Raw genomic sequence first — 72,089 nt, 5'->3', positions numbered from 1 at the left:
TGTGTGACATTCCATTGCATTTGACTAATTGTAAGAGTTTGGCATGAATTTGGAGTGTTTAGACAACACTTAAACCCGTTTTATCCCAAAACAGACTTAAATCGAGAAAACAAGCTAAAACCGAGAGAAAACATTGATTCGAAGCAGTAAACAGCTATGTTACTCTTTCTAGGGTCAAAATATGTAACAATCCAATGCATTTGACTAATTATAAGAGTTCGGGTTGAATATTGAGTGTTTAGATACCACTTTTACCCATTTTGTCCCGAAAGAGGCTAAAGCCGAGAAAACATTGAATCTAAGCAATAAACAGCGTTGCTACTGTTTCTAGGGTCATAATGTGTGACATTCCATTGCATTTTACTAATTGTAAGAGTTTGGGATGAATTTGGAGTGTTTAGACAACACTTAAACCCGTTTTATCCCAAAACAAGCTTCAACCGAGAAAACAGGCTAAAACTGAGAGAAAACATTGATTCCAAGCAGTAAACAGCTATGTTACTCTTTCTAGGGTCAAAATATGTAACAATGCAATGCATTTTACTAATTATAAGAGTTCCGGTTGAATTTTGAGTGTTTAGATACCACTTTTACCCATTTTGTCCCGAAACAGGCTAAAACCGAGAAAACATTGATTCTAAGCAGTAAACAGGGTTGTTACTGTTTCTAGGGTCATAATGTGTGACATTGCATTGCATTTGACTAATTGTAAGAGTTTGGGATGAATTTGGAGTGTTTAGACAACACTGAAACCCGTTTTTTCCCAAAACAGACTTAAATCGAGAAAACAAGCTAAAACCGAGAGAAAACATTGATTCAAAGCACTAAACAGCTATGTTACTTTTTCTAGAGTCAAAATATGTAACAATCCAATGCATTTTACTAATTATAAGAGTTCCGGTTGAATTTTGAGTGTTTAGATACCACTTTTACCCATTTTGTCCCGAAAGAGGCTAAAACCGAGAAAACGTTGATTCTAAGCAGTAAACAGCTTTGTTACTGTTTTTAGGGTCAGAATTTTTGACATTTCAATGCATTTGACTAATTGTAAGAGTTTGGGATGAATTTGGAGTGTTTAGACAACACTTAAACCCGTTTTATCCCAAAACATGCTTAAACCGAGAGAACAGGCTAAAACTGTGAGAAAACATTGATTCCAAGCAGTAAACAGCTATGTTACTCTTTCTAGGGTCAAAATATGTAGCAATCCAATGCATTTTACTAATTATAAGAGTTCGGGTTGAATTTTGAGTGTTTAGATACCACTTTTACCCATTTTGTCCCGAAACAGGCTAAAACCGAGAAAACATTGATTCTAAGCAGTAAACAGGGTTGTTACTGTTTCTAGGGTCATAATGTGTGACATTCCATTGCATTTGACTAATTGTAAGAGTTTGGCATGAATTTGGAGTGTTTAGACAACACTTAAACCCGTTTTATCCCAAAACAGACTTAAATCGAGAAAACAAGCTAAAACCGAGAGAAAACATTGATTCGAAGCAGTAAACAGCTATGTTACTCTTTCTAGGGTCAAAATATGTAACAATCCAATGCATTTGACTAATTATTAGAGTTCGGGTTGAATATTGAGTGTTTAGATACCACTTTTACCCATTTTGTCCCGAAACAGGCTAAAACCGAGAAAACATTGAGTCTAAGCAGTAAATAGGGTTGTTACTGTTTCTAGGGTCATAATGTGTGACATTACATTGCATTTGACTAATTGTAAGATTTCGGGATGAATTTGGAGTGTTTAGACAACACTTAAACCCGTTTTATCCCAAACCAGACTTAAATCGAGAAAACAAGCTAAAACCGAGAGAAAACATTGATTCGAAGCAGTAAACAGCTATGTTACTCTTTCTAGGGTCAAAATATGTAACAATCCAATGCATTTGACTAATTATAAGAGATCCGGTTGAATTTTGAGTGTTTAGATACCCCTTTTACCCATTTTGTCCCGAAAGAGGCTAAAACCGAGAAAACGTTGATTCTAAGCAGTAAACAGGGTTGTTACTGTTTCTAGGGTCATAATGTGTGACATTCCATTGCATTTGACTAATTGTAAGATTTCGGGATGAATTTGGAGTGTTTAGACAACACTGAAACCCGTTTTATCCCAAACCAGACTTAAATCGAGAAAACAAGCTAAAACCGAGAGAAAACATTGATTCGAAGCAGTAAACAGCTATGTTACTCTTTCTAGGGTCAAAATATGTAACAATCCAATGCATTTGACTAATTATTAGAGTTCGGGTTGAATATTGAGTGTTTAGATACCACTTTTACCCATTTTGTCCCGAAACAGGCTAAAACCGAGAAAACATTGATTCTAAGCAGTAAACAGGGTTTTTACTGATTCTAGGGTCATAATGTGTGACATTCCATTGCATTTGACTAATTTTAAGATTTTGGGATGAATTTGGAGTGTTTAGACAACACTTAAACTCGTTTTATCCCAAAACAGACTTAAATCGAGAAAACAAGCTAAAACCGAGAGAAAACATTGATTCGAAGCAATAAACAGCTATGTTACTCTTTCTAGAGTCAAAATATGTAACAATCCAATGCATTTGATTAATTATAAGAGTTCGGGTTGAATTTTGAGTGTTTAGATACCACTTTTACCCATTTTGTCCCGAAACAGGCTAAAACCGAGAAAACATTGATTCTAAGCAGTAAACAGGGTTGTTACTGTTTCTAGGGTCATAATGTGTGACATTGCATTGCATTTGACTAATTGTAAGAGTTTGGGATGAATTTGGAGTGTTTAGACAACACTGAAACCCGTTTTTTCCCAAAACAGACTTAAATCGAGAAAACAAGCTAAAACCGAGAGAAAACATTGATTCAAAGCAGTAAACAGCTATGTTACTCTTTCTAGAGTCAAAATATGTAACAGTCCAATGCATTTTACTAATTATAAGAGTTCCGGTTGAATTTTGAGTGTTTAGATACCACTTTTACCCATTTTGTCCCGAAAGAGGCTAAAACCGAGAAAACGTTGATTCTAAGCAGTAAACAGCTTTGTTACTGTTTTTAGGGTCAGAATTTTTGACATTTCAATGCATTTGACTAATTGTAAGAGTTTGGGATGAATTTGGAGTGTTTAGACAACACTTAAACCCGTTTTATCCCAAAACAGGCTTAAACCGAGAGAACAGGCTAAAACTGTGAGAAAACATTGATTCCAAGCAGTAAACAGCTATGTTACTCTTTCTAGGGTCAAAATATGTAGCAATCCAATGCATATTACTAATTATAAGAGTTCGGGTTGAATTTTGAGTGTTTAGATACCACTTTTACCCATTTTGTCCCGAAACAGGCTAAAACCGAGAAAACATTGATTCTAAGCAGTAAACAGGGTTGTTACTGTTTCTAGGGTCATAATGTGTGACATTCCATTGCATTTGACTAATTGTAAGAGTTTGGCATGAATTTGGAGTGTTTAGACAACACTTAAACCCGTTTTATCCCAAAACAGACTTAAATCGAGAAAACAAGCTAAAACCGAGAGAAAACATTGATTCGAAGCAGTAAACAGCTATGTTACTCTTTCTAGGGTCAAAATATGTAACAATCCAATGCATTTGACTAATTATTAGAGTTCGGGTTGAATATTGAGTGTTTAGATACCACTTTTACCCATTTTGTCCCGAAACAGGCTAAAACCGAGAAAACATTGATTCTAAGCAGTAAACAGGGTTGTTACTGTTTCTAGGGTCATAATGTGTGACATTCCATTGCATTTGACTAATTGTAAGAGTTTGGCATGAATTTGGAGTGTTTAGACAACACTTAAACCCGTTTTATCCCAAAACAGACTTAAATCGAGAAAACAAGCTAAAACCGAGAGAAAACATTGATTCGAAGCAGTAAACAGCTATGTTACTCTTTCTAGGGTCAAAATATGTAACAATCCAATGCATTTGACTAATTATTAGAGTTCGGGTTGAATATTGAGTGTTTAGATACCACTTTTACCCATTTTGTCCCGAAACAGGCTAAAACCGAGAAAACATTGAGTCTAAGCAGTAAATAGGGTTGTTACTGTTTCTAGGGTCATAATGTGTGACATTCCATTGCATTTGACTAATTGTAAGATTTCGGGATGAATTTGGAGTGTTTAGACAACACTTAAACCCGTTTTATCCCAAACCAGACTTAAATCGAGAAAACAAGCTAAAACCGAGAGAAAACATTGATTCGAAGCAGTAAACAGCTATGTTACTCTTTCTAGGGTCAAAATATGTAACAATCCAATGCATTTGACTAATTATAAGAGATCGGGTTGAATATTGAGTGTTTAGATACCACTTTTACCCATTTTGTCCCGAAAGAGGCTAAAACCGAGAAAACGTTGATTCTAAGCAGTAAACAGGGTTTTTACTGATTCTAGGGTCATAATGTGTGACATTCCATTGTATTTGACTAATTTTAAGATTTTGGGATGAATTTGGAGTGTTTAGACAACACTTAAACTCGTTTTATCCCAAAACAGACTTAAATCGAGAAAACAAGCTAAAACCGAGAGAAAACATTGATTCTAAGCAGTAAACAGGGTTGTTACTGTTTCTAGGGTCATAATGTGTGACATTCCATTGCATTTTACTAATTGTAAGAGTTTGGGATGAATTTGGAGTGTTTAGACAACACTTAAACCCGTTTTATCCCAAAACAAGCTTCAACCGAGAAAACAGGCTAAAACTGAGAGAAAACATTGATTCCAAGCAGTAAACAGCTATGTTACTCTTTCTAGGGTCAAAATATGTACCAATCCAATGCATTTTACTAATTATAAGAGTTCCGGTTGAATTTTGAGTGTTTAGATACCACTTTTACCCATTTTGTCCCGAAACAGGCTAAAACCGAGAAAACATTGATTCTAAGCAGTAAACAGGGTTGTTACTGTTTCTAGGGTCATAATGTGTGACATTCCATTGCATTTGACTAATTGTAAGAGTTTGGGATGAATTTGGAGTGTTTAGACAACACTGAAACCCGTTTTTTCCCAAAACAAACTTAAATCGAGAAAACAAGCTAAAACCGAGAGAAAACATTGATTCAAAGCAGTAAACAGCTATGTTACTCTTTCTAGAGTCAAAATATGTAACAATCCAATGCATTTGATTAATTATAAGAGTTCGGGTTGAATATTGAGTGTTTAGATACCACTTTTACCCATTTTGTCCCGAAAGAGGCTAAAGCCGAGAAAACATTGAATCTAAGCAATAAACAGCGTTGCTACTGTTTCTAGGGTCATAATGTGTGACATTCCATTGCATTTTACTAATTGTAAGAGTTTGGGATGAATTTGGAGTGTTTAGACAACACTTAAACCCGTTTTATCCCAAAACAAGCTTCAACCGAGAAAACAGGCTAAAACTGAGAGAAAACATTGATTCCAAGCAGTAAACAGCTATGTTACTCTTTCTAGGGTCAAAATATGTAACAATCCAATGCATTTTACTAATTATAAGAGTTCCGGTTGAATTTTGAGTGTTTAGATACCACTTTTACCCATTTTGTCCCGAAAGAGGCTAAAACCGAGAAAACGTTGATTCTAAGCAGTAAACAGCTTTGTTACTGTTTTTAGGGTCAGAATTTTTGACATTTCAATACATTTGACTAATTGTAAGAGTTTGGGATGAATTTGGAGTGTTTAGACAACACTTAAACCCGTTTTATCCCAAAACAGACTTAAATCGAGAAAACAAGCTAAAACCGAGAGAAAACATTGATTCGAAGCAGTAAACAGCTATGTTACTCTTTCTAGGGTCAAAATATGTAACAATCCAATGCATTTGACTAATTATTAGAGTTCGGGTTGAATATTGAGTGTTTAGATACCACTTTTACCCATTTTGTCCCGAAACAGGCTAAAACCGAGAAAACATTGATTCTAAGCAGTAAACAGGGTTTTTACTGATTCTAGGGTCATAATGTGTGACATTCCATTGCATTTGACTAATTTTAAGATTTTGGGATGAATTTGGAGTGTTTAGACAACACTTAAACTCGTTTTATCCCAAAACAGACTTAAATCGAGAAAACAAGCTAAAACCGAGAGAAAACATTGATTCGAAGCAATAAACAGCTATGTTACTCTTTCTAGAGTCAAAATATGTAACAATCCAATGCATTTGATTAATTATAAGAGTTCGGGTTGAATTTTGAGTGTTTAGATACCACTTTTACCCATTTTGTCCCGAAACAGGCTAAAACCGAGAAAACATTGATTCTAAGCAGTAAACAGGGTTGTTACTGTTTCTAGGGTCATAATGTGTGACATTGCATTGCATTTGACTAATTGTAAGAGTTTGGGATGAATTTGGAGTGTTTAGACAACACTGAAACCCGTTTTTTCCCAAAACAGACTTAAATCGAGAAAACAAGCTAAAACCGAGAGAAAACATTGATTCAAAGCAGTAAACAGCTATGTTACTCTTTCTAGAGTCAAAATATGTAACAGTCCAATGCATTTTACTAATTATAAGAGTTCCGGTTGAATTTTGAGTGTTTAGATACCACTTTTACCCATTTTGTCCCGAAAGAGGCTAAAACCGAGAAAACGTTGATTCTAAGCAGTAAACAGCTTTGTTACTGTTTTTAGGGTCAGAATTTTTGACATTTCAATGCATTTGACTAATTGTAAGAGTTTGGGATGAATTTGGAGTGTTTAGACAACACTTAAACCCGTTTTATCCCAAAACAGGCTTAAACCGAGAGAACAGGCTAAAACTGTGAGAAAACATTGATTCCAAGCAGTAAACAGCTATGTTACTCTTTCTAGGGTCAAAATATGTAGCAATCCAATGCATATTACTAATTATAAGAGTTCGGGTTGAATTTTGAGTGTTTAGATACCACTTTTACCCATTTTGTCCCGAAACAGGCTAAAACCGAGAAAACATTGATTCTAAGCAGTAAACAGGGTTGTTACTGTTTCTAGGGTCATAATGTGTGACATTCCATTGCATTTGACTAATTGTAAGAGTTTGGCATGAATTTGGAGTGTTTAGACAACACTTAAACCCGTTTTATCCCAAAACAGACTTAAATCGAGAAAACAAGCTAAAACCGAGAGAAAACATTGATTCGAAGCAGTAAACAGCTATGTTACTCTTTCTAGGGTCAAAATATGTAACAATCCAATGCATTTGACTAATTATTAGAGTTCGGGTTGAATATTGAGTGTTTAGATACCACTTTTACCCATTTTGTCCCGAAACAGGCTAAAACCGAGAAAACATTGATTCTAAGCAGTAAACAGGGTTGTTACTGTTTCTAGGGTCATAATGTGTGACATTCCATTGCATTTGACTAATTGTAAGAGTTTGGCATGAATTTGGAGTGTTTAGACAACACTTAAACCCGTTTTATCCCAAAACAGACTTAAATCGAGAAAACAAGCTAAAACCGAGAGAAAACATTGATTCGAAGCAGTAAACAGCTATGTTACTCTTTCTAGGGTCAAAATATGTAACAATCCAATGCATTTGACTAATTATTAGAGTTCGGGTTGAATATTGAGTGTTTAGATACCACTTTTACCCATTTTGTCCCGAAACAGGCTAAAACCGAGAAAACATTGAGTCTAAGCAGTAAATAGGGTTGTTACTGTTTCTAGGGTCATAATGTGTGACATTCCATTGCATTTGACTAATTGTAAGATTTCGGGATGAATTTGGAGTGTTTAGACAACACTTAAACCCGTTTTATCCCAAACCAGACTTAAATCGAGAAAACAAGCTAAAACCGAGAGAAAACATTGATTCGAAGCAGTAAACAGCTATGTTACTCTTTCTAGGGTCAAAATATGTAACAATCCAATGCATTTGACTAATTATAAGAGATCGGGTTGAATATTGAGTGTTTAGATACCACTTTTACCCATTTTGTCCCGAAAGAGGCTAAAACCGAGAAAACGTTGATTCTAAGCAGTAAACAGGGTTTTTACTGATTCTAGGGTCATAATGTGTGACATTCCATTGTATTTGACTAATTTTAAGATTTTGGGATGAATTTGGAGTGTTTAGACAACACTTAAACTCGTTTTATCCCAAAACAGACTTAAATCGAGAAAACAAGCTAAAACCGAGAGAAAACATTGATTCTAAGCAGTAAACAGGGTTGTTACTGTTTCTAGGGTCATAATGTGTGACATTCCATTGCATTTTACTAATTGTAAGAGTTTGGGATGAATTTGGAGTGTTTAGACAACACTTAAACCCGTTTTATCCCAAAACAAGCTTCAACCGAGAAAACAGGCTAAAACTGAGAGAAAACATTGATTCCAAGCAGTAAACAGCTATGTTACTCTTTCTAGGGTCAAAATATGTACCAATCCAATGCATTTTACTAATTATAAGAGTTCCGGTTGAATTTTGAGTGTTTAGATACCACTTTTACCCATTTTGTCCCGAAACAGGCTAAAACCGAGAAAACATTGATTCTAAGCAGTAAACAGGGTTGTTACTGTTTCTAGGGTCATAATGTGTGACATTCCATTGCATTTGACTAATTGTAAGAGTTTGGGATGAATTTGGAGTGTTTAGACAACACTGAAACCCGTTTTTTCCCAAAACAAACTTAAATCGAGAAAACAAGCTAAAACCGAGAGAAAACATTGATTCAAAGCAGTAAACAGCTATGTTACTCTTTCTAGAGTCAAAATATGTAACAATCCAATGCATTTGATTAATTATAAGAGTTCGGGTTGAATATTGAGTGTTTAGATACCACTTTTACCCATTTTGTCCCGAAAGAGGCTAAAGCCGAGAAAACATTGAATCTAAGCAATAAACAGCGTTGCTACTGTTTCTAGGGTCATAATGTGTGACATTCCATTGCATTTTACTAATTGTAAGAGTTTGGGATGAATTTGGAGTGTTTAGACAACACTTAAACCCGTTTTATCCCAAAACAAGCTTCAACCGAGAAAACAGGCTAAAACTGAGAGAAAACATTGATTCCAAGCAGTAAACAGCTATGTTACTCTTTCTAGGGTCAAAATATGTAACAATCCAATGCATTTTACTAATTATAAGAGTTCCGGTTGAATTTTGAGTGTTTAGATACCACTTTTACCCATTTTGTCCCGAAAGAGGCTAAAACCGAGAAAACGTTGATTCTAAGCAGTAAACAGCTTTGTTACTGTTTTTAGGGTCAGAATTTTTGACATTTCAATACATTTGACTAATTGTAAGAGTTTGGGATGAATTTGGAGTGTTTAGACAACACTTAAACCCGTTTTATCCCAAAACAGACTTAAATCGAGAAAACAAGCTAAAACCGAGAGAAAACATTGATTCGAAGCAGTAAACAGCTATGTTACTCTTTCTAGGGTCAAAATATGTAACAATCCAATGCATTTGACTAATTATAAGAGATCGGGTTGAATATTGAGTGTTTAGATACCACTTTTACCCATTTTGTCCCGAAAGAGGCTAAAACCGAGAAAACATTGATTCTAAGCAGTAAACAGGGTTGTTACTGTTTCTAGGGTCATAATGTGTGACATTCCATTGCATTTGACTAATTGTAAGAGTTTGGCATGAATTTGGAGTGTTTAGACAACACTTAAACCCGTTTTATCCCAAAACAGACTTAAATCGAGAAAACAAGCTAAAACCGAGAGAAAACATTGATTCGAAGCAGTAAACAGCTATGTTACTCTTTCTAGGGTCAAAATATGTAACAATGCAATGCATTTTACTAATTATAAGAGTTCCGGTTGAATTTTGAGTGTTTAGATACCACTTTTACCCATTTTGTCCCGAAACAGGCTAAAACCGAGAAAACATTGATTCTAAGCAGTAAACAGGGTTGTTACTGTTTCTAGGGTCATAATGTGTGACATTCCATTGCATTTGACTAATTGTAAGAGTTTGGGATGAATTTGGAGTGTTTAGACAACACTTAAACCCGTTTTATCCCAAAACAAGCTTCAACCGAGAAAACAGGCTAAAATTGAGAGAAAACATTGATTCCAAGCAGTAAACAGCTAGGTTACTCTTTCTAGAGTCAAAATATGTACCAATCCAATGCATTTTACTAATTATAAGAGTTCCGGTTGAATTTTGAGTGTTTAGATACCACTTTTACCCATTTTGTCCCGAAACAGGCTAAAACCGAGAAAACATTGATTCTAAGCAGTAAACAGGGTTGTTACTGTTTCTAGGGTCATAATGTGTGACATTCCATTGCATTTGACTAACTGTAAGAGTTTGGGATGAATTTGGAGTGTTTAGACAACACTGAAACCCGTTTTTTCCCAAAACAGACTTAAATCGAGAAAACAAGCTAAAACCGAGAGAAAACATTGATTTGAAGCAGTAAACAGCGATGTTACTCTTTCTAGAGTCAAAATATGTAACAATCCAATGCATTTGATTAATTATAAGAGTTCGGGTTGAATATTGAGTGTTTAGATACCACTTTTACCCATTTTGTCCCGAAAGAGGCTAAAGCCGAGAAAACATTGAATCTAAGCAATAAACAGCGTTGCTACTGTTTCTAGGGTCATAATGTGTGACATTCCATTGCATTTGACTAATTGTAAGAGTTTGGGATGAATTTGGTGTGTTTAGACAACACTTAAACCCGTTTTATCCCAAAACAGACTTAAATCGAGAAAACAAGCTAAAACCGAGAGAAAACATTGATTCGAAGCACTAAACAGCTATGTTACTCTTTCTAGGGTCAAAATATGTAACAATCCAATGCATTTGACTAATTATAAGAGTTCGGGTTGAATATTGAGTGTTTAGATACCACTTTTACCCATTTTGTCCCGAAAGAGGCTAAAGCCGAGAAAACATTGAATCTAAGCAATAAACAGCGTTGCTACTGTTTCTAGGGTCATAATGTGTGACATTCCATTGCATTTTACTAATTGTAAGAGTTTGGGATGAATTTGGAGTGTTTAGACAACACTTAAACCCGTTTTATCCCAAAACAAGCTTCAACCGAGAAAACAGGCTAAAACTGAGAGAAAACATTGATTCCAAGCAGTAAACAGCTATGTTACTCTTTCTAGGGTCAAAATATGTACCAATCCAATGCATTTTACTAATTATAAGAGTTCCGGTTGAATTTTGAGTGTTTAGATACCACTTTTACCCATTTTGTCCCGAAACAGGCTAAAACCGAGAAAACATTGATTCTAAGCAGTAAACAGGGTTGTTACTGTTTCTAGGGTCATAATGTGTGCCATTCCATTGCATTTGACTAATTGTAAGAGTTTGGGATGAATTTGGAGTGTTTAGACAACACTGAAACCCGTTTTTTCCCAAAACAAACTTAAATCGAGAAAACAAGCTAAAACCGAGAGAAAACATTGATTCAAAGCAGTAAACAGCTATGTTACTCTTTCTAGAGTCAAAATATGTAACAATCCAATGCATTTGATTAATTATAAGAGTTCGGGTTGAATATTGAGTGTTTAGATACCACTTTTACCCATTTTGTCCCGAAAGAGGCTAAAGCCGAGAAAACATTGAATCTAAGCAATAAACAGCGTTGCTACTGTTTCTAGGGTCATAATGTGTGACATTCCATTGCATTTTACTAATTGTAAGAGTTTGGGATGAATTTGGAGTGTTTAGACAACACTTAAACCCGTTTTATCCCAAAACAAGCTTCAACCGAGAAAACAGGCTAAAACTGAGAGAAAACATTGATTCCAAGCAGTAAACAGCTATGTTACTCTTTCTAGGGTCAAAATATGTAACAATCCAATGCATTTTACTAATTATAAGAGTTCCGGTTGAATTTTGAGTGTTTAGATACCACTTTTACCCATTTTGTCCCGAAAGAGGCTAAAACCGAGAAAACGTTGATTCTAAGCAGTAAACAGCTTTGTTACTGTTTTTAGGGTCAGAATTTTTGACATTTCAATACATTTGACTAATTATAAGAGATCGGGTTGAATATTGAGTGTTTAGATACCACTTTTACCCATTTTGTCCCGAAAGAGGCTAAAACCGAGAAAACATTGATTCTAAGCAGTAAACAGGGTTGTTACTGTTTCTAGGGTCATAATGTGTGACATTCCATTGCATTTGACTAATTGTAAGAGTTTGGCATGAATTTGGAGTGTTTAGACAACACTTAAACCCGTTTTATCCCAAAACAGACTTAAATCGAGAAAACAAGCTAAAACCGAGAGAAAACATTGATTCGAAGCAGTAAACAGCTATGTTACTCTTTCTAGGGTCAAAATATGTAACAATCCAATGCATTTGATTAATTATAAGAGTTCGGGTTGAATATTGAGTGTTTAGATACCACTTTTACCCATTTTGTCCCGAAACAGGCTAAAACCGAGAAAACATTGAGTCTAAGCAGTAAATAGGGTTGTTACTGTTTCTAGGGTCATAATGTGTGACATTCCATTGCATTTGACTAATTGTAAGATTTCGGGATGAATTTGGAGTGTTTAGACAACACTTAAACTCGTTTTATCCCAAAACAGACTTAAATCGAGAAAACAAGCTAAAACCGAGAGAAAACATTGATTCGAAGCAGTAAACAGCTATGTTACTCTTTCTAGGGTCAAAATATGTAACAATGCAATGCATTTTACTAATTATAAGAGTTCCGGTTGAATTTTGAGTGTTTAGATACCACTTTTACCCATTTTGTCCCGAAACAGGCTAAAACCGAGAAAACATTGATTCTAAGCAGTAAACAGGGTTGTTACTGTTTCTAGGGTCATAATGTGTGACATTCCATTGCATTTGACTAATTGTAAGAGTTTGGGATGAATTTGGAGTGTTTAGACAACACTTAAACCCGTTTTATCCCAAAACAAGCTTCAACCGAGAAAACAGGCTAAAATTGAGAGAAAACATTGATTCCAAGCAGTAAACAGCTAGGTTACTCTTTCTATGAACCGGCACACACACTTGTCCGTACGACCGTACGGACGTCCGTACGACCAACCAACGGGCCATCCTCAAATAGAAGTCTTCATGAGCCCAATCCACCAAAGAGATCCTCCAACGGTCGTCATTCATCTCGATCCTTCCTTTGTAGCCGTTGGAGCAAGTTGTAAGAGAGAAGAGGAGATCACATGTTAGAATAAGGAGATGTCGCTTTCTCCTCATATTAGTGTGCATAGGATCCTAAGAGAATATCCTATTTGTATATGTCTTTAAATAGTTTGTAAGTATCATACTAATAGAAGTAAGAAAAGAGTTTATTCTCTTTCTCCAACACTCTCTCTCTCAATCGTTCACTCTCCTCACTCTTTACACGATTTCACTCTCTTCCATAATCTCTTGATTACTCTACTCTCAAACTTACATGGTATCAGAGCAGATTTGATTCTGTTCTTGCCTCAAATCTCCATCACTCCCTTCCGCATTCTCTTTCTTGTTCTTGAAATTTCTTGTTCTTGAATCTTCTTTCTTTAACCGTTGGACAATAGCTTTAACCAACGGTCTCTTCATCTTTTTCCATGGAAACTACCAAAACTCTCATTGTTCCAGTTACTCTCAAGGGAGAGAATTACTTACTGTGGGCTAGAACCACAAAGACAGCCCTATGCGGCCGAGGACTTTGGTCCCATGTTGAGACGAGCGAAGCTCCTAGTGGCGAGACCACCAAAGACGGCAAGGATCTTGTCGATGAGAAGAACAAGTGGTTTCAAGAAGATCAGGGAGTCCTAGCTATCATTCAAAACTCCCTAGATGCACCCATACTTGAAGCTTACTCTTATTGCGAGACAGCAAAAGACTTGTGGGACACTCTCAAGAATGTTTTTGGGAATGTTACAAATGTAAACCGAATTTTTGAGATTAAGAGGGCCATCAACAACCTCAACCAAGAAGACATGGAGTTCACCAAGCACTTTGGGAAGTTTAGGTCCCTTTGGGCTGAACTAGAGATGCTCCGGCCGGCGACTATAGATCCGGCCATTCTGAATGAGAGGCGTGAACAAGATAAGGTGTTCGGCCTTCTCTTGACCTTGAACCCCTCCTACAATGACCTTATCAAGCATATTCTACGGTCGGACAAGCTCCCTAGCCTTGATGATGTCTGTAACCAAATTCAAAAGGAGCATGGCTCCATGGGATTGTTTGGCGGCAAGGGAGAACTTGTGACCGCTAACAAAGCTGAGACGGCATCAGCAAACAAGGGCTACTACAAGCCGGAGGACAAGAACAACCCGCCATTTTGTGAGCATTGTAAGAAGCTTGGTCACTTCAAGAGCCGCTGCTGGATTCTACACCCTCATCTAGCACCACCGCCGGGTACCATCCGAGGTGGACGACCAAACCGCGGAGGACCACCGAGAGCTCATCAAGCAGTAGCCATGGGGGAGTCATCAATCTCTGAGCAACCTCAACAAGTGACCAGTGGAACTGCTCTTGCTGCAGCATCGTCCGAGCTGGTAAGGCGGTCCGACCTTGATGCGCTCATCAAAGCCATCAAAGAGGCCACCGGTAAGGCGTTTCTTGCCTCAAACAAAATTAAACCCCTCATAGTTGATTCTGGTGCATCCCATCACATGATTAGTGATTCTAGGCTAATTAGTGATATTAAACCTGCTAATGGTAATGTGATAATAGCAAATGGTGAGAAAGTACCAGTTAAAGGCATTGGAAACTTGAAACTATTTGATAAGGAGACTAAGGCATTTTATATGCCAAACTTTACTTCTAACTTGCTATCAGTTAAGAGAGCCACTACTGATTTAAATTGTTATGCTATATTTGGTCCTAACAATGTTCATTTTCAGGATATTGAGACAAGTAAGGTTCTTGGTCAAGGAGGATCCAAGGATGACCTCTATGTGCTTGAGGACTTGAACTTATCTTCTAATGTATCTTGTTTTAATTCGGTTATTATGAAACCTAGTGATTCTATTTTACATGCTAGGCTAGGACACCCTCACACAAGAGCTTTATCTTTAATATTTCCTAATGTTTCTTTTCAAAATGATGAGTGTGAGGCTTGTATTCTTGGTAAACATTGCAAGGCTGTTTTTCCTAAATCTATTACTATTTATGAAAAATGTTTTGATTTAATTCATTCTGATGTTTGGACATCTCCTTGCTTATCTAGAGATAATCAAAAGTATTTTGTGACTTTTATTGATGAAAAATCAAAATATACTTGGATAACTTTACTTCCCTCTAAGGATAGAGTCCTTGAGGCCTTTACTAATTTTCAAAATTATGTCACTAACCACTTTCATGCCAAGATTAAAATTTTGAGATCAGATAATGGTGGAGAGTACACAAGCCATGCCTTTAAGCAATATCTAGCCAAACATGGAATTCTTCATCAAACTAGCTGTCCTTACACACCACAACAAAATGGAGTGGCTGAGAGAAAGAATAGGCATCTCATGGAAGTAGCAAGGTCTATGATGTTTCACACAAGGGTTCCAAAGAGGTTTTGGGGAGATGCTGTGCTAGCCGCTTGTTATCTTATTAACCGCACACCAACAAAGATCCTAAAGGATGTGTCTCCATTTGAGGTATTAACGAATGACAAACCTACATTTGATCACTTACGAGTGTTTGGTTGTGTGTGCTATGTGTTGCGACCAGGTGAGCTAAGAGACAAGCTTGATGCAAAGAGTACAAAGGCTATGTTTCTTGGCTACTCTACCACACAAAAGGGGTATAAGTGCTATGAACCTACAACAAGGAGGGTTCTAGTATCTCGTGATGTCAAGTTCATGGAGACACAAGGTTTTTACGATGAGAAGAATTGGGATGAGCTCCGTAACCTCTCTGATTCACCATCTGATCGGACGCGCAACCTCCGAGTAATCCTTGAGCGACTAGGTTTTGAAAACGATCGGATCACTACCGAGTCAGCCAGACCAGCATCACCAGAGCAACCTGAGCCATTTACTGAGCCTGAGCCTGCTACACATGCCGATGACCATACTGAGCAGCATGAGGAAGCAACCGAGTCACTCGCGGACAACACGGCCGAAACAACCGAGGAGACGGCTGAACAGCTTGAGGAGATCATTACTCCAGGACGAGCCAACTCCGAAGCTGGGGCTATAGTTCCTCTTCGGCGCAGCCAACGTATTAGGTATCCTCCTAGTCATTGGAAGAACACCCGTGTGTACTACAACAACATGGCCGTTGCTCATCCGATTCAGGCCGTGTGCACCTTGGCTCATTTTCCGATAGAACATCAAGTGTTTCTTGGCCATATTGATGAGGATTGGATCCCCAAGACCTATGATGAGGCTAAGCAGCACAAAGTATGGAGAGATGCAGTGGATGCCGAGAATACGGCCATGGTGCAAAATCATACATGGGACGAGGCTGACTTACCCAAGGGCAAGAAGGCTGTCACCTCTCGGTATATCTTCACAATCAAATATAAGAGCAATGGGGAGATTGAACGCCACAAAGCCCGCCTAGTCGCACGAGGGTTCACGCAAACGTATGGGGAGGACTATCTTGATACGTTTGCTCCGGTGGCTAAGCTTCACACGGTTCGAGTTGTACTCTCTCTCGCCACCAACCTCGACTGGGAACTTTGGCAAATGGACGTGAAGAACGCCTTCTTGCAAGGAGAACTGGAGGATGAAGTGTATATGCGACCACCACCAGGTTTGGAGGATACTATTGGTCCGGGAAAGGTCTTGAAACTCAACAAAGCTATCTATGGCTTGAAGCAGTCACCAAGGGCGTGGTATCACAAGCTTAGCACCACACTCCTTGACAAAGGCTTTCGCAAATCCGAAGCTGACCACACCTTGTTCACCTTACCAAGCGCCAAAGGTATAGTAGTCATTCTAGTGTATGTTGATGATATCATCATCACTGGAAGTGACTCGGTAGGTATTCAAGACTCTAAAACATTCTTGAAATCAGTTTTTGATATTAAAGATCTTGGAGAGTTGAAATACTTTCTTGGGATAGAAGTTTATAGATCAAATGAAGGGTTATTGTTGTCTCAAAGAAAGTATGCACTAGACTTATTGAGTGAAACAGGAAAACTAGGAGCTAAGGCAGTAACAACGCCCCTAGAAGAGAATTACAAGGATGGAGGACAGGGGGAGCTTGACACCGCTTCATTCGAGGACGTTAGCCTCTACCGGCGGCTAGTCGGTAAGCTCATTTATTTGACTATCACACGGCCTGACATTTGCTTTGCCGTGAACCAGGTAAGCCAGCATATGAAGAACCCCACCGTGCACCATTGGAACATGCTGACACGGATCCTCAAGTACATCAAGGGCTCACCCGGCCAAGGCATATGGATGGGACGCAACAAGAGCACTGAGTTGGTAGGCTACTGCGACGCTGACTATGCCGGAGATCGTGGGGACCGACGCTCAACCACAGGCTATTGCACGTTCCTTGGAGGGAACCTGGTCACATGGAAGAGCAAGAAGCAAAAGGTCGTCTCACTCTCAAGTGCCGAATCCGAGTATAGAGCTATGAGGAAGCTAACGACGGAGCTAATGTGGCTGAAGATGTTACTCAAGGATCTTGGAATAGAATCAACAAAGCCGATCACCATGCACTGTGATAACGAAGCAGCCATTCATATAGCAACCAATTCAGTGTTCCATGAGCGGACCAAGCACATTGAAGTGGATTGCCATAAGGTCCGAGAACAAATCAAGCTTGGAGTTGTCTTACCTTGCCATACCGAAAGCAAAGAACAACTTGCAGACGTCCTGACTAAAGCTGCGAGCCCCCAAGTGTGTGAATACATCCATCCTAAGCTTGGCCTCCTAAACCTCACTCGGCCATGACTTGCTTTGTTTTGGCGCCTACACTCTTTTTCCCTTAAGTATAGTTTTCCCAAGAGGTTTTTTTTTCTATACTAAGGTTTTTAATGAGGTGGGTGCCTATGTTGTCAAGCTTGACTAGTTCCCCAAGTCAAGCTTGAGGGGGAGTATGAACCGGCACACACACTTGTCCGTACGACCGTACGGACGTCCGTACGACCAACCAACGGGCCATCCTCAAATAGAAGTCTTCATGAGCCCAATCCACCAAAGAGATCCTCCAACGGTCGTCATTCATCTCGATCCTTCCTTTGTAGCCGTTGGAGCAAGTTGTAAGAGAGAAGAGGAGATCACATGTTAGAATAAGGAGATGTCGCTTTCTCCTCATATTAGTGTGCATAGGATCCTAAGAGAATATCCTATTTGTATATGTCTTTAAATAGTTTGTAAGTATCATACTAATAGAAGTAAGAAAAGAGTTTATTCTCTTTCTCCAACACTCTCTCTCTCAATCGTTCACTCTCCTCACTCTTTACACGATTTCACTCTCTTCCATAATCTCTTGATTACTCTACTCTCAAACTTACACTTTCTAGAGTCAAAATATGTACCAATCCAATGCATTTTACTAATTATAAGAGTTCCGGTTGAATTTTGAGTGTTTAGATACCACTTTTACCCATTTTGTCCCGAAACAGGCTAAAACCGAGAAAACATTGATTCTAAGCAGTAAACAGGGTTGTTACTGTTTCTAGGGTCATAATGTGTGACATTCCATTGCATTTGACTAATTGTAAGAGTTTGGGATGAATTTGGAGTGTTTAGACAACACTGAAACCCGTTTTTTCCCAAAACAGACTTAAATCGAGAAAACAAGCTAAAACCGAGAGAAAACATTGATTTGAAGCAGTAAACAGCTATGTTACTCTTTCTAGAGTCAAAATATGTAACAATCCAATGCATTTGATTAATTATAAGAGTTCGGGTTGAATATTGAGTGTTTAGATACCACTTTTACCCATTTTGTCCCGAAAGAGGCTAAAGCCGAGAAAACATTGAATCTAAGCAATAAACAGCGTTGCTACTGTTTCTAGGGTCATAATGTGTGACATTCCATTGCATTTGACTAATTGTAAGAGTTTGGGATGAATTTGGAGTGTTTAGACAACACTTAAACCCGTTTTATCCCAAAACAGACTTAAATCGAGAAAACAAGCTAAAACCGAGAGAAAACATTGATTCGAAGCACTAAACAGCTATGTTACTCTTTCTAGGGTCAAAATATGTAACAATCCAATGCATTTGACTAATTATTAGAGTTCGGGTTGAATATTGAGTGTTTAGATACCACTTTTACCCATTTTGTCCCGAAACAGGCTAAAACCGAGAAAACATTGAGTCTAAGCAGTAAATAGGGTTGTTACTGTTTCTAGGGTCATAATGTGTGACATTCCATTGCATTTGACTAATTGTAAGATTTCGGGATGAATTTGGAGTGTTTAGACAACACTTAAACCCGTTTTATCCCAAACCAGACTTAAATCGAGAAAACAAGCTAAAACCGAGAGAAAACATTGATTCGAAGCACTAAACAGCTATGTTACTCTTTCTAGGGTCAAAATATGTAACAATCCAATGCATTTGACTAATTATAAGAGTTCGGGTTGAATATTGAGTGTTTAGATACCACTTTTACCCATTTTGCCCCGAAAGAGGCTAAAGCCGAGAAAACATTGAATCTAAGCAATAAACAGCGTTGCTACTGTTTCTAGGGTCATAATGTGTGACATTCCATTGCATTTGACTAATTGTAAGAGTTTGGGATGAATTTGGAGTGTTTAGACAACACTTAAACCCGTTTTATCCCAAAACAGACTTAAATCGAGAAAACAAGCTAAAACCGAGAGAAAACATTGATTCGAAGCAATAAACAGCTATGTTACTCTTTCTAGAGTCAAAATATGTAACAATACAATGCATTTGATTAATTATAAGAGTTCGGGTTGAATATTGAGTGTTTAGATACCACTTTTACCCATTTTGTCCCGAAACAGGCTAAAACCGAGAAAACGTTGATTCTAAGTAGTAAACAGGGTTTTTACTGATTCTAGGGTCATAATATGTAACAATCCAATGCATTTGACTAATTATAAGAGTTCGGGTTGAATATTGAGTGTTTAGATACCACTTTTACCCATTTTGTCCCGAAAGAGGCTAAAGCCGAGAAAACATTGAATCTAAGCAATAAACAGCGTTGCTACTGTTTCTAGGGTCATAATGTGTGACATTCCATTGCATTTTACTAATTGTAAGAGTTTGGGATGAATTTGGAGTGTTTAGACAACACTTAAACCCGTTTTATCCCAAAACAAGCTTCAACCGAGAAAACAGGCTAAAACTGAGAGAAAACATTGATTCCAAGCAGTAAACAGCTATGTTACTCTTTCTAGGGTCAAAATATGTACCAATCCAATGCATTTTACTAATTATAAGAGTTCCGGTTGAATTTTGAGTGTTTAGATACCACTTTTACCCATTTTGTCCCGAAACAGGCTAAAACCGAGAAAACATTGATTCTAAGCAGTAAACAGGGTTGTTACTGTTTCTAGGGTCATAATGTGTGACATTCCATTGCATTTGACTAATTGTAAGAGTTTGGGATGAATTTGGAGTGTTTAGACAACACTGAAACCCGTTTTTTCCCAAAACAAACTTAAATCGAGAAAACAAGCTAAAACCGAGAGAAAACATTGATTCAAAGCAGTAAACAGCTATGTTACTCTTTCTAGAGTCAAAATATGTAACAATCCAATGCATTTGATTAATTATAAGAGTTCGGGTTGAATATTGAGTGTTTAGATACCACTTTTACCCATTTTGTCCCGAAAGAGGCTAAAGCCGAGAAAACATTGAATCTAAGCAATAAACAGCGTTGCTACTGTTTCTAGGGTCATAATGTGTGACATTCCATTGCATTTTACTAATTGTAAGAGTTTGGGATGAATTTGGAGTGTTTAGACAACACTTAAACCCGTTTTATCCCAAAACAAGCTTCAACCGAGAAAACAGGCTAAAACTGAGAGAAAACATTGATTCCAAGCAGTAAACAGCTATGTTACTCTTTCTAGGGTCAAAATATGTAACAATCCAATGCATTTTACTAATTATAAGAGTTCCGGTTGAATTTTGAGTGTTTAGATACCACTTTTACCCATTTTGTCCCGAAAGAGGCTAAAACCGAGAAAACGTTGATTCTAAGCAGTAAACAGCTTTGTTACTGTTTTTAGGGTCAGAATTTTTGACATTTCAATACATTTGACTAATTGTAAGAGTTTGGGATGAATTTGGAGTGTTTAGACAACACTTAAACCCGTTTTATCCCAAAACAGGCTTAAACCGAGAGAACAGGCTAAAACTGTGAGAAAACATTGATTCCAAGCAGTAAACAGCTATGTTACTCTTTCTAGGGTCAAAATATGTAACAATCCAATGCATTTTACTAATTATAAGAGTTCGGGTTGAATTTTGAGTGTTTAGATATCACTTTTACCCATTTTGTCCCGAAAGAGGCTAAAACCGAGAAAACGTTGATTCTAAGCAGTAAACAGGGTTGTTACTGTTTCTAGGGTCATTATGTGTGACATTCCATTGCATTTGACTAATTGTAAGAGTTTGGGATGAATTTGGAGTGTTTAGACAACACTTAAACCCGTTTTATCCCAAAACAGACTTAAATCGAGAAAACAAGCTAAAACCGAGAGAAAACATTGATTCGAAGCAGTAAACAGCTATGTTACTCTTTCTAGGGTCAAAATATGTAACAATCCAATGCATTTGACTAATTATTAGAGTTCGGGTTGAATATTGAGTGTTTAGATACCACTTTTACCCATTTTGTCCCGAAACAGGCTAAAACCGAGAAAACATTGATTCTAAGCAGTAAACAGGGTTGTTACTGTTTCTAGGGTCTTAATGTGTGACATTCCATTGCATTTGACTAATTGTAAGAGTTTGGGATGAATTTGGAGTGTTTAGACAACACTAAAACCCGTTTTTTCCCAAAACAGACTTAAATCGAGAAAACAAGCTAAAACCGAGAGAAAACATTGATTCAAAGCAGTAAACAGCTATGTTACTCTTTCTAGAGTCAAAATATGTAACAATCCAATGCATTTGATTAATTATAAGAGTTCGGGTTGAATATTGAGTGTTTAGATACCACTTTTACCCATTTTGTCCCGAAAGAGGCTAAAGCCGAGAAAACATTGAATCTAAGCAATAAACAGCGTTGCTACTGTTTCTAGGGTCATAATGTGTGACATTCCATTGCATTTTACTAATTGTAAGAGTTTGGGATGAATTTGGAGTGTTTAGACAACACTTAAACCCGTTTTATCCCAAAACAAGCTTCAACCGAGAAAACAGGCTAAAACTGAGAGAAAACATTGATTCCAAGCAGTAAACAGCTATGTTACTCTTTCTAGGGTCAAAATATGTAACAATCCAATGCATTTTACTAATTATAAGAGTTCCGGTTGAATTTTGAGTGTTTAGATACCACTTTTACCCATTTTGTCCCGAAAGAGGCTAAAACCGAGAAAACGTTGATTCTAAGCAGTAAAAAGCTTTGTTACTGTTTTAGGGTCAGAATTTTTGACATTTCAATACATTTGACTAATTGTAAGAGTTTGGGATGAATTTGGAGTGTTTAGACAACACTTAAACCCGTTTTATCCCAAAACAGGCTTAAACCGAGAGAACAGGCTAAAACTGTGAGAAAACATTGATTCCAAGCAGTAAACAGCTATGTTACTCTTTCTAGGGTCAAAATATGTAACAATCCAATGCATTTTACTAATTATAAGAGTTCGGGTTGAATTTTGAGTGTTTAGATACCACTTTTACCCATTTTGTCCCGAAACAGGCTAAAACCGAGAAAACATTGATTCTAAGCAGTAAACAGGGTTGTTACTGTTTCTAGGGTCATAATGTGTGACATTCCATTGCATTTGACTAATTGTAAGAGTTTGGCATGAATTTGGAGTGTTTAGACAACACTTAAACCCGTTTTATCCCAAAACAGACTTAAATCGAGAAAACAAGCTAAAACCGAGAGAAAACATTGATTCGAAGCAGTAAACAGCTATGTTACTCTTTCTAGGGTCAAAATATGTAACAATCCAATGCATTTGACTAATTATAAGAGTTCGGGTTGAATATTGAGTGTTTAGATACCACTTTTACCCATTTTGTCCCGAAAGAGGCTAAAGCCGAGAAAACATTGAATCTAAGCAGTAAATAGGGTTGTTACTGTTTCTAGGGTCATAATGTGTGACATTCCATTGCATTTTACTAATTGTAAGATTTCGGGATGAATTTGGAGTGTTTAGACAACACTTAAACCCGTTTTATCCCAAACCAGACTTAAATCGAGAAAACAAGCTAAAACCGAGAGAAAACATTGATTCGAAGCAGTAAACAGCTATGTTACTCTTTCTAGGGTCAAAATATGTAACAATCCAATGCATTTGACTAATTATAAGAGATCGGGTTGAATATTGAGTGTTTAGATACCACTTTTACCCATTTTGTCCCGAAAGAGGCTAAAACCGAGAAAACGTTGATTCTAAGTAGTAAACAGGGTTTTTACTGATTCTAGGGTCATAATGTGTGACATTCCATTTCATTTGACTAATTTTAAGATTTTGGGATGAATTTGGAGTGTTTAGACAACACTTAAACTCGTTTTATCCCAAAACAGACTTAAATCGAGAAAACAAGCTAAAACCGAGAGAAAACATTGATTCGAAGCAATAAACAGCTATGTTACTCTTTCTAGAGTCAAAATATGTAACAATACAATGCATTTGATTAATTATAAGAGTTCGGGTTGAATATTGAGTGTTTAGATACCACTTTTACCCATTTTGTCCCGAAACAGGCTAAAACCGAGAAAACATTGATTCTAAGCAGTAAACAGGGTTTTTACTGTTTCTAGGGTCATAATGTGTGACATTCCATTGCATTTGACTAATTGTAAGATTTCAGGATGAATTTGGAGTGTTTAGACAACACTGAAACCCGTTTTTTCCCAAAACAGACTTAAATCGAGAAAACAAGCTAAAACCGAGAGAAAACATTGATTCGAAGCAGTAAACAGCTATGTTACTCTTTCTAGAGTCAAAGTATGTAACAATCCAATGCATTTGACTAATTATTAGAGTTCGGGTTGAATATTGAGTGTTTAGATACCACTTTTACCCATTTTGTCCCGAAACAGGCTAAAACCGAGAAAACATTGATTCTAAGCAGTAAACAGGGTTGTTACTGTTTCTAGGGTCATAATGTGTGACATTCCATTGCATTTGACTAATTGTAAGTGTTTGGGATGAATTTGGAGTGTTTAGACAACACTAAAACCCGTTTTTTCCCAAAACAGACTTAAATCGAGAAAACAAGCTAAAACCGAGAGAAAACATTGATTCAAAGCAGTAAACAGCTATGTTACTCTTTCTAGAGTCAAAATATGTAACAATCCAATGCATTTGATTAATTATAAGAGTTCGGGTTGAATATTGAGTGTTTAGATACCACTTTTACCCATTTTGTCCCGAAAGAGGCTAAAGCCGAGAAAACATTGAATCTAAGCAATAAACAGCGTTGCTACTGTTTCTAGGGTCATAATGTGTGACATTCCATTGCATTTTACTAATTGTAAGAGTTTGGGATGAATTTGGAGTGTTTAGACAACACTTAAACCCGTTTTATCCCAAAACAAGCTTCAACCGAGAAAACAGGCTAAAACTGAGAGAAAACATTGATTCCAAGCAGTAAACAGCTATGTTACTCTTTCTAGGGTCAAAATATGTAACAATCCAATGCATTTTACTAATTATAAGAGTTCCGGTTGAATTTTGAGTGTTTAGATACCACTTTTACCCATTTTGTCCCGAAAGAGGCTAAAACCGAGAAAACGTTGATTCTAAGCAGTAAAAAGCTTTGTTACTGTTTTTAGGGTCAGAATTTTTGACATTTCAATACATTTGACTAATTGTAAGAGTTTGGGATGAATTTGGAGTGTTTAGACAACACTTAAACCCGTTTTATCCCAAAACAGGCTTAAACCGAGAGAACAGGCTAAAACTGTGAGAAAACATTGATTCCAAGCAGTAAACAGCTATGTTACTCTTTCTAGGGTCAAAATATGTAACAATCCAATGCATTTTACTAATTATAAGAGTTCGGGTTGAATTTTGAGTGTTTAGATACCACTTTTACCCATTTTGTCCCGAAACAGGCTAAAACCGAGAAAACATTGATTCTAAGCAGTAAACAGGGTTGTTACTGTTTCTAGGGTCATAATGTGTGACATTCCATTGCATTTGACTAATTGTAAGAGTTTGGCATGAATTTGGAGTGTTTAGACAACACTTAAACCCGTTTTATCCCAAAACAGACTTAAATCGAGAAAACAAGCTAAAACCGAGAGAAAACATTGATTCGAAGCAGTAAACAGCTATGTTACTCTTTCTAGGGTCAAAATATGTAACAATCCAATGCATTTGACTAATTATTAGAGTTCGGGTTGAATATTGAGTGTTTAGATACCACTTTTACCCATTTTGTCCCGAAACAGGCTAAAACCGAGAAAACATTGAGTCTAAGCAGTAAATAGGGTTGTTACTGTTTCTAGGGTCATAATGTGTGACATTCCATTGCATTTGACTAATTGTAAGATTTCGGGATGAATTTGGAGTGTTTAGACAACACTTAAACCCGTTTTATCCCAAACCAGACTTAAATCGAGAAAACAAGCTAAAACCGAGAGAAAACATTGATTCGAAGCAGTAAACAGCTATGTTACTCTTTCTAGGGTCAAAATATGTAACAATCCAATGCATTTGACTAATTATAAGAGATCGGGTTGAATATTGAGTGTTTAGATACCACTTTTACCCATTTTGTCCCGAAAGAGGCTAAAACCGAGAAAACGTTGATTCTAAGTAGTAAACAGGGTTTTTACTGATTCTAGGGTCATAATGTGTGACATTCCATTGCATTTGACTAATTTTATGATTTTGGGATGAATTTGGAGTGTTTAGACAACACTTAAACTCGTTTTATCCCAAAACAGACTTAAATCGAGAAAACAAGCTAAAACCGAGAGAAAACATTGATTCGAAGCAATAAACAGCTATGTTACTCTTTCTAGAGTCAAAATATGTAACAATACAATGCATTTGATTAATTATAAGAGTTCGGGTTGAATATTGAGTGTTTAGATACCACTTTTACCCATTTTGTCCCGAAACAGGCTAAAACCGAGAAAACATTGATTCTAAGCAGTAAACAGGGTTTTTACTGTTTCTAGGGTCATAATGTGTGACATTCCATTGCATTTGACTAATTGTAAGATTTCGGGGTGAATTTGGAGTGTTTAGACAACACTGAAACCCGTTTTTTCCCAAAACAGACTTAAATCGAGAAAACAAGCTAAAACCGAGAGAAAACATTGATTCGAAGCAGTAAACAGCTATGTTACTCTTTCTAGAGTCAAAGTATGTAACAATCCAATGCATTTGATTAATTATAAGAGTTCGGGTTGAATATTGAGTGTTTAGATACCACTTTTACCCATTTTGTCCCGAAAGAGGCTAAAGCCGAGAAAACATTGAATCTAAGCAATAAACAGCGTTGCTACTGTTTCTAGGGTCATAATGTGTGACATTCCATTGCATTTGACTAATTGTAAGAGTTTGGGATGAATTTGGAGTGTTTAGACAACACTTAAACCCGTTTTATCCCAAAACAGACTTAAATCGAGAAAACAAGCTAAAACCGAGAGAAAACATTGATTCGAAGCACTAAACAGCTATGTTACTCTTTCTAGGGTCAAAAAATGTAACAATCCAATGCATTTGACTAATTATAAGAGTTCGGGTTGAATATTGAGTGTTTAGATACCACTTTTACCCATTTTGCCCCGAAAGAGGCTAAAGCCGAGAAAACATTGAATCTAAGCAATAAACAGCGTTGCTACTGTTTCTAGGGTCATAATGTGTGACATTCCATTGCATTTGACTAATTGTAAGAGTTTGGGATGAATTTGGAGTGTTTAGACAACACTTAAACCCGTTTTATCCCAAAACAGACTTAAATCGAGAAAACAAGCTAAAACCGAGAGAAAACATTGATTCGAAGCACTAAACAGCTATGTTACTCTTTCTAGGGTCAAAATATGTAACAATCCAATGCATTTGACTAATTATAAGAGTTCGGGTTGAATATTGAGTGTTTAGATACCACTTTTACCCATTTTGCCCCGAAAGAGGCTAAAGCCGAGAAAACATTGAATCTAAGCAATAAACAGCGTTGCTACTGTTTCTAGGGTCATAATGTGTGACATTCCATTGCATTTTACTAATTGTAAGATTTCGGGATGAATTTGGAGTGTTTAGACAACACTGAAACCCGTTTTTTCCCAAAACAGACTTAAATCGAGAAAACAAGCTAAAACCGAGAGAAAACATTGATTCGAAGCAGTAAACAGCTATGTTACTCTTTCTAGAGTCAAAGTATGTAACAATCCAATGCATTTGACTAATTATTAGAGTTCGGGTTGAATATTGAGTGTTTAGATACCACTTTTACCCATTTTGCCCCGAAAGAGGCTAAAGCCGAGAAAACATTGAATCTAAGCAATAAACAGCGTTGCTACTGTTTCTAGGGTCATAATGTGTGACATTCCATTGCATTTTACTAATTGTAAGATTTCGGGATGAATTTGGAGTGTTTAGACAACACTGAAACCCGTTTTTTCCCAAAACAGACTTAAATCGAGAAAACAAGCTAAAACCGAGAGAAAACATTGATTCGAAGCAGTAAACAGCTATGTTACTCTTTCTAGAGTCAAAGTATGTAACAATCCAATGCATTTGACTAATTATTAGAGTTCGGGTTGAATATTGAGTGTTTAGATACCACTTTTACCCATTTTGTCCCGAAACAGGCTAAAACCGAGAAAACATTGATTCTAAGCAGTAAACAGGGTTGTTACTGTTTCTAGGGTCATAATGTGTGACATTCCATTGCATTTGACTAATTGTAAGAGTTTGGGATGAATTTGGAGTGTTTAGACAACACTAAAACCCGTTTTTTCCCAAAACAGACTTAAATCGAGAAAACAAGCTAAAACCGAGAGAAAACATTGATTCAAAGCAGTAAACAGCTATGTTACTCTTTCTAGAGTCAAAATATGTAACAATCCAATGCATTTGATTAATTATAAGAGTTCGGGTTGAATATTGAGTGTTTAGATACCACTTTTACCCATTTTGTCCCGAAACAGGCTAAAACCGAGAAAACATTGATTCTAAGCAGTAAACAGGGTTTTTACTGTTTCTAGGGTCATAATGTGTGACATTCCATTGCATTTGACTAATTGTAAGATTTCGGGGTGAATTTGGAGTGTTTAGACAACACTGAAACCCGTTTTTTTCCCAAAACAGACTTAAATCGAGAAAACAAGCTAAAACCGAGAGAAAACATTGATTCGAAGCAGTAAACAGCTATGTTACTCTTTCTAGGGTCAAAATATGTAACAATGCAATGCATTTTACTAATTATAAGAGTTCCGGTTGAATTTTGAGTGTTTAGATACCACTTTTACCCATTTTGTCCCGAAACAGGCTAAAACCGAGAAAACATTGATTCTAAGCAGTAAACAGGGTTGTTACTGTTTCTAGGGTCATAATGTGTGACATTTCATTGCATTTGACTAATTGTAAGAGTTTGGGATGAATTTGGAGTGTTTAGACAACACTTAAACCCGTTTTATCCCAAAACAAGCTTCAACCGAGAAAACAGGCTAAAATTGAGAGAAAACATTGATTCCAAGCAGTAAACAGCTAGGTTACTCTTTCTAGAGTCAAAATATGTACCAATCCAATGCATTTTACTAATTATAAGAGTTCCGGTTGAATTTTGAGTGTTTAGATACCACTTTTACCCATTTTGTCCCGAAACAGGCTAAAACCGAGAAAACATTGATTCTAAGCAGTAAACAGGGTTGTTACTGTTTCTAGGGTCATAATGTGTGACATTCCATTGCATTTGACTAATTGTAAGAGTTTGGGATGAATTTGGAGTGTTTAGACAACACTGAAACCCGTTTTTTCCCAAAACAGACTTAAATCGAGAAAACAAGCTAAAACCGAGAGAAAACATTGATTCGAAGCAGTAAACAGCTATGTTACTCTTTCTAGGGTCAAAATATGTAACAATCCAATGCATTTGACTAATTATAAGAGATCGGGTTGAATATTGAGTGTTTAGATACCACTTTTACCCATTTTGTCCCGAAAGAGGCTAAAACCGAGAAAACGTTGATTCTAAGTAGTAAACAGGGTTTTTACTGATTCTAGGGTCATAATGTGTGACATTCCATTGCATTTGACTAATTTTAAGATTTTGGGATGAATTTGGAGTGTTTAGACAACACTTAAACTCGTTTTATCCCAAAACAGACTTAAATCGAGAAAACAAGCTAAAACCGAGAGAAAACATTGATTCGAAGCAATAAACAGCTATGTTACTCTTTCTAGAGTCAAAATATGTAACAATACAATGCATTTGATTAATTATAAGAGTTCGGGTTGAATATTGAGTGTTTAGATACCACTTTTACCCATTTTGTCCCGAAACAGGCTAAAACCGAGAAAACATTGATTCTAAGCAGTAAACAGGGTTTTTACTGTTTCTAGGGTCATAATGTGTGACATTCCATTGCATTTTACTAATTGTAAGAGTTTGGGATGAATTTGGAGTGTTTAGACAACACTTAAACCCGTTTTATCCCAAAACAAGCTTCAACCGAGAAAACAGGCTAAAACTGAGAGAAAACATTGATTCCAAGCAGTAAACAGCTATGTTACTCTTTCTAGGGTCAAAATATGTAACAATCCAATGCATTTTACTAATTATAAGAGTTCCGGTTGAATTTTGAGTGTTTAGATACCACTTTTACCCATTTTGTCCCGAAAGAGGCTAAAACCGAGAAAACGTTGATTCTAAGCAGTAAAAAGCTTTGTTACTGTTTTTAGGGTCAGAATTTTTGACATTTCAATACATTTGACTAATTGTAAGAGTTTGGGATGAATTTGGAGTGTTTAGACAACACTTAAACCCGTTTTATCCCAAAACAGGCTTAAACCGAGAGAACAGACTAAAACTGTGAGAAAACATTGATTCCAAGCAGTAAACAGCTATGTTACTCTTTCTAGGGTCAAAATACGTAACAATCCAATGCATTTTACTAATTATAAGAGTTCGGGTTGAATTTTGAGTGTTTAGATACCACTTTTACCCATTTTGTCCCGAAACAGGCTAAAACCGAGAAAACATTGATTCTAAGCAGTAAACAGGGTTGTTACTGTTTCTAGGGTCAGAATGTGTGACATTCCATTGCATTTGACTAATTGTAAGAGTTTGGGATGAATTTGGAGTGTTTAGACAACACTTAAACCCGTTTTATCCCAAAACAGGCTTAAACCGAGAGAACAGGCTAAAACTGTGAGAAAACATTGATTCCAAGCAGTAAACAGCTATGTTACTCTTTCTAGGGTCAAAATATGTAACAATCCAATGCATTTGACTAATTATAAGAGATCGGGTTGAATATTGAGTGTTTAGATACCACTTTTACCCATTTTGTCCCGAAAGAGGCTAAAACCGAGAAAACGTTGATTCTAAGCAGTAAACAGGGTTGTTACTGTTTCTAGGGTCATAATGTGTGACATTCCATTGCATTTGACTAATTGTAAGATTTCGGGATGAATTTGGAGTGTTTAGACAACACTTAAACCCGTTTTATCCCAAACCAGACTTAAATCGAGAAAACAAGCTAAAACCGAGAGAAAACATTGATTCGAAGCAGTAAACAGCTATGTTACTCTTTCTAGGGTCAAAATATGTAACAATCCAATGCATTTGACTAATTATAAGAGATCGGGTTGAATATTGAGTGTTTAGATACCACTTTTACCCATTTTGTCCCGAAAGAGGCTAAAACCGAGAAAACGTTGATTCTAAGTAGTAAACAGGGTTTTTACTGATTCTAGGGTCATAATGTGTGACATTCCATTGCATTTGACTAATTTTAAGATTTTGGGATGAATTTGGAGTGTTTAGACAACACTTAAACTCGTTTTATCCCAAAACAGACTTAAATCGAGAAAACAAGCTAAAACCGAGAGAAAACATTGATTCGAAGCAATAAACAGCTATGTTACTCTTTCTAGAGTCAAAATATGTAACAATACAATGCATTTGATTAATTATAAGAGTTCGGGTTGAATATTGAGTGTTTAGATACCACTTTTACCCATTTTGTCCCGAAACAGGCTAAAACCGAGAAAACATTGATTCTAAGCAGTAAACAGGATTTTTACTGTTTCTAGGGTCATAATGTGTGACATTCCATTGCATTTGACTAATTGTAAGATTTCAGGATGAATTTGGAGTGATTAGACAACACTGAAACCCGTTTTTTCCCAAAACAGACTTAAATCGAGAAAACAAGCTAAAACCGAGAGAAAACATTGATTCGAAGCAGTAAACAGCTATGTTACTCTTTCTAGAGTCAAAGTTTGTAACAATCCAATGCATTTGATTAATTATAAGAGTTCGGGTTGAATATTGAGTGTTTAGATACCACTTTTACCCATTTTGTCCTGAAAGAGGCTAAAGCCGAGAAAACATTGAATCTAAGCAATAAACAGCGTTGCTACTGTTTCTAGGGTCATAATGTGTGACATTCCATTGCATTTGACTAATTGTAAGAGTTTGGGATGAATTTGGAGTGTTTAGACAACACTTAAACCCGTTTTATCCCAAAACAGACTTAAATCGAGAAAACAAGCTAAAACCGAGAGAAAACATTGATTCGAAGCACTAAACAGCTATGTTACTCTTTCTAGGGTCAAAATATGTAACAATCCAATGCATTTGACTAATTAAAAGAGTTCGGGTTGAATATTGAGTGTTTAGATACCACTTTTACCCATTTTGTCCCGAAAGAGGCTAAAGCCGAGAAAACATTGAATCTAAGCAATAAACAGCGTTGCTACTGTTTCTAGGGTCATAATGTGTGACATTCCATTGCATTTTACTAATTGTAAGAGTTTGGGATGAATTTGGAGTGTTTAGACAACACTTAAACCCGTTTTATCCCAAAACAAGCTTCAACCGAGAAAACAGGCTAAAACTGAGAGAAAACATTGATTCCAAGCAGTAAACAGCTATGTTACTCTTTCTAGGGTCAAAATATGTACCAATCCAATGCATTTTACTAATTATAAGAGTTCCGGTTGAATTTTGAGTGTTTAGATACCACTTTTACCCATTTTGTCCCGAAAGAGGCTAAAACCGAGAAAACGTTGATTCTAAGCAGTAAACAGCTTTGTTACTGTTTCTAGGGTCAGAATTTTTGACATTTCAATACATTTGACTAATTGTAAGAGTTTGGGATGAATTTGGAGTGTTTAGACAACACTTAAACCCGTTTTATCCCAAAACAGGCTTAAACCGAGAGAACAGGCTAAAACTGTGAGAAAACATTGATTCCAAGCAGTAAACAGCTATGTTACTCTTTCTAGGGTCAAAATATGTAACAATCCAATGCATTTTACTAATTATAAGAGTTCGGGTTGAATTTTGAGTGTTTAGATACCACTTTTACCCATTTTGTCCCGAAAGAGGCTAAAACCGAGAAAACGTTGATTCTAAGCAGTAAACAGCTTTGTTACTGTTTCTAGGGTCAGAATTTTTGACATTTCAATACATTTGACTAATTGTAAGAGTTTGGGATGAATTTGGAGTGTTTAGACAACACTTAAACCCGTTTTATCCCAAAACAGGCTTAAACCGAGAGAACAGACTAAAACTGTGAGAAAACATTGATTCCAAGCAGTAAACAGCTATGTTACTCTTTCTAGGGTCAAAATACGTAACAATCCAATGCATTTTACTAATTATAAGAGTTCGGGTTGAATTTTGAGTGTTTAGATACCACTTTTACCCATTTTGTCCCGAAACAGGCTAAAACCGAGAAAACATTGATTCTAAGCAGTAAACAGGGTTGTTACTGTTTCTAGGGTCAGAATGTGTGACATTCCATTGCATTTGACTAATTGTAAGAGTTTGGGATGAATTTGGAGTGTTTAGACAACACTTAAACCCGTTTTATCCCAAAACAGGCTTAAACCGAGAGAACAGGCTAAAACTGTGAGAAAACATTGATTCCAAGCAGTAAACAGCTATGTTACTCTTTCTAGGGTCAAAATATGTAACAATCCAATGCATTTGACTAATTATAAGAGATCGGGTTGAATATTGAGTGTTTAGATACCACTTTTACCCATTTTGTCCCGAAAGAGGCTAAAACCGAGAAAACGTTGATTCTAAGCAGTAAACAGGGTTGTTACTGTTTCTAGGGTCATAATGTGTGACATTCCATTGCATTTGACTAATTGTAAGAGTTTGGGATGAATTTGGAGTGTTTAGACAACACTTAAACCCGTTTTATCCCAAAACAGACTTAAATCAAGAAAACAAGCTAAAACCGAGAGAAAACATTGATTCGAAGCAGTAAACAGCTATGTTACTCTTTCTAAGGTCAAAATATGTAACAATCCAATGCATTTGACTAATTATTAGAGTTCGGGTTGAATATTGAGTGTTTAGATACCACTTTTACCCATTTTGTCCCCAAACAGGCTAAAACCGAGAAAACATTGATTCTAAGCAGTAAACAGGGTTGTTACTGTTTCTAGGGTCATAATGTGTGACATTCCATTGCATTTGACTAATTGTAAGAGTTTGGGATGAATTTGGAGTGTTTAGACAACACTGAAACCCGTTTTTTCCCAAAACAGACTTAAATCGAGAAAACAAGCTAAAACCGAGAGAAAACATTGATTTGAAGCAGTAAACAGCTATGTTACTCTTTCTAGAGTCAAAATATGTAACAATCCAATGCATTTGATTAATTATAAGAGTTCGGGTTAAATATTGAGTGTTTAGATACCACTTTTACCCATTTTGTCCCGAAAGAGGCTAAAGCCGAGAAAACATTGAATCTAAGCAATAAACAGCGTTGCTACTGTTTCTAGGGTCATAATGTGTGACATTCCATTGCATTTGACTAATTGTAAGAGTTTGGCATGAATTTGGAGTGTTTAGACAACACTTAAACCCGTTTTATCCCAAAACAGACTTAAATCGAGAAAACAAGCTAAAACCGAGAGAAAACATTGATTCGAAGCACTAAACAGCTATGTTACTCTTTCTAGGGTCAAAATATGTAACAATCCAATGCATTTGACTAATTATAAGAGTTCGGGTTGAATATTGAGTGTTTAGATACCACTTTTACCCATTTTGCCCCGAAAGAGGCTAAAGCCGAGAAAACATTGAATCTAAGCAATAAACAGCGTTGCTACTGTTTCTAGGGTCATAATGTGTGACATTCCATTGCATTTTACTAATTGTAAGAGTTTGGGATGAATTTGGAGTGTTTAGACAACACTTAAACCCGTTTTATCCCAAAACAAGCTTCAACCGAGAAAACAGGCTAAAACTGAGAGAAAACATTGATTCCAAGCAGTAAACAGCTATGTTACTCTTTCTAGGGTCAAAATATGTACCAATCCAATGCATTTTACTAATTATAAGAGTTCCGGTTGAATTTTGAGTGTTTAGATACCACTTTTACCCATTTTGTCCCGAAACAGGCTAAAACCGAGAAAACATTGATTCTAAGCAGTAAACAGGGTTGTTACTGTTTCTAGGGTCATAATGTGTGACATTCCATTGCATTTGACTAATTGTAAGAGTTTGGGATGAATTTGGAGTGTTTAGACAACACTTAAACTCGTTTTATCCCAAAACAGACTTAAATCGAGAAAACAAGCTAAAACCGAGAGAAAACATTGATTCGAAGCAATAAACAGCTATGTTACTCTTTCTAGAGTCAAAATATGTAACAATCCAATGCATTTGACTAATTATTAGAGTTCGGGTTGAATATTGAGTGTTTAGATACCACTTTTACCCATTTTGTCCCGAAACAGGCTAAAACAGAGAAAACATTGAGTCTAAGCAGTAAATAGGGTTGTTACTGTTTCTAGGGTCATAATGTGTGACATTCCATTGCATTTGACTAATTGTAAGAGTTTGGGATGAATTTGGAGTGTTTAGACAACACTTAAACCCGTTTTTTCCCAAAACAGACTTAAATCGAGAAAACAAGCTAAAACCGAGAGAAAACATTGATTTGAAGCAGTAAACAGCTATGTTACTCTTTCTAGAGTCAAAATATGTAACAATCCAATGCATTTGACTAATTATTAGAGTTCGGGTTGAATATTGAGTGTTTAGATACCACTTTTACCCATTTTGTCCCGAAACAGGCTAAAACAGAGAAAACATTGAGTCTAAGCAGTAAATAGGGTTGTTACTGTTTCTAGGGTCATAATGTGTGACATTCCATTGCATTTGACTAATTGTAAGATTTCGGGATGAATTTGGAGTGTTTAGACAACACTTAAACTCGTTTTATCCCAAAACAGACTTAAATCGAGAAAACAAGCTAAAACCGAGAGAAAACATTGATTCGAAGCAATAAACAGCTATGTTACTCTTTCTAGAGTCAAAATATGTAACAATCCAATGCATTTGATTAATTATAAGAGTTCGGGTTGAATATTGAGTGTTTAGATACCACTTTTACCCATTTTGTCCCGAAACAGGCTAAAACCGAGAAAACATTGATTCTAAGCAGTAAACAGGGTTGTTACTGTTTCTAGGGTCATAATGTGTGACATTCCATTGCATTTGACTAATTTTAAGATTTTGGGATGAATTTGGAGTGTTTAGACAACACTTAAACTCGTTTTATCCCAAAACAGACTTAAATCGAGAAAACAAGCTAAAACCGAGAGAAAACATTGATTCGAAGCAATAAACAGCTATGTTACTCTTTCTAGAGTCAAAATATGTAACAATCCAATGCATTTGATTAATTATAAGAGTTCGGGTTGAATATTGAGTGTTTAGATACCACTTTTACCCATTTTGTCCCGAAACAGGCTAAAACCGAGAAAACATTGATTCTAAGCAGTAAACAGGGTTGTTACTGTTTCTAGGGTCATAATGTGTGACATTCCATTGCATTTGACTAATTGTAAGATTTCGGGATGAATTTGGAGTGTTTAGACAACACTGAAACCCGTTTTTTCCCAAAACAGACTTAAATCGAGAAAACAAGCTAAAACCGAGAGAAAACATTGATTCGAAGCAGTAAACAGCTATTTTACTCTTTCTAGAGTCAAAGTATGTAACAATCCAATGCATTTGATTAATTATAAGAGTTCGGGTTGAATATTGAGTGTTTAGATACCACTTTTACCCATTTTGTCCCGAAAGAGGCTAAAGCCGAGAAAACATTGAATCTAAGCAATAAACAGCGTTGCTACTGTTTCTAGGGTCATAATGTGTGACATTCCATTGCATTTTACTAATTGTAAGAGTTTGGGATGAATTTGGAGTGTTTAGACAACACTTAAACCCGTTTTATCCCAAAACAAGCTTCAACCGAGAAAACAGGCTAAAACTGAGAGAAAACATTGATTCCAAGCAGTAAACAGCTATGTTACTCTTTCTAGGGTCCAAATATGTACCAATCCAATGCATTTTACTAATTATAAGAGTTCCGGTTGAATTTTGAGTGTTTAGATACCACTTTTACCCATTTTGTCCCGAAACAGGCTAAAACCGAGAAAACATTGATTCTAAGCAGTAAACAAGGTTGTTACTGTTTCTAGGGTCATAATGTGTGACATTCCATTGCATTTGACTAATTGTAAGAGTTTGGGATGAATTTGGAGTGTTTAGACAACACTGAAACCCGTTTTTTCCCAAAACAAACTTAAATCGAGAAAACAAGCTAAAACCGAGAGAAAACATTGATTCAAAGCAGTAAACAGCTATGTTACTCTTTCTAGAGTCAAAATATGTAACAATCCAATGCATTTGATTAATTATAAGAGTTCGGGTTGAATATTGAGTGTTTAGATACCACTTTTACCCATTTTGTCCCGAAAGAGGCTAAAGCCGAGAAAACATTGAATCTAAGCAATAAACAGCGTTGCTACTGTTTCTAGGGTCATAATGTGTGACATTCCATTGTATTTTACTAATTGTAAGAGTTTGGGATGAATTTGGAGTGTTTAGACAACACTTAAACCCGTTTTATCCCAAAACAAGCTTCAACCGAGAAAACAGGCTAAAACTGAGAGAAAACATTGATTCCAAGCAGTAAACAGCTATGTTACTCTTTCTAGGGTCAAAATATGTAACAATCCAATGCATTTTACTAATTATAAGAGTTCCGGTTGAATTTTGAGTGTTTAGATACCACTTTTACCCATTTTGTCCCGAAAGAGGCTAAAACCGAGAAAACGTTGATTCTAAGCAGTAAACAGCTTTGTTACTGTTTTTAGGGTCAGAATTTTTGACATTTCAATACATTTGACTAATTGTAAGAGTTTGGGATGAATTTGGAGTGTTTAGACAACACTTAAACCCGTTTTATCCCAAAACAAGCTTAAACCGAGAGAACAGGCTAAAACTGTGAGAAAACATTGATTCCAAGCAGTAAACAGCTATGTTACTCTTTCTAGGGTCAAAATATGTAACAATCCAATGCATTTTACTAATTATAAGAGTTCGGGTTGAATTTTGAGTGTTTAGATATCACTTTTACCCATTTTGTCCCGAAAGAGGCTAAAACCGAGAAAACGTTGATTCTAAGCAGTAAACAGGGTTGTTACTGTTTCTAGGGTCATAATGTGTGACATTCCATTGCATTTGACTAATTGTAAGAGTTTGGGATGAATTTGGAGTGTTTAGACAACACTTAAACCCGTTTTATCCCAAAACAGACTTAAATCGAGAAAACAAGCTAAAACCGAGAGAAAACATTGATTCGAAGCAGTAAACAGCTATGTTACTCTTTCTAGGGTCAAAATATGTAACAATCCAATGCATTTGACTAATTATTAGAGTTCGGGTTGAATATTGAGTGTTTAGATACCACTTTTACCCATTTTGTCCCGAAACAGGCTAAAACCGAGAAAACATTGATTCTAAGCAGTAAACAGGGTTGTTACTGTTTCTAGGGTCATAATGTGTGACATTCCATTGCATTTGACTAATTGTAAGAGTTTGGGATGAATTTGGAGTGTTTAGACAACACTTAAACCCGTTTTATCCCAAAACAAGCTTAACCTAGGAAACATGCTAAAACTGAGAGAAAACATTGATTCCAAGCAGTAAACAGCTATGTTACTCTTTCTAGGGTCAAAATATGTAACAATCCAATGCATTTTACTAATTATAAGAGTTCGGGTTGAATTTTGAGTGTTTAGATACCACTTTTACCCATTTTGTCCCAAAACATGCTAAAACCGAGAAAACATTGATTCTAAGCAGTAAACAGGGTTGTTACTGTTTCTAGGGTCATAATGTGTGACATTCCATTGCATTTGACTAATTGTAAGAGTTTGGGATGAATTTGGAGTGTTTAGACAACACTTAAACCCGTTTTATCCCAAAACAGACTTAAATCGAGAAAACAAGCTAAAACCGAGAGAAAACATTGATTCGAAGCAGTAAACAGCTATGTTACTCTTTCTAGGGTCAAAATATGTAACAATCCAATGCATTTGACTAATTATTAGAGTTCGGGTTGAATATTGAGTGTTTAGATACCACTTTTACCCATTTTGTCCCGAAACAGGCTAAAACCGAGAAAACATTGATTCTAAGCAGTAAACAGGGTTGTTACTGTTTCTAGGGTCATAATGTGTGACATTCCATTGCATTTGACTAATTGTAAGAGTTTGGGATGAATTTGGAGTGTTTAGACAACACTAAAACCCGTTTTTTCCCAAAACAGACTTAAATCGAGAAAACAAGCTAAAACCGAGAGAAAACATTGATTCAAAGCAGTAAACAGCTATGTTACTCTTTCTAGAGTCAAAATATGTAACAATCCAATGCATTTGATTAATTATAAGAGTTCGGGTTGAATATTGAGTGTTTAGATACCACTTTTACCCATTTTGTCCCGAAAGAGGCTAAAGCCGAGAAAACATTGAATCTAAGCAATAAACAGCGTTGCTACTGTTTCTAGGGTCATAATGTGTGACATTCCATTGCATTTTACTAATTGTAAGAGTTTGGGATGAATTTGGAGTGTTTAGACAACACTTAAACCCGTTTTATCCCAAAACAAGCTTCAACCGAGAAAACAGGCTAAAACTGAGAGAAAACATTGATTCCAAGCAGTAAACAGCTATGTTACTCTTTCTAGGGTCAAAATATGTAACAATCCAATGCATTTTACTAATTATAAGAGTTCCGGTTGAATTTTGAGTGTTTAGATACCACTTTTACCCATTTTGTCCCGAAAGAGGCTAAAACCGAGAAAACGTTGATTCTAAGCAGTAAAAAGCTTTGTTACTGTTTTTAGGGTCAGAATTTTTGACATTTCAATACATTTGACTAATTGTAAGAGTTTGGGATGAATTTGGAGTGTTTAGACAACACTTAAACCCGTTTTATCCCAAAACAGGCTTAAACCGAGAGAACAGGCTAAAACTGTGAGAAAACATTGATTCCAAGCAGTAAACAGCTATGTTACTCTTTCTAGGGTCAAAATATGTAACAATCCAATGCATTTTACTAATTATAAGAGTTCGGGTTGAATTTTGAGTGTTTAGATACCACTTTTACCCATTTTGTCCCGAAAGAGGCTAAAGCCGAGAAAACATTGAATCTAAGCAATAAACAGCGTTGCTACTGTTTCTAGGGTCATAATGTGTGACATTTCAATACATTTTACTAATTGTAAGAGTTTGGGATGAATTTGGAGTGTTTAGACAACACTTAAACCCGTTTTATCCCAAAACAAGCTTCAACCGAGAAAACAGGCTAAAACTGAGAGAAAACATTGATTCCAAGCAGTAAACAGCTATGTTACTCTTTCTAGGGTCAAAATATGTAACAATCCAATGCATTTTACTAATTATAAGAGTTCCGGTTGAATTTTGAGTGTTTAGATACCACTTTTACCCATTTTGTCCCGAAAGAGGCTAAAACCGAGAAAACGTTGATTCTAAGCAGTAAAAAGCTTTGTTACTGTTTTTAGGGTCAGAATTTTTGACATTTCAATACATTTGACTAATTGTAAGAGTTTGGGATGAATTTGGAGTGTTTAGACAACACTTAAACCCGTTTTATCCCAAAACAGGCTTAAACCGAGAGAACAGGCTAAAACTGTGAGAAAACATTGATTCCAAGCAGTAAACAGCTATGTTACTCTTTCTAGGGTCAAAATATGTAACAATCCAATGCATTTTACTAATTATAAGAGTTCGGGTTGAATTTTGAGTGTTTAGATACCACTTTTACCCATTTTGTCCCGAAACAGGCTAAAACCGAGAAAACATTGATTCTAAGCAGTAAACAGGGTTGTTACTGTTTCTAGGGTCATAATGTGTGACATTCCATTGCATTTGACTAATTGTAAGAGTTTGGCATGAATTTGGAGTGTTTAGACAACACTTAAACCCGTTTTATCCCAAAACAGACTTAAATCGAGAAAACAAGCTAAAACCGAGAGAAAACATTGATTCGAAGCAGTAAACAGCTATGTTACTCTTTCTAGGGTCAAAATATGTAACAATCCAATGCATTTGACTAATTATTAGAGTTCGGGTTGAATATTGAGTGTTTAGATACCACTTTTACCCATTTTGTCCCGAAACAGGCTAAAACCGAGAAAACATTGAGTCTAAGCAGTAAATAGGGTTGTTACTGTTTCTAGGGTCATAATGTGTGACATTCCATTGCATTTGACTAATTGTAAGATTTCGGGATGAATTTGGAGTGTTTAGACAACACTTAAACCCGTTTTATCCCAAACCAGACTTAAATCGAGAAAACAAGCTAAAACCGAGAGAAAACATTGATTCGAAGCAGTAAACAGCTATGTTACTCTTTCTAGGGTCAAAATATGTAACAATCCAATGCATTTGACTAATTATAAGAGATCGGGTTGAATATTGAGTGTTTAGATACCACTTTTACCCATTTTGTCCCGAAAGAGGCTAAAACCGAGAAAACGTTGATTCTAAGTAGTAAACAGGGTTTTTACTGATTCTAGGGTCATAATGTGTGACATTCCATTGCATTTGACTAATTTTAAGATTTTGGGATGAATTTGGAGTGTTTAGACAACACTTAAACTCGTTTTATCCCAAAACAGACTTAAATCGAGAAAACAAGCTAAAACCGAGAGAAAACATTGATTCGAAGCAATAAACAGCTATGTTACTCTTTCTAGAGTCAAAATATGTAACAATACAATGCATTTGATTAATTATAAGAGTTCGGGTTGAATATTAAGTGTTTAGATACCACTTTTACCCATTTTGTCCCGAAACAGGCTAAAACCGAGAAAACATTGATTCTAAGCAGTAAACAGGGTTTTTACTGTTTCTAGGGTCATAATGTGTGACATTCCATTGCATTTGACTAATTGTAAGATTTCGGGATGAATTTGGAGTGTTTAGACAACACTTAAACCCGTTTTATCCCAAAACAGGCTTAAACCGAGAGAACAGGCTAAAACTGTGAGAAAACATTGATTCCAAGCAGTAAACAGCTATGTTACTCTTTCTAGGGTCAAAATATGTAACAATCCAATGCATTTGACTAATTATAAGAGATCGGGTTGAATATTGAGTGTTTAGATACCACTTTTACCCACTTTGTCCCGAAAGAGGCTAAAACCGAGAAAACGTTGATTCTAAGCAGTAAACAGGGTTGTTACTGTTTCTAGGGTCATAATGTGTGACATTCCATTGCATTTGACTAATTGTAAGAGTTTGGGATGAATTTGGAGTGTTTAGACAACACTTAAACCCATTTTATCCCAAAACAGACTTAAATCAAGAAAACAAGCTAAAACCGAGAGAAAACATTGATTCGAAGCAGTAAACAGCTATGTTACTCTTTCTAAGGTCAAAATATGTAACAATCCAATGCATTTGACTAATTATTAGAGTTCGGGTTGAATATTGAGTGTTTAGATACCACTTTTACCCATTTTGTCCCGAAACAGGCTAAAACCGAGAAAACATTGATTCTAAGCAGTAAACAGGGTTGTTACTGTTTCTAGGGTCATAATGTGTGACATTCCATTGCATTTGACTAATTGTAAGAGTTTGGGATGAATTTGGAGTGTTTAGACAACACTTAAACCCGTTTTATCCCAAAACAGACTTAAATCAAGAAAACAAGCTAAAACCGAGAGAAAACATTGATTCCAAGCAGTAAACAGCTATGTTACTCTTTCTAGGGTCAAAATATGTACCAATCCAATGCATTTTACTAATTATAAGAGTTCCGGTTGAATTTTGAGTGTTTAGATACCACTTTTACCCATTTTGTCCCGAAAGAGGCTAAAGCCGAGAAAACATTGAATCTAAGCAATAAACAGCGTTGCTACTGTTTCTAGGGTCATAATGTGTGACATTTCAATACATTTTACTAATTGTAAGAGTTTGGGATGAATTTGGAGTGTTTAGACAACACTTAAACCCGTTTTATCCCAAAACAAGCTTCAACCGAGAAAACAGGCTAAAACTGAGAGAAAACATTGATTCCAAGCAGTAAACAGCTATGTTACTCTTTCTAGGGTCAAAATATGTAACAATCCAATGCATTTTACTAATTATAAGAGTTCCGGTTGAATTTTGAGTGTTTAGATACCACTTTTACCCATTTTGTCCCGAAAGAGGCTAAAACCGAGAAAACGTTGATTCTAAGCAGTAAAAAGCTTTGTTACTGTTTTTAGGGTCAGAATTTTTGACATTTCAATACATTTGACTAATTGTAAGAGTTTGGGATGAATTTGGAGTGTTTAGACAACACTTAAACCCGTTTTATCCCAAAACAGGCTTAAACCGAGAGAACAGGCTAAAACTGTGAGAAAACATTGATTCCAAGCAGTAAACAGCTATGTTACTCTTTCTAGGGTCAAAATATGTAACAATCCAATGCATTTTACTAATTATAAGAGTTCGGGTTGAATTTTGAGTGTTTAGATACCACTTTTACCCATTTTGTCCCGAAACAGGCTAAAACCGAGAAAACATTGATTCTAAGCAGTAAACAGGGTTGTTACTGTTTCTAGGGTCATAATGTGTGACATTCCATTGCATTTGACTAATTGTAAGAGTTTGGCATGAATTTGGAGTGTTTAGACAACACTTAAACCCGTTTTATCCCAAAACAGACTTAAATCGAGAAAACAAGCTAAAACCGAGAGAAAACATTGATTCGAAGCAGTAAACAGCTATGTTACTCTTTCTAGGGTCAAAATATGTAACAATCCAATGCATTTGACTAATTATTAGAGTTCGGGTTGAATATTGAGTGTTTAGATACCACTTTTACCCATTTTGTCCCGAAACAGGCTAAAACCGAGAAAACATTGAGTCTAAGCAGTAAATAGGGTTGTTACTGTTTCTAGGGTCATAATGTGTGACATTCCATTGCATTTGACTAATTGTAAGATTTCGGGATGAATTTGGAGTGTTTAGACAACACTTAAACCCGTTTTATCCCAAACCAGACTTAAATCGAGAAAACAAGCTAAAACCGAGAGAAAACATTGATTCGAAGCAGTAAACAGCTATGTTACTCTTTCTAGGGTCAAAATATGTAACAATCCAATGCATTTGACTAATTATAAGAGTTCCGGTTGAATTTTGAGTGTTTAGATACCACTTTTACCCATTTTGTCCCGAAAGAGGCTAAAACCGAGAAAACGTTGATTCTAAGTAGTAAACAGGGTTTTTACTGATTCTAGGGTCATAATGTGTGACATTCCATTGCATTTGACTAATTTTAAGATTTTGGGATGAATTTGGAGTGTTTAGACAACACTTAAACTCGTTTTATCCCAAAACAGACTTAAATCGAGAAAACAAGCTAAAACCGAGAGAAAACATTGATTCGAAGCAATAAACAGCTATGTTACTCTTTCTAGAGTCAAAATATGTAACAATACAATGCATTTGATTAATTATAAGAGTTCGGGTTGAATATTGAGTGTTTAGATACCACTTTTACCCATTTTGTCCCGAAACAGGCTAAAACCGAGAAAACATTGATTCTAAGCAGTAAACAGGGTTTTTACTGTTTCTAGGGTCATAATGTGTGACATTCCATTGCATTTGACTAATTGTAAGATTTCGGGATGAATTTGGAGTGTTTAGACAACACTTAAACCCGTTTTATCCCAAAACAGGCTTAAACCGAGAGAACAGGCTAAAACTGTGAGAAAACATTGATTCCAAGCAGTAAACAGCTATGTTACTCTTTCTAGGGTCAAAATATGTAACAATCCAATGCATTTGACTAATTATAAGAGATCGGGTTGAATATTGAGTGTTTAGATACCACTTTTACCCATTTTGTCCCGAAAGAGGCTAAAACCGAGAAAACGTTGATTCTAAGCAGTAAACAGGGTTGTTACTGTTTCTAGGGTCATAATGTGTGACATTCCATTGCATTTGACTAATTGTAAGAGTTTGGGATGAATTTGGAGTGTTTAGACAACACTTAAACCCATTTTATCCCAAAACAGACTTAAATCAAGAAAACAAGCTAAAACCGAGAGAAAACATTGATTCGAAGCAGTAAACAGCTATGTTACTCTTTCTAAGGTCAAAATATGTAACAATCCAATGCATTTGACTAATTATTAGAGTTCGGGTTGAATATTGAGTGTTTAGATACCACTTTTACCCATTTTGTCCCGAAACAGGCTAAAACCGAGAAAACATTGATTCTAAGCAGTAAACAGGGTTGTTACTGTTTCTAGGGTCATAATGTGTGACATTCCATTGCATTTGACTAATTGTAAGAGTTTGGGATGAATTTGGAGTGTTTAGACAACACTTAAACCCGTTTTATCCCAAAACAGACTTAAATCAAGAAAACAAGCTAAAACCGAGAGAAAACATTGATTCCAAGCAGTAAACAGCTATGTTACTCTTTCTAGGGTCAAAATATGTACCAATCCAATGCATTTTACTAATTATAAGAGTTCCGGTTGAATTTTGAGTGTTTAGATACCACTTTTACCCATTTTGTCCCGAAAGAGGCTAAAACCGAGAAAACGTTGATTCTAAGCAGTAAACAGCTTTGTTACTGTTTCTAGGGTCAGAATTTTTGACATTTCAATACATTTGACTAATTGTAAGAGTTTGGGATGAATTTGGAGTGTTTAGACAACACTTAAACCCGTTTTATCCCAAAACAGGCTTAAACCGAGAGAACAGGCTAAAACTGTGAGAAAACTTTGATTCCAAGCAGTAAACAGCTATGTTACTCTTTCTAGGGTCAAAATATGTAACAATCCAATGCATTTTACTAATTATAAGAGTTCGGGTTGAATTTTGAGTGTTTAGATACCACTTTTACCCATTTTGTCCCGAAAGAGGCTAAAACCGAGAAAACGTTGATTCTAAGCAGTAAACAGCTTTGTTACTGTTTCTAGGGTCAGAATTTTTGACATTTCAATACATTTGACTAATTGTAAGAGTTTGGGATGAATTTGGAGTGTTTAGACAACACTTAAACCCGTTTTATCCCAAAACAGGCTTAAACCGAGAGAACAGACTAAAACTGTGAGAAAACATTGATTCCAAGCAGTAAACAGCTATGTTACTCTTTCTAGGGTCAAAATACGTAACAATCCAATGCATTTTACTAATTATAAGAGTTCGGGTTGAATTTTGAGTGTTTAGATACCACTTTTACCCATTTTGTCCCGAAACAGGCTAAAACCGAGAAAACATTGATTCTAAGCAGTAAACAGGGTTGTTACTGTTTCTAGGGTCAGAATGTGTGACATTCCATTGCATTTGACTAATTGTAAGAGTTTGGGATGAATTTGGAGTGTTTAGACAACACTTAAACCCGTTTTATCCCAAAACAGGCTTAAACCGAGAGAACAGGCTAAAACTGTGAGAAAACATTGATTCAAAGCAGTAAACAGCTATGTTACTCTTTCTAGGGTCAAAATATGTAACAATCCAATGCATTTGACTAATTATAAGAGATCGGGTTGAATATTGAGTGTTTAGATACCACTTTTACCCATTTTGTCCCGAAAGAGGCTAAAACCGAGAAAACGTTGATTCTAAGCAGTAAACAGGGTTGTTACTGTTTCTAGGGTCATAATGTGTGACATTCCATTGCATTTGACTAATTGTAAGATTTCGGGATGAATTTGGAGTGTTTAGACAACACTTAAACCCGTTTTATCCCAAACCAGACTTAAATCGAGAAAACAAGCTAAAACCGAGAGAAAACATTGATTCGAAGCAGTAAACAGCTATGTTACTCTTTCTAGGGTCAAAATATGTAACAATCCAATGCATTTGACTAATTATAAGAGATCGGGTTGAATATTGAGTGTTTAGATACCACTTTTACCCATTTTGTCCCGAAAGAGGCTAAAACCGAGAAAACGTTGATTCTAAGTAGTAAACAGGGTTTTTACTGATTCTAGGGTCATAATGTGTGACATTCCATTGCATTTGACTAATTTTAAGATTTTGGGATGAATTTGGAGTGTTTAGACAACACTTAAACTCGTTTTATCCCAAAACAGACTTAAATCGAGAAAACAAGCTAAAACCGAGAGAAAACATTGATTCGAAGCAATAAACAGCTATGTTACTCTTTCTAGAGTCAAAATATGTAACAATACAATGCATTTGATTAATTATAAGAGTTCGGGTTGAATATTGAGTGTTTAGATACCACTTTTACCCATTTTGTCCCGAAACAGGCTAAAACCGAGAAAACATTGATTCTAAGCAGTAAACAGGGTTTTTACTGTTTCTAGGGTCATAATGTGTGACATTCCATTGCATTTGACTAATTCTAAGATTTCGGGATGAATTTGGAGTGTTTAGACAACACTTAAACCCGTTTTATCCCAAAACAAGCTTCAACCGAGAAAACAAGCTAAAACCGAGAGAAAACATTGATTCGAAGCACTAAACAGCTATGTTACTCTTTCTAGGGTCAAAATATGTAACAATCCAATGCATTTGACTAATTATAAGAGTTCGGGTTGAATATTGAGTGTTTAGATACCACTTTTACCCATTTTGCCCCGAAAGAGGCTAAAGCCGAGAAAACATTGAATCTAAGCAATAAACAGCGTTGCTACTGTTTCTAGGGTCATAATGTGTGACATTCCATTGCATTTTACTAATTGTAAGAGTTCTGGATGAATTTGGAGTGTTTAGACAACACTTAAACCCGTTTTATCCCAAAACAAGCTTCAACCGAGAAAACAGGCTAAAACTGAGAGAAAACATTGATTCCAAGCAGTAAACAGCTATGTTACTCTTTCTAGGGTCAAAATATGTACCAATCCAATGCATTTTACTAATTATAAGAGTTCCGGTTGAATTTTGAGTGTTTAGATACCACTTTTACCCATTTTGTCCCGAAAGAGGCTAAAACCGAGAAAACGTTGATTCTAAGCAGTAAACAGCTTTGTTACTGTTTCTAGGGTCAGAATTTTTGACATTTCAATACATTTGACTAATTGTAAGAGTTTGGGATGAATTTGGAGTGTTTAGACAACACTTAAACCCGTTTTATCCCAAAACAGGCTTAAACCGAGAGAACAGGCTAAAACTGTGAGAAAACATTGATTCCAAGCAGTAAACAGCTATGTTACTCTTTCTAGGGTCAAAATATGTAACAATCCAATGCATTTTACTAATTATAAGAGTTCGGGTTGAATTTTGAGTGTTTAGATACCACTTTTACCCATTTTGTCCCGAAAGAGGCTAAAACCGAGAAAACGTTGATTCTAAGCAGTAAACAGCTTTGTTACTGTTTCTAGGGTCAGAATTTTTGACATTTCAATACATTTGACTAATTGTAAGAGTTTGGGATGAATTTGGAGTGTTTAGACAACACTTAAACCCGTTTTATCCCAAAACAGGCTTAAACCGAGAGAACAGACTAAAACTGTGAGAAAACATTGATTCCAAGCAGTAAACAGCTATGTTACTCTTTCTAGGGTCAAAATACGTAACAATCCAATGCATTTTACTAATTATAAGAGTTCGGGTTGAATTTTGAGTGTTTAGATACCACTTTTACCCATTTTGTCCCGAAACAGGCTAAAACCGAGAAAACATTGATTCTAAGCAGTAAACAGGGTTGTTACTGTTTCTAGGGTCAGAATGTGTGACATTCCATTGCATTTGACTAATTGTAAGAGTTTGGGATGAATTTGGAGTGTTTAGACAACACTTAAACCCGTTTTATCCCAAAACAGGCTTAAACCGAGAGAACAGGCTAAAACTGTGAGAAAACATTGATTCCAAGCAGTAAACAGCTATGTTACTCTTTCTAGGGTCAAAATATGTAACAATCCAATGCATTTGACTAATTATAAGAGATCGGGTTGAATATTGAGTGTTTAGATACCACTTTTACCCATTTTGTCCCGAAAGAGGCTAAAACCGAGAAAACGTTGATTCTAAGCAGTAAACAGGGTTGTTACTGTTTCTAGGGTCATAATGTGTGACATTCCATTGCATTTGACTAATTGTAAGAGTTTGGGATGAATTTGGAGTGTTTAGACAACACTTAAACCCATTTTATCCCAAAACAGACTTAAATCAAGAAAACAAGCTAAAACCGAGAGAAAACATTGATTCGAAGCAGTAAACAGCTATGTTACTCTTTCTAAGGTCAAAATATGTAACAATCCAATGCATTTGACTAATTATTAGAGTTCGGGTTGAATATTGAGTGTTTAGATACCACTTTTACCCATTTTGTCCCGAAACAGGCTAAAACCGAGAAAACATTGATTCTAAGCAGTAAACAGGGTTGTTACTGTTTCTAGGGTCATAATGTGTGACATTCCATTGCATTTGACTAATTGTAAGAGTTTGGGATGAATTTGGAGTGTTTAGACAACACTTAAACCCGTTTTATCCCAAAACAGACTTAAATCAAGAAAACAAGCTAAAACCGAGAGAAAACATTGATTCCAAGCAGTAAACAGCTATGTTACTCTTTCTAGGGTCAAAATATGTACCAATCCAATGCATTTTACTAATTATAAGAGTTCGGGTTGAATTTTGAGTGTTTAGATACCACTTTTACCCATTTTGTCCCGAAAGAGGCTAAAACCGAGAAAACGTTGATTCTAAGCAGTAAACAGCTTTGTTACTGTTTCTAGGGTCAGAATTTTTGACATTTCAATACATTTGACTAATTGTAAGAGTTTGGGATGAATTTGGAGTGTTTAGACAACACTTAAACCCGTTTTATCCCAAAACAGGCTTAAACCGAGAGAACAGACTAAAACTGTGAGAAAACATTGATTCCAAGCAGTAAACAGCTATGTTACTCTTTCTAGGGTCAAAATACGTAACAATCCAATGCATTTTACTAATTATAAGAGTTCGGGTTGAATTTTGAGTGTTTAGATACCACTTTTACCCATTTTGTCCCGAAACAGGCTAAAACCGAGAAAACATTGATTCTAAGCAGTAAACAGGGTTGTTACTGTTTCTAAGGTCAGAATGTGTGACATTCCATTGCATTTGACTAATTGTAAGAGTTTGGGATGAATTTGGAGTGTTTAGACAACACTTAAACCCGTTTTATCCCAAAACAGGCTTAAACCGAGAGAACAGGCTAAAACTGTGAGAAAACATTGATTCCAAGCAGTAAACAGCTATGTTACTCTTTCTAGGGTCAAAATATGTAACAATCCAATGCATTTGACTAATTATAAGAGATCGGGTTGAATATTGAGTGTTTAGATACCACTTTTACCCATTTTGTCCCGAAAGAGGCTAAAACCGAGAAAACGTTGATTCTAAGCAGTAAACAGGGTTGTTACTGTTTCTAGGGTCATAATGTGTGACATTCCATTGCATTTGACTAATTGTAAGAGTTTGGGATGAATTTGGAGTGTTTAGACAACACTTAAACCCGTTTTATCCCAAAACAGACTTAAATCAAGAAAACAAGCTAAAACCGAGAGAAAACATTTATTCGAAGCAGTAAACAGCTATGTTACTCTTTCTAAGGTCAAAATATGTAACAATCCAATGCATTTGACTAATTATTAGAGTTCGGGTTGAATATTGAGTGTTTAGATACCACTTTTACCCATTTTGTCCCGAAACAGGCTAAAACCGAGAAAACATTGATTCTAAGCAGTAAACAGGGTTGTTACTGTTTCTAGGGTCATAATGTGTGACATTCCATTGCATTTGACTAATTGTAAGAGTTTGGGATGAATTTGGAGTGTTTAGACAACACTTAAACCCGTTTTATCCCAAAACAGGCTTAAACCGAGAGAACAGGCTAAAACTGTGAGAAAACATTGATTCCAAGCAGTAAACAGCTATGTTACTCTTTCTAGGGTCAAAATATGTAACAATCCAATGCATTTGACTAATTATAAGAGATCGGGTTGAATATTGAGTGTTTAGATACCACTTTTACCCATTTTGTCCCGAAAGAGGCTAAAACCGAGAAAACGTTGATTCTAAGCAGTAAACAGGGTTGTTACTGTTTCTAGGGTCATAATGTGTGACATTCCATTGCATTTGACTAATTGTAAGAGTTTGGGATGAATTTGGAGTGTTTAGACAACACTGAAACCCGTTTTTTCCCAAAACAGACTTAAATCGAGAAAACAAGCTAAAACCGAGAGAAAACATTGATTCCAAGCAGTAAACAGCTATGTTACTCTTTCTAAGGTCAAAATATGTAACAATCCAATGCATTTGATTAATTATAAGAGTTCGGGTTGAATATTGAGTGTTTAGATACCACTTTTACCCATTTTGTCCCGAAAGAGGCTAAAGCCGAGAAAACATTGAATCTAAGCAATAAACAGCGTTGCTACTGTTTCTAGGGTCATAATGTGTGACATTCCATTGCATTTGACTAATTGTAAGAGTTTGGGATGAATTTGGAGTGTTTAGACAACACTTAAACCCGTTTTATCCCAAAACAGACTTAAATCGAGAAAACAAGCTAAAACCGAGAGAAAACATTGATTCGAAGCACTAAACAGCTATGTTACTCTTTCTAGGGTCAAAATATGTAACAATCCAATGCATTTAACTAATTATAAGAGTTCGGGTTGAATATTGAGTGTTTAGATACCACTTTTACCCATTTTGCCCCGAAAGAGGCTAAAGCCGAGAAAACATTGAATCTAAGCAATAAACAGCGTTGCTACTGTTTCTAGGGTCATAATGTGTGACATTCCATTGCATTTTACTAATTGTAAGAGTTTGGGATGAATTTGGAGTGTTTAGACAACACTTAAACCCGTTTTATCCCAAAACAAGCTTCAACCGAGAAAACAGGCAAAAACTGAGAGAAAACATTGATTCCAAGCAGTAAACAGCTATGTTACTCTTTCTAGGGTCAAAATATGTACCAATCCAATGCATTTTACTAATTATAAGAGTTCCGGTTGAATTTTGAGTGTTTAGATACCACTTTTACCCATTTTGTCCCGAAAGAGGCTAAAACCGAGAAAACGTTGATTCTAAGCAGTAAACAGCTTTGTTACTGTTTCTAGGGTCAGAATTTTTGACATTTCAATACATTTGACTAATTGTAAGAGTTTGGGATGAATTTGGAGTGTTTAGACAACACTTAAACCCGTTTTATCCCAAAACAGGCTTAAACCGAGAGAACAGGCTAAAACTGTGAGAAAACATTGATTCCAAGCAGTAAACAGCTATGTTACTCTTTCTAGGGTCAAAATATGTAACAATCCAATGCATTTTACTAATTATAAGAGTTCGGGTTGAATTTTGGGTGTTTAGATACCACTTTTACCCATTTTGTCCCGAAAGAGGCTAAAACCGAGAAAACGTTGATTCTAAGCAGTAAACAGCTTTGTTACTGTTTCTAGGGTCAGAATTTTTGACATTTCAATACATTTGACTAATTGTAAGAGTTTGGGATGAATTTGGAGTGTTTAGACAACACTTAAACCCGTTTTATCCCAAAACAGGCTTAAACCTAGAGAACAGACTAAAACTGTGAGAAAACATTGATTCCAAGCAGTAAACAGCTATGTTACTCTTTCTAGGGTCAAAATACGTAACAATCCAATGCATTTTACTAATTATAAGAGTTCGGGTTGAATTTTGAGTGTTTAGATACCACTTTTACCCATTTTGTCCCGAAACAGGCTAAAACCGAGAAAACATTGATTCTAAGCAGTAAACAGGGTTGTTACTGTTTCTAGGGTCATAATGTGTGACATTCCATTGCATTTGACTAATTGTAAGAGTTTGGGATGAATTTGGAGTGTTTAGACAACACTTAAACCCGTTTTATCCCAAAACAGGCTTAAAACGAGAGAACAGGCTAAAACTGTGAGAAAACATTGATTCCAAGCAGTAAACAGCTATGTTACTCTTTCTAGGGTCAAAATATGTAACAATCCAATGCATTTGACTAATTATAAGAGATCGGGTTGAATATTGAGTGTTTAGATACCACTTTTACCCATTTTGTCCCGAAAGAGGCTAAAACCGAGAAAACGTTGATTCTAAGCAGTAAACAGGGTTGTTACTGTTTCTAGGGTCATAATGTGTGAGATTCCATTGCATTTGACTAATTGTAAGAGTTTGGGATGAATTTGGAGTGTTTAGACAACACTTAAACCCATTTTATCCCAAAACAGACTTAAATCAAGAAAACAAGCTAAAACCGAGAGAAAACATTGATTAGAAGCAGTAAACAACTATGTTACTCTTTCTAGGGTCAAAATATGTAACAATCCAATGCATTTGACTAATTATTAGAGTTCGGGTTGAATATTGAGTGTTTAGATACCACTTTTACCCATTTTGTCCCGAAACAGGCTAAAACCGAGAAAACATTGATTCTAAGCAGTAAACAGGGTTGTTACTGTTTCTAGGGTCATAATGTGTGACATTCCATTGCATTTGACTAATTGTAAGAGTTTGGGATGAATTTGGAGTGTTTAGACAACACTGAAACCCGTTTTTTCCCAAAACAGACTTAAATCGAGAAAACAAGCTAAAACCGAGAGAAAACATTGATTTGAAGCAGTAAACAGCTATGTTACTCTTTCTAGAGTCAAAATATGTAACAATCCAATGCATTTGATTAATTATAAGAGTTCGGGTTGAATATTGAGTGTTTAGATACCACTTTTACCCATTTTGTCTCGAAAGAGGCTAAAGCCGAGAAAACATTGAATCTAAGCAATAAACAGCGTTGCTACTGTTTCTAGGGTCATAATGTGTGACATTCCGTTGCATTTGACTAATTGTAAGAGTTTGGGATGAATTTGGAGTGTTTAGACAACACTTAAACCCAATTTATCCCAAAACAGACTTAAATCGAGAAAACAAGCTAAAACCGAGAGAAAACATTGATTCCAAGCAGTAAACAGCTATGTTACTCTTTCTAGGGTCAAAATATGTAACAATCCAATGCATTTGACTAATTATAGGAGTTCGGGTTGAATATTGAGTGTTTAGATACCACTTTTACCCATTTTGCCCCGAAAGAGGCTAAAGCCGAGAAAACATTGAATCTAAGCAATAAACAGCGTTGCTACTGTTTCTAGGGTCATAATGTGTGACATTCCATTGCATTTTACTAATTGTAAGAGTTTGGGATGAATTTGGAGTGTTTAGACAACACTTAAACCCGTTTTATCCCAAAACAAGCTTCAACCGAGAAAACAGGCTAAAACTGAGAGAAAACATTGATTCCAAGCAGTAAACAGCTATGTTACTCTTTCTAGGGTCAAAATATGTACCAATCCAATGCATTTTACTAATTATAAGAGTTCCGGTTGAATTTTGAGTGTTTAGATACCACTTTTACCCATTTTGTCCCGAAAGAGGCTAAAACCGAGAAAACGTTGATTCTAAGCAGTAAACAGCTTTGTTACTGTTTCTAGGGTCAGAATTTTTGACATTTCAATACATTTGACTAATTGTAAGAGTTTGGGATGAATTTGGAGTGTTTAGACTGTTGGGATTTATGAGACAAAGCTCACAAGAGAGGGTAGACAAACACTTGGTGAATGAATCCCCCTTTACCCACAACAAACTAACTCATTCTCAAGGGGGAGGAGAGAACATCAACTTGTGATGAACTCCCCATAAACAAGCTAGATAGAACCCAAATACTAGAGAGTAAGCGGATCCTAACTAGGAGAAGCACTAGTTTGAGACTTATCCTCTTCTAGTATCACAACACTTAGAGTTTGTGTACTTAGGAGAAGGAGGATTAAGAATCAGTAATCTAGGCTAAGTAAAGCAGTAAATAAGAAGAGTTTAGGTGGATTTGAGAAGAGAATAGGCTGCCTTAAGGGCAGCCCCTAACCGCTAATCCTAAACTCTCTACATTGTTAATATGAAACAAGAACACAAGTATAGAGAGGAAATCGGTTTCTCTTCTATTGAATAATATTGTGATGTATTACAAAATGAGAGATTACAATGCTTAATATAGGAGAACAAATGTATATGGCCGTTTGAGATAAATGAGAGGTGAGAGTGACATATAGCCGTTGGTGCACAAGTGGGTGTATGGTGAAAGGGACAGCTCCTTCCCTTGGTTGTCTCATTCTTCACCAACCAAGGTCTCACATGCTTCCTTCCTTCCCTTCTTTTCCCTTTGTGAGACATTTAACTTCTTCTTGGGCCTCTTCTTCTTATAAGGCCTTTACTTCACAATTCTTCTCACATTGCTCTTATGGCCTTGCTGACCACTCTCATTGTTCTCACGGCCCACATGGCCTTATTGGCCACTCTTATTGTGCTCACGGCCTTACTGGCCGCTCCCACACCACTCATGGCCTTACCGGCCACACTTCTTGTACTAGCAGCCTTACCGGCCACTCTCTTCTTCCTTGTGCAGCTCGGCCTCACCGGCCTCACTCTCTCTTCTCCTTCATATATACTAATAGTACGGACGGGCCTGTACGGACGGGCCTGTACGGACGGGCCTGTACGGACGGGCCTGTACGGACGGGCCTGTACGGACGGGCCTTCTCTTCAATGTGTTCACGGCCTAACTGGCCGCTCACCGGACATGGGTCCGTTCACGGACACGGTACATGGTACCGGACACGGTACATGGTCGCTCACGGACACGGACATGGCCTTACCGGCCTTTACATGGCCTTTCCGGCCTTTCTTCTCTTCTTCCAAGGCTCGGCCTTACCGGCCTCTCCTCTCTCCTCCTTGGTACATTCTAATACTCCCCCGCACGCTTGATCGGTGGGACACCATGGGGACCAAAGATCAAGGGTGGACTAGTGTCATCTACCTCATTAAAAAAACCTCAACAAAGAAAACCTCTTGGGATAAAACTTTGTTAAGGGAAAAAGAGTATAGACTCCACTATCCATGATGTCCCTTGACCTTGGTTTGCAAAGAACTAGCTCCCTTCTCTTCATGATTTGAACCGCTCCTACTCCTTAGCCCACCTTGCCTTTAGCACATTCCTTATGATCTCCATCCTTGCGCCTTTAGAGTTTCCTTGAGGCTCTCATAGTCTCCTTTACCCCTTAAACAAGTGATAAAGAAGAAAAGAATAAGTGTTTGCTATGAGGAATATCAAAGAAAATTTCTAAAAGTGTGACAATTTAAGAGAACATATTAAAGAGTAAAGACTAGTAATGAAGCTAAGGTAATGAATTTAAGAAATTTAAATAGAGTAGAGTTTAGAGCACAGCCTTTATGGTGTTTTGATGGATAGGAAGGAGAGGGTTGAACACTGATGCGGTTTGAAATTCCTCCTTGAGACCGCTTCTCTAACCATGGTTTTAACCCGGTCAGTTTTATCGTCAGACTGACATATGCCCACTGAATCGGACATAACTTTCGAACGGCTGCTCGGATTGGTATGATTCCACTTCTACTGGCAAGATGACTCTGTGGTCTCGAACTTTAATGAAGAACGCGGAAGCCGAATCGCAGTGGAAGGGTTTCGTCCGAGTCGATCTTTGAGACGCTTCGGCTGAGCTTTAAGTAAAGACTTTTGCTTGTGGCCGAGCAGAATCTGTGAGGTACGGTCTGAAGTCACTTGATCTCCCCCGTAACCTTTACTTGATGATGGGCTGAAACCTCATCACCTCAGTTGAAGCCTTGTGCATCACCGTTCTTGTGCACATCCAATCAACAGTTGAAACCTTGTGCATCACCTTTCCTAAAGACCATTGTGCACATCCGATCAACAACTTGGCACTAACACACATGCTCTTGGACTGATTCATCACCTTCCACCAGCTTAACAAAGACTTGGTGGCCCTTGGTTCTAACTCCAGGCATTGTGCTGCGCTCTTACATGGCTATCTTGTAGCCTTCAACCTCGCCACTTCTTCTCCTTGAGATAGTGAGCGAGCTCCACACAATCTTCAATGTGAAAATAAAATAGAATTTAGAGAATAAGTAACCAGAGAATTAGTAACCAAGAGTATAGAGTATAGTAGAGTATATGGGCGGAAGTATAAGGTGAGTGGAGAGTAGAATAGGGAATTTGCTCAAGAGTTCTTATGGACAGAGTTATACTCTGTTTTCTTGAGTTTGCAGAAGCTTTGACAGCCAAGAGCATCCAACATTCAACAAGACTTTGGTGCTTTAATGGCTGAAACACATGGACCGTTTGGAAAATTAATTTCTCCAACGGTTTGGGACACTTCTCATGGTAGAATCACTTAAACAGGTGTTCTCCAAGAGTCTAATGCCTTCAAGGATCACGAAATAGCATATAGAAGATGCTTTCCATGTTCAAAATTCAAATAAAAGAAGAAACACCTTTGGAACAACCTTTTGTCCATTGGTTAAAAGAATGCATCTTGGACCAACTTGAATCTATTTGACCAAGCGGGCCATACATGCTAAAAACAAGAACTCTCTCTTCCCCAAACTCGAATCTGGACACACCATATGGCCAGAAACAAAGCTTTCTCAACCAAGAACAAAACCGATTTGCTCCTTGGTTCATCACCACCTCATTTAAACCCAAGCTTTCACCAAATCGGTAAGCCTAAAGATGAGGTTTTAAAATCGATTTCTTTCACACACTTGGTCTACAAATTCTAACAAGACAAGAGACCAAGCTTACTCAACAATGAGCTGCTAGAGAATCGATTTAACAACAAAAGCAAAATTAAAGCTTTAAAGAACTAAGCTAAGCGAATTAACACCTAAGCTAGGATTAAAACTTTAACTAAGCTAACTCCTAAGAAAACGACATTGAGAATGAGTTTGAATCACCAAGAACAGAACCTGCTCTGATACCATGTTGGGATTTATGAGACAAAGCTCACAAGAGAGGGTAGACAAACACTTGGTGAATGAATCCCCCTTTACCCACAACAAACTAACTCATTCTCAAGGGGGAGGAGAGAACATCAACTTGTGATGAACTCCCCATAAACAAGCTAGATAGAACCCAAATACTAGAGAGTAAGCGGATCCTAACTAGGAGAAGCACTAGTTTGAGACTTATCCTCTTCTAGTATCACAACACTTAGAGTTTGTGTACTTAGGAGAAGGAGGATTAAGAATCAGTAATCTAGGCTAAGTAAAGCAGTAAATAAGAAGAGTTTAGGTGGATTTGAGAAGAGAATAGGCTGCCTTAAGGGCAGCCCCTAACCGCTAATCCTAAACTCTCTACATTGTTAATATGAAACAAGAACACAAGTATAGAGAGGAAATCGGTTTCTCTTCTATTGAATAATATTGTGATGTATTACAAAATGAGAGATTACAATGCTTAATATAGGAGAACAAATGTATATGGCCGTTTGAGATAAATGAGAGGTGAGAGTGACATATAGCCGTTGGTGCACAAGTGGGTGTATGGTGAAAGGGACAGCTCCTTCCCTTGGTTGTCTCATTCTTCACCAACCAAGGTCTCACATGCTTCCTTCCTTCCCTTCTTTTCCCTTTGTGAGACATTTAACTTCTTCTTGGGCCTCTTCTTCTTATAAGGCCTTTACTTCACAATTCTTCTCACATTGCTCTTATGGCCTTGCTGACCACTCTCATTGTTCTCACGGCCCACATGGCCTTATTGGCCACTCTTATTGTGCTCACGGCCTTACTGGCCGCTCCCACACCACTCATGGCCTTACCGGCCACACTTCTTGTACTAGCAGCCTTACCGGCCACTCTCTTCTTCCTTGTGCAGCTCGGCCTCACCGGCCTCACTCTCTCTTCTCCTTCATATATACTAATAGTACGGACGGGCCTGTACGGACGGGCCTGTACGGACGGGCCTGTACGGACGGGCCTGTACGGACGGGCCTGTACGGACGGGCCTTCTCTTCAATGTGTTCACGGCCTAACTGGCCGCTCACCGGACATGGGTCCGTTCACGGACACGGTACATGGTACCGGACACGGTACATGGTCGCTCACGGACACGGACATGGCCTTACCGGCCTTTACATGGCCTTTCCGGCCTTTCTTCTCTTCTTCCAAGGCTCGGCCTTACCGGCCTCTCCTCTCTCCTCCTTGGTACATTCTAATATAGACAACACTTAAACCCGTTTTATCCCAAAACAGGCTTAATCCGAGAGAACAGGCTAATACTGTGAGAAAACATTGATTCCAAGCAGTAAACAGCTATGTTACTCTTTCTAGGGTCAAAATATGTAACAATCCAATGCATTTTACTAATTATAAGAGTTCGGGTTGAATTTTGAGTGTTTAGATACCACTTTTACCCATTTTGTCCCGAAACAGGCTAAAACCGAGAAAACATTGATTCTAAGCAGTAAACAGGGTTGTTACTGTTTCTAGGGTCATAATGTGTGACATTCCATTGCATTTGACTAATTGTAAGAGTTTGGGATGAATTTGGAGTGTTTAGACAACACTTAAACCCGTTTTATCCCAAAACAGACTTAAATCGAGAAAACAATCTAAAACCGAGAGAAAACATTGATTCGAAGCAGTAAACAGCTATGTTACTCTTTCTAGGGTCAAAATATGTAACAATCCAATACATTTGACTAATTATTAGAGTTCGGGTTGAATATTGAGTGTTTAGATACCACTTTTACCCATTTTGTCCCGAAACAGGCTAAAACCGAGAAAACATTGAGTCTAAGCAGTAAATAGGGTTGTTACTGTTTCTAGGGTCATAATGTGTGACATTCCATTGCATTTGACTAATTGTAAGATTTCGGGATGAATTTGGAGTGTTTAGACAACACTTAAACCCGTTTTATCCCAAACCAGACTTAAATCGAGAAAACAAGCTAAAACCGAGAGAAAACATTGATTCGAAGCAGTAAACAGCTATGTTACTCTTTCTAGGGTCAAAATATGTAACAATCCAATGCATTTGACTAATTATAAGAGATCGGGTTGAATATTGAGTGTTTAGATACCACTTTTACCCATTTTGTCCCGAAAGAGGCTAAAACCGAGAAAACATTGATTCTAAGCAGTAAACAGGGTTGTTACTGTTTCTAGGGTCATAATGTGTGACATTCCATTGCATTTGACTAATTGTAAGAGTTTGGGATGAATTTGGAGTGTTTAGACAACACTGAAACCCGTTTTTTCCCAAAACAGACTTAAATCGAGAAAACAAGCTAAAACCGAGAGAAAACATTGATTTGAAGCAGTAAACAGCTATGTTACTCTTTCTAGAGTCAAAATATGTAACAATCCAATGCATTTGATTAATTATAAGAGTTCGGGTTGAATATTGAGTGTTTAGATACCACTTTTACCCATTTTGTCCCGAAAGAGGCTAAAGCCGAGAAAACATTGAATCTAAGCAATAAACAGCGTTGCTACTGTTTCTAGGGTCATAATGTGTGACATTCCATTGCATTTGACTAATTGTAAGAGTTTGGGATGAATTTGGAGTGTTTAGACAACACTTAAACCCGTTTTATCCCAAAACAGACTTAAATCGAGAAAACAAGCTAAAACCGAGAGAAAACATTGATTCCAAGCAGTAAACAGCTATGTTACTCTTTCTAGGGTCAAAATATGTAACAATCCAATGCATTTGACTAATTATAAGAGTTCGGGTTGAATATTGAGTGTTTAGATACCACTTTTACCCATTTTGCCCCGAAAGAGGCTAAAGCCGAGAAAACATTGAATCTAAGCAATAAACAGCGTTGCTACTGTTTCTAGGGTCATAATGTGTGACATTCCATTGCATTTTACTAATTGTAAGAGTTTGGGATGAATTTGGAGTGTTTAGACAACACTTAAACCCGTTTTATCCCAAAACAAGCTTCAACCGAGAAAACAGGCTAAAACTGAGAGAAAACATTGATTCCAAGCAGTAAACAGCTATGTTACTCTTTCTAGGGTCAAAATATGTACCAATCCAATGCATTTTACTAATTATAAGAGTTCCGGTTGAATTTTGAGTGTTTAGATACCACTTTTACCCATTTTGTCCCGAAAGAGGCTAAAACCGAGAAAACGTTGATTCTAAGCAGTAAACAGCTTTGTTACTGTTTCTAGGGTCAGAATTTTTGACATTTCAATACATTTGACTAATTGTAAGAGTTTGGGATGAATTTGGAGTGTTTAGACAACACTTAAACCCGTTTTATCCCAAAACAGGCTTAAACCGAGAGAACAGGCTAATACTGTGAGAAAACATTGATTCCAAGCAGTAAACAGCTATGTTACTCTTTCTAGAGTCAAAATATGTAACAATCCAATGCATTTGATTAATTATAAGAGTTCGGGTTGAATATTGAGTGTTTAGATACCACTTTTACCCATTTTGTCCCGAAAGAGGCTAAAGCCGAGAAAACATTGAATCTAAGCAATAAACAGCGTTGCTACTGTTTCTAGGGTCATAATGTGTGACATTCCATTGCATTTGACTAATTGTAAGAGTTTGGGATGAATTTGGAGTGTTTAGACAACACTTAAACCCGTTTTATCCCAAAACAGACTTAAATCGAGAAAACAAGCTAAAACCGAGAGAAAACATTGATTCCAAGCAGTAAACAGCTATGTTACTCTTTCTAGGGTCAAAATATGTAACAATCCAATGCATTTGACTAATTATAAGAGTTCGGGTTGAATATTGAGTGTTTAGATACCACTTTTACCCATTTTGTCCCGAAACAGGCTAAAACCGAGAAAACATTGAGTCTAAGCAGTAAATAGGGTTGTTACTGTTTCTAGGGTCATAATGTGTGACATTCCATTGCATTTGACTAATTGTAAGATTTCGGGATGAATTTGGAGTGTTTAGACAACACTTAAACCCGTTTTATCCCAAAACAAGCTTCAACCGAGAAAACAGGCTAAAACTGAGAGAAAACATTGATTCCAAGCAGTAAACAGCTATGTTACTCTTTCTAGGGTCAAAATATGTACCAATCCAATGCATTTTACTAATTATAAGAGTTCGGGTTGAATTTTGAGTGTTTAGATACCACTTTTACCCATTTTGTCCCGAAAGAGGCTAAAACCGAGAAAACGTTGATTCTAAGCAGTAAACAGCTTTGTTACTGTTTCTAGGGTCAGAATTTTTGACATTTCAATACATTTGACTAATTGTAAGAGTTTGGGATGAATTTGGAGTGTTTAGACAACACTTAAACCCGTTTTATCCCAAAACAGGCTTAATCCGAGAGAACAGGCTAATACTGTGAGAAAACATTGATTCCAAGCAGTAAACAGCTATGTTACTCTTTCTAGGGTCAAAATATGTAACAATCCAATGCATTTTACTAATTATAAGAGTTCGGGTTGAATTTTGAGTGTTTAGATACCACTTTTACCCATTTTGTCCCGAAACAGGCTAAAACCGAGAAAACATTGATTCTAAGCAGTAAACAGGGTTGTTACTGTTTCTAGGGTCATAATGTGTGACATTCCATTGCATTTGACTAATTGTAAGAGTTTGGGATGAATTTGGAGTGTTTAGACAACACTTAAACCCGTTTTATCCCAAAACAGACTTAAATCGAGAAAACAATCTAAAACCGAGAGAAAACATTGATTCGAAGCAGTAAACAGCTATGTTACTCTTTCTAGGGTCAAAATATGTAACAATCCAATACATTTGACTAATTATTAGAGTTCGGGTTGAATATTGAGTGTTTAGATACCACTTTTACCCATTTTGTCCCGAAACAGGCTAAAACCGAGAAAACATTGAGTCTAAGCAGTAAATAGGGTTGTTACTGTTTCTAGGGTCATAATGTGTGACATTCCATTGCATTTGACTAATTGTAAGATTTCGGGATGAATTTGGAGTGTTTAGACAACACTTAAACCCGTTTTATCCCAAACCAGACTTAAATCGAGAAAACAAGCTAAAACCGAGAGAAAACATTGATTCGAAGCAGTAAACAGCTATGTTACTCTTTCTAGGGTCAAAATATGTAACAATCCAATGCATTTGACTAATTATAAGAGATCGGGTTGAATATTGAGTGTTTAGATACCACTTTTACCCATTTTGTCCCGAAAGAGGCTAAAACCGAGAAAACATTGATTCTAAGCAGTAAACAGGGTTGTTACTGTTTCTAGGGTCATAATGTGTGACATTCCATTGCATTTGACTAATTGTAAGAGTTTGGGATGAATTTGGAGTGTTTAGACAACACTGAAACCCGTTTTTTCCCAAAACAGACTTAAATCGAGAAAACAAGCTAAAACCGAGAGAAAACATTGATTTGAAGCAGTAAACAGCTATGTTACTCTTTCTAGAGTCAAAATATGTAACAATCCAATGCATTTGATTAATTATAAGAGTTCGGGTTGAATATTGAGTGTTTAGATACCACTTTTACCCATTTTGTCCCGAAAGAGGCTAAAGCCGAGAAAACATTGAATCTAAGCAATAAACAGCGTTGCTACTGTTTCTAGGGTCATAATGTGTGACATTCCATTGCATTTGACTAATTGTAAGAGTTTGGGATGAATTTGGAGTGTTTAGACAACACTTAAACCCGTTTTATCCCAAAACAGACTTAAATCGAGAAAACAAGCTAAAACCGAGAGAAAACATTGATTCCAAGCAGTAAACAGCTATGTTACTCTTTCTAGGGTCAAAATATGTAACAATCCAATGCATTTGACTAATTATAAGAGTTCGGGTTGAATATTGAGTGTTTAGATACCACTTTTACCCATTTTGTCCCGAAACAGGCTAAAACCGAGAAAACATTGAGTCTAAGCAGTAAATAGGGTTGTTACTGTTTCTAGGGTCATAATGTGTGACATTCCATTGCATTTGACTAATTGTAAGATTTCGGGATGAATTTGGAGTGTTTAGACAACACTTAAACCCGTTTTATCCCAAAACAAGCTTCAACCGAGAAAACAGGCTAAAACTGAGAGAAAACATTGATTCCAAGCAGTAAACAGCTATGTTACTCTTTCTAGGGTCAAAATATGTACCAATCCAATGCATTTTACTAATTATAAGAGTTCGGGTTGAATTTTGAGTGTTTAGATACCACTTTTACCCATTTTGTCCCGAAAGAGGCTAAAACCGAGAAAACGTTGATTCTAAGCAGTAAACAGCTTTGTTACTGTTTCTAGGGTCAGAATTTTTGACATTTCAATACATTTGACTAATTGTAAGAGTTTGGGATGAATTTGGAGTGTTTAGACAACACTTAAACCCGTTTTATCCCAAAACAGGCTTAATCCGAGAGAACAGGCTAATACTGTGAGAAAACATTGATTCCAAGCAGTAAACAGCTATGTTACTCTTTCTAGGGTCAAAATATGTAACAATCCAATGCATTTTACTAATTATAAGAGTTCGGGTTGAATTTTGAGTGTTTAGATACCACTTTTACCCATTTTGTCCCGAAACAGGCTAAAACCGAGAAAACATTGATTCTAAGCAGTAAACAGGGTTGTTACTGTTTCTAGGGTCATAATGTGTGACATTCCATTGCATTTGACTAATTGTAAGAGTTTGGGATGAATTTGGAGTGTTTAGACAACACTTAAACCCGTTTTATCCCAAAACAGACTTAAATCGAGAAAACAATCTAAAACCGAGAGAAAACATTGATTCGAAGCAGTAAACAGCTATGTTACTCTTTCTAGGGTCAAAATATGTAACAATCCAATACATTTGACTAATTATTAGAGTTCGGGTTGAATATTGAGTGTTTAGATACCACTTTTACCCATTTTGTCCCGAAACAGGCTAAAACCGAGAAAACATTGAGTCTAAGCAGTAAATAGGGTTGTTACTGTTTCTAGGGTCATAATGTGTGACATTCCATTGCATTTGACTAATTGTAAGATTTCGGGATGAATTTGGAGTGTTTAGACAACACTTAAACCCGTTTTATCCCAAACCAGACTTAAATCGAGAAAACAAGCTAAAACCGAGAGAAAACATTGATTCGAAGCAGTAAACAGCTATGTTACTCTTTCTAGGGTCAAAATATGTAACAATCCAATGCATTTGACTAATTATAAGAGATCGGGTTGAATATTGAGTGTTTAGATACCACTTTTACCCATTTTGTCCCGAAAGAGGCTAAAACCGAGAAAACATTGATTCTAAGCAGTAAACAGGGTTGTTACTGTTTCTAGGGTCATAATGTGTGACATTCCATTGCATTTGACTAATTGTAAGAGTTTGGGATGAATTTGGAGTGTTTAGACAACACTGAAACCCGTTTTTTCCCAAAACAGACTTAAATCGAGAAAACAAGCTAAAACCGAGAGAAAACATTGATTTGAAGCAGTAAACAGCTATGTTACTCTTTCTAGAGTCAAAATATGTAACAATCCAATGCATTTGATTAATTATAAGAGTTCGGGTTGAATATTGAGTGTTTAGATACCACTTTTACCCATTTTGTCCCGAAAGAGGCTAAAGCCGAGAAAACATTGAATCTAAGCAATAAACAGCGTTGCTACTGTTTCTAGGGTCATAATGTGTGACATTCCATTGCATTTGACTAATTGTAAGAGTTTGGGATGAATTTGGAGTGTTTAGACAACACTTAAACCCGTTTTATCCCAAAACAGACTTAAATCGAGAAAACAAGCTAAAACCGAGAGAAAACATTGATTCCAAGCAGTAAACAGCTATGTTACTCTTTCTAGGGTCAAAATATGTAACAATCCAATGCATTTGACTAATTATAAGAGTTCGGGTTGAATATTGAGTGTTTAGATACCACTTTTACCCATTTTGCCCCGAAAGAGGCTAAAGCCGAGAAAACATTGAATCTAAGCAATAAACAGCGTTGCTACTGTTTCTAGGGTCATAATGTGTGACATTCCATTGCATTTTACTAATTGTAAGAGTTTGGGATGAATTTGGAGTGTTTAGACAACACTTAAACCCGTTTTATCCCAAAACAAGCTTCAACCGAGAAAACAGGCTAAAACTGAGAGAAAACATTGATTCCAAGCAGTAAACAGCTATGTTACTCTTTCTAGGGTCAAAATATGTACCAATCCAATGCATTTTACTAATTATAAGAGTTCCGGTTGAATTTTGAGTGTTTAGATACCACTTTTACCCATTTTGTCCCGAAAGAGGCTAAAACCGAGAAAACGTTGATTCTAAGCAGTAAACAGCTTTGTTACTGTTTCTAGGGTCAGAATTTTTGACATTTCAATACATTTGACTAATTGTAAGAGTTTGGGATGAATTTGGAGTGTTTAGACAACACTTAAACCCGTTTTATCCCAAAACAGGCTTAAACCGAGAGAACAGGCTAATACTGTGAGAAAACATCGATTCCAAGCAGTAAACAGCTATGTTACTCTTTCTAGAGTCAAAATATGTAACAATCCAATGCATTTGATTAATTATAAGAGTTCGGGTTGAATATTGAGTGTTTAGATACCACTTTTACCCATTTTGTCCCGAAAGAGGCTAAAGCCGAGAAAACATTGAATCTAAGCAATAAACAGCGTTGCTACTGTTTCTAGGGTCATAATGTGTGACATTCCATTGCATTTGACTAATTGTAAGAGTTTGGGATGAATTTGGAGTGTTTAGACAACACTTAAACCCGTTTTATCCCAAAACAGACTTAAATCGAGAAAACAAGCTAAAACCGAGAGAAAACATTGATTCCAAGCAGTAAACAGCTATGTTACTCTTTCTAGGGTCAAAATATGTAACAATCCAATGCATTTGACTAATTATAAGAGTTCGGGTTGAATATTGAGTGTTTAGATACCACTTTTACCCATTTTGTCCCGAAACAGGCTAAAACCGAGAAAACATTGAGTCTAAGCAGTAAATAGGGTTGTTACTGTTTCTAGGGTCATAATGTGTGACATTCCATTGCATTTGACTAATTGTAAGATTTCGGGATGAATTTGGAGTGTTTAGACAACACTTAAACCCGTTTTATCCCAAAACAAGCTTCAACCGAGAAAACAGGCTAAAACTGAGAGAAAACATTGATTCCAAGCAGTAAACAGCTATGTTACTCTTTCTAGGGTCAAAATATGTACCAATCCAATGCATTTTACTAATTATAAGAGTTCCGGTTGAATTTTGAGTGTTTAGATACCACTTTTACCCATTTTGTCCCGAAAGAGGCTAAAACCGAGAAAACGTTGATTCTAAGCAGTAAACAGCTTTGTTACTGTTTCTAGGGTCAGAATTTTTGACATTTCAATACATTTGACTAATTGTAAGAGTTTGGGATGAATTTGGAGTGTTTAGACAACACTTAAACCCGTTTTATCCCAAAACAGGCTTAAACCGAGAGAACAGGCTAATACTGTGAGAAAACATTGATTCCAAGCAGTAAACAGCTATGTTACTCTTTCTAGGGTCAAAATATGTAACAATCCAATGCATTTTACTAATTATAAGAGTTCGGGTTGAATTTTGAGTGTTTAGATACCACTTTTACCCATTTTGTCCCGAAACAGGCTAAAACCGAGAAAACATTGATTCTAAGCAGTAAACAGGGTTGTTACTGTTTCTAGGGTCATAATGTGTGACATTCCATTGCATTTGACTAATTGTAAGAGTTTGGGATGAATTTGGAGTGTTTAGACAACACTTAAACCCGTTTTATCCCAAAACAGACTTAAATCGAGAAAACAATCTAAAACCGAGAGAAAACATTGATTCGAAGCAGTAAACAGCTATGTTACTCTTTCTAGGGTCAAAATATGTAACAATCCAATGCATCTGACTAATTATTAGAGTTCGGGTTGAATATTGAGTGTTTAGATACCACTTTTACCCATTTTGTCCCGAAACAGGCTAAAACCGAGAAAACATTGAGTCTAAGCAGTAAATAGGGTTGTTACTGTTTCTAGGGTCATAATGTGTGACATTCCATTGCATTTGACTAATTGTAAGATTTCGGGATGAATTTGGAGTGTTTAGACAACACTTAAACCCGTTTTATCCCAAACCAGACTTAAATCGAGAAAACAAGCTAAAACCGAGAGAAAACATTGATTCGAAGCAGTAAACAGCTATGTTACTCTTTCTAGGGTCAAAATATGTAACAATCCAATGCATTTGATTAATTATAAGAGTTCGGGTTGAATATTGAGTGTTTAGATACCACTTTTACCCATTTTGTCCCGAAAGAGGCTAAAACCGAGAAAACGTTGATTCTAAGCAGTAAACAGCTTTGTTACTGTTTCTAGGGTCAGAATTTTTGACATTTCAATACATTTGACTAATTGTAAGAGTTTGGGATGAATTTGGAGTGTTTAGACAACACTTAAACCCGTTTTATCCCAAAACAGGCTTAAACCGAGAGAACAGGCTAATACTGTGAGAAAACATTGATTCCAAGCAGTAAACAGCTATGTTACTCTTTCTAGGGTCAAAATATGTAACAATCCAATGCATTTTACTAATTATAAGAGTTCGGGTTGAATTTTGAGTGTTTAGATACCACTTTTACCCATTTTGTCCCGAAACAGGCTAAAATCGAGAAAACATTGATTCTAAGCAGTAAACAGGGTTGTTACTGTTTCTAGGGTCATAATGTGTGACATTCCATTGCATTTGACTAATTGTAAGAGTTTGGGATGAATTTGGAGTGTTTAGACAACACTTAAACCCGTTTTATCCCAAAACAGACTTAAATCGAGAAAACAATCTATAACCGAGAGAAAACATTGATTCGAAGCAGTAAACAGCTATGTTACTCTTTCTAGGGTCAAAATATGTAACAATCCAATGCATTTGACTAATTATTAGAGTTCGGGTTGAATATTGAGTGTTTAGATACCACTTTTACCCATTTTGTCCCGAAACAGGCTAAAACCGAGAAAACATTGAGTCTAAGCAGTAAATAGGGTTGTTACTGTTACTAGGGTCATAATGTGTGACATTCCATTGCATTTGACTAATTGTAAGATTTCGGGATGAATTTGGAGTGTTTAGACAACACTTAAACCCGTTTTATCCCAAACCAGACTTAAATCGAGAAAACAAGCTAAAACCGAGAGAAAACATTGATTCGAAGCAGTAAACAGCTATGTTACTCTTTCTAGGGTCAAAATATGTAACAATCCAATGCATTTGACTAATTATAAGAGATCGGGTTGAATATTGAGTGTTTAGATACCACTTTTACCCATTTTGTCCCGAAAGAGGCTAAAACCGAGAAAACATTGATTCTAAGCAGTAAACAGGGTTGTTACTGTTTCTAGGGTCATAATGTGTGACATTCCATTGCATTTGACTAATTGTAAGAGTTTGGGATGAATTTGGAGTGTTTAGACAACACTGAAACCCGTTTTTTCCCAAAACAGACTTAAATCGAGAAAACAAGCTAAAACCGAGAGAAAACATTGATTTGAAGCAGTAAACAGCTATGTTACTCTTTCTAGAGTCAAAATATGTAACAATCCAATGCATTTGATTAATTATAAGAGTTCGGGTTGAATATTGAGTGTTTAGATACCACTTTTACCCATTTTGTCCCGAAAGAGGCTAAAGCCGAGAAAACATTGAATCTAAGCAATAAACAGCGTTGCTACTGTTTCTAGGGTCATAATGTGTGACATTCCATTGCATTTGACTAATTGTAAGAGTTTGGGATGAATTTGGAGTGTTTAGACAACACTTAAACCCGTTTTATCCCAAAACAGACTTAAATCGAGAAAACAAGCTAAAACCGAGAGAAAACATTGATTCCAAGCAGTAAACAGCTATGTTACTCTTTCTAGGGTCAAAATATGTAACAATCCAATGCATTTGACTAATTATAAGAGTTCGGGTTGAATATTGAGTGTTTAGATACCACTTTTACCCATTTTGCCCCGAAAGAGGCTAAAGCCGAGAAAACATTGAATCTAAGCAATAAACAGCGTTGCTACTGTTTCTAGGGTCATAATGTGTGACATTCCATTGCATTTTACTAATTGTAAGAGTTTGGGATGAATTTGGAGTGTTTAGACAACACTTAAACCCGTTTTATCCCAAAACAAGCTTCAACCGAGAAAACAGGCTAAAACTGAGAGAAAACATTGATTCCAAGCAGTAAACAGCTATGTTACTCTTTCTAGGGTCAAAATATGTACCAATCCAATGCATTTTACTAATTATAAGAGTTCCGGTTGAATTTTGAGTGTTTAGATACCACTTTTACCCATTTTGTCCCGAAAGAGGCTAAAACCGAGAAAACGTTGATTCTAAGCAGTAAACAGCTTTGTTACTGTTTCTAGGGTCAGAATTTTTGACATTTCAATACATTTGACTAATTGTAAGAGTTTGGGATGAATTTGGAGTGTTTAGACAACACTTAAACCCGTTTTATCCCAAAACAGGCTTAAACCGAGAGAACAGGCTAATACTGTGAGAAAACATTGATTCCAAGCAGTAAACAGCTATGTTACTCTTTCTAGAGTCAAAATATGTAACAATCCAATGCATTTGATTAATTATAAGAGTTCGGGTTGAATATTGAGTGTTTAGATACCACTTTTACCCATTTTGTCCCGAAAGAGGCTAAAGCCGAGAAAACATTGAATCTAAGCAATAAACAGCGTTGCTACTGTTTCTAGGGTCATAATGTGTGACATTCCATTGCATTTGACTAATTGTAAGAGTTTGGGATGAATTTGGAGTGTTTAGACAACACTTAAACCCGTTTTATCCCAAAACAGACTTAAATCGAGAAAACAAGCTAAAACCGAGAGAAAACATTGATTCCAAGCAGTAAACAGCTATGTTACTCTTTCTAGGGTCAAAATATGTAACAATCCAATGCATTTGACTAATTATAAGAGTTCGGGTTGAATATTGAGTGTTTAGATACCACTTTTACCCATTTTGTCCCGAAACAGGCTAAAACCGAGAAAACATTGAGTCTAAGCAGTAAATAGGGTTGTTACTGTTTCTAGGGTCATAATGTGTGACATTCCATTGCATTTGACTAATTGTAAGATTTCGGGATGAATTTGGAGTGTTTAGACAACACTTAAACCCGTTTTATCCCAAAACAAGCTTCAACCGAGAAAACAGGCTAAAACTGAGAGAAAACATTGATTCCAAGCAGTAAACAGCTATGTTACTCTTTCTAGGGTCAAAATATGTACCAATCCAATGCATTTTACTAATTATAAGAGTTCCGGTTGAATTTTGAGTGTTTAGATACCACTTTTACCCATTTTGTCCCGAAAGAGGCTAAAACCGAGAAAACGTTGATTCTAAGCAGTAAACAGCTTTGTTACTGTTTCTAGGGTCAGAATTTTTGACATTTCAATACATTTGACTAATTGTAAGAGTTTGGGATGAATTTGGAGTGTTTAGACAACACTTAAACCCGTTTTATCCCAAAACAGGCTTAAACCGAGAGAACAGGCTAATACTGTGAGAAAACATTGATTCCAAGCAGTAAACAGCTATGTTACTCTTTCTAGGGTCAGAATATGTAACAATCCAATGCATTTTACTAATTATAAGAGTTCGGGTTAAATTTTGAGTGTTTAGATACCACTTTTACCCATTTTGTCCCGAAACAGGCTAAAACCGAGAAAACATTGATTCTAAGCAGTAAACAGGGTTGTTACTGTTTCTAGGGTCATAATATGTGACATTCCATTGCATTTGACTAATTGTAAGAGTTTGGGATGAATTTGGAGTGTTTAGACAACACTTAAACCCGTTTTATCCCAAAACAGACTTAAATCGAGAAAACAATCTAAAACCGAGAGAAAACATTGATTCGAAGCAGTAAACAGCTATGTTACTCTTTCTAGGGTCAAAATATGTAACAATCCAATGCATTTGACTAATTATTAGAGTTCGGGTTGAATATTGAGTGTTTAGATACCACTTTTACCCATTTTGTCCCGAAACAGGCTAAAACCGAGAAAACATTGAGTCTAAGCAGTAAATAGGGTTGTTACTGTTTCTAGGGTCATAATGTGTGACATTCCATTGCATTTGACTAATTGTAAGATTTCGGGATGAATTTGGAGTGTTTAGACAACACTTAAACCCGTTTTATCCCAAACCAGACTTAAATCGAGAAAACAAGCTAAAACCGAGAGAAAACATTGATTCGAAGCAGTAAACAGCTATGTTACTCTTTCTAGGGTCAAAATATGTAACAATCCAATGCATTTGATTAATTATAAGAGTTCGGGTTGAATATTGAGTGTTTAGATACCACTTTTACCCATTTTGTCCCGAAAGAGGCTAAAGCCGAGAAAACATTGAATCTAAGCAATAAACAGCGTTGCTACAGTTTCTAGGGTCATAATGTGTGACATTCCATTGCATTTGACTAATTGTAAGAGTTTGGGATGAATTTGGAGTGTTTAGACAACACTTAAACCCGTTTTATCCCAAAACAGACTTAAATCGAGAAAACAAGCTAAAACCGAGAGAAAACATTGATTCCAAGCAGTAAACAGCTATGTTACTCTTTCTAGGGTCAAAATATGTAACAATCCAATGCATTTGACTAATTATAAGAGTTCGGGTTGAATATTGAGTGTTTAGATACCACTTTTACCCATTTTGTCCCGAAACAGGCTAAAACCGAGAAAACATTGAGTCTAAGCAGTAAATAGGGTTGTTACTGTTTCTAGGGTCATAATGTGTGACATTCCATTGCATTTGACTAATTGTAAGATTTCGGGATGAATTTGGAGTGTTTAGACAACACTTAAACCCGTTTTATCCCAAAACAAGCTTCAACCGA

Source organism: Camelina sativa, chromosome 16 (genome assembly GCF_030686135.1).
Source record: "Camelina sativa cultivar CO46 ecotype springtype chromosome 16, ASM3068613v1".
NCBI lineage: Eukaryota > Viridiplantae > Streptophyta > Magnoliopsida > Brassicales > Brassicaceae > Camelina > Camelina sativa.
This window is presented reverse-complemented; position numbering follows the sequence as displayed.